At 36.7% G+C, this 65,375-nt stretch overlaps 8 protein-coding genes across 15 annotated transcripts in view; 4 read left to right on the forward strand and 4 right to left on the reverse strand.

Annotated features, from left to right (window-relative positions):
- Positions 1-815, forward strand: part of LOC121256325 (nodulation protein H-like) — a 4,157-nt gene extending 3,342 nt beyond the window's left edge. Inside the window, exons 5-6 of one of the 4 annotated variants that reach the window (XM_041157091.1) lie at positions 1-119; positions 300-815. The exon at positions 1-119 is cut by the window's left edge and continues 37 nt beyond it. In XM_041157091.1, coding sequence (XP_041013025.1) covers positions 1-119; positions 300-470 — 290 coding nt within the window. In that variant the 3' untranslated portion in view covers positions 471-815. Of the gene's footprint in view, positions 120-296 lie in introns of all 4 variants that reach the window. The other 3 variants (XM_041157092.1, XM_041157090.1, XM_041157093.1) reach the window with 3 other exon arrangements.
- Positions 816-2,180: 1,365 nt separating this feature from the next.
- On the forward strand, positions 2,181-6,960 carry LOC121254623 (polyadenylate-binding protein RBP47-like). Its single transcript, XM_041154748.1, is given in 7 exon segments — positions 2,181-2,731; positions 3,603-4,035; positions 4,038-4,082; positions 5,692-5,774; positions 5,849-5,979; positions 6,245-6,341; positions 6,615-6,960. Coding segments are annotated over 7 exon segments (1,320 nt in total). The 5' UTR covers positions 2,181-2,335; the 3' UTR covers positions 6,750-6,960.
- A 7,309-nt stretch (positions 6,961-14,269) lies between these two features.
- LOC121256285 lies at positions 14,270-15,859 on the forward strand. Its single transcript, XM_041157029.1, has one exon. It carries the CDS (start codon positions 14,455-14,457, stop codon positions 15,643-15,645), a length of 1,191 nt encoding a protein of 396 aa, XP_041012963.1. The 5' UTR covers positions 14,270-14,454; the 3' UTR covers positions 15,646-15,859.
- A 4,512-nt stretch (positions 15,860-20,371) lies between these two features.
- LOC121255864 (zinc finger protein ZOP1) lies at positions 20,372-25,329 on the reverse strand. 5 transcript variants are annotated; one of them, XR_005938868.1, is made up of 7 exons: positions 25,043-25,329; positions 24,223-24,423; positions 23,971-24,067; positions 22,496-22,591; positions 22,013-22,390; positions 21,121-21,201; positions 20,372-20,539 (listed from the first exon to the last, which is right to left on the reverse strand). XR_005938868.1 is itself a non-coding variant. In XM_041156403.1 (6 exons), exons 1-5 carry the CDS (start codon positions 25,049-25,051, stop codon positions 22,026-22,028), a joined length of 768 nt encoding a protein of 255 aa, XP_041012337.1. In that variant the 5' UTR covers positions 25,052-25,329; the 3' UTR covers positions 20,932-21,201; positions 22,013-22,025. The 5 variants fall into 5 exon arrangements, 2 of the variants coding, with proteins under 2 accessions (XP_041012337.1, XP_041012338.1); XR_005938867.1 differs by having other exon boundaries at positions 21,987-22,390; positions 25,043-25,328; XR_005938866.1 differs by lacking the exon at positions 20,372-20,539 and having other exon boundaries at positions 20,932-21,201; positions 21,730-22,390; positions 25,043-25,328.
- A 729-nt stretch (positions 25,330-26,058) lies between these two features.
- On the forward strand, positions 26,059-28,052 carry LOC121255687 (protein ALP1-like). The gene has a single exon (XM_041156167.1). The coding sequence runs from the start codon at positions 26,349-26,351 to the stop codon at positions 27,732-27,734; it is 1,386 nt and encodes a 461-aa protein (XP_041012101.1). The 5' UTR covers positions 26,059-26,348; the 3' UTR covers positions 27,735-28,052.
- A 1,235-nt stretch (positions 28,053-29,287) lies between these two features.
- On the reverse strand, positions 29,288-37,742 carry LOC121254466 (CDPK-related kinase 5-like). Its single transcript, XM_041154518.1, is given in 12 exon segments — positions 29,288-29,733; positions 30,730-30,897; positions 31,011-31,073; positions 31,179-31,234; positions 31,237-31,273; positions 31,633-31,745; positions 31,895-32,191; positions 32,282-32,360; positions 33,418-33,526; positions 33,635-33,676; positions 33,958-34,088; positions 37,025-37,742. Coding segments are annotated over 12 exon segments (1,785 nt in total). The 5' UTR covers positions 37,574-37,742; the 3' UTR covers positions 29,288-29,592.
- Positions 37,743-42,650: 4,908 nt separating this feature from the next.
- On the reverse strand, positions 42,651-44,854 carry LOC121254467 (sodium channel modifier 1-like). The gene is made up of 3 exons (XM_041154519.1): positions 44,566-44,854; positions 43,204-43,653; positions 42,651-42,977 (listed from the first exon to the last, which is right to left on the reverse strand). Exons 1-3 carry the CDS (start codon positions 44,743-44,745, stop codon positions 42,930-42,932), a joined length of 678 nt encoding a protein of 225 aa, XP_041010453.1. The 5' UTR covers positions 44,746-44,854; the 3' UTR covers positions 42,651-42,929.
- A 17,093-nt stretch (positions 44,855-61,947) lies between these two features.
- On the reverse strand, positions 61,948-63,638 carry LOC121254217. Its single transcript, XM_041154181.1, has 2 exons — positions 63,407-63,638; positions 61,948-62,195 (listed from the first exon to the last, which is right to left on the reverse strand). Exons 1-2 carry the CDS (start codon positions 63,636-63,638, stop codon positions 61,948-61,950), a joined length of 480 nt encoding a protein of 159 aa, XP_041010115.1.
- Positions 63,639-65,375: the final 1,737 nt, after the last annotated feature.

Raw genomic sequence — 65,375 nt, forward strand, 5'->3', positions numbered from 1 at the left:
CAACATTGCTGAAATCCAATTTGAAGCAAGTAGAAGAAACAACGGACAAAGCGTTGGAGTATTTTAAGAGCACCCGGCACATCATTCTATACTATGAGGACGTAGTCAAGAATCACACTGTAAGTCCCACTGCCAAAGCTTTCCCGTAACTGTTTTTTATAGCATGTGCATTATCAAATACTACTATTAAACCTCTAACATCAGGTTCAATGTTTGAAAAATTTCTCCCCCACCCAAATTGGGAAAAATGAAAGAGAGCGGACCCTCTAAAGATGGGTATTTTTACATGTCTGCAGAAGTTAATAGATGTTCAACATTTCTTGAAGGTTCCACTTAGAGAATTAAAGAGTCGTCAGGTGAAGATACACAAAGGTTCCCTATCTAATCAGATTAAGAATTGGGATGATGTCCAAAAGACACTCAAAGGAACTCATTACGAAAATTTCCTACATTCAGATTATCGAAAGTAATGCAGGGATGATGTATATATACCATGCTACGATCTTTAACCCTTTTTGTTTTCACCCTTCCATTTTTTTTTTTTAGCCGCAGGAGCCAACAGGACACCGACCTGTTGAAATTTTGGCCGGGGCATTTGCATTTTGCTTTCAACTTCTTTGTGTTTCTGATTTCAACTAATATTCTTTTGATTCTTTTTCCCCCTCCCTTTTTGGATAAACAGAGTTGTATTTGAGCTAATCATGGAAGAAAAATGCTGCTTCGCTTATGAAAATTTTGGGTCCTTGTAGACGTAAATGTTTGTGTAAATTTGAAAGATCAGAGACAGCAATTTAAGGAGCAATCTAATTTTTGCATTCGTTTAAATAGTTGAGGAAAGTTGCATATAATTTGGTTGCAAGTGATAATTTGTTTCCTTTTTTTTTTGGGGTCAGCAATGCGAGCCATTATGGTTATTTACAGCGGAGTTGGTTGAAATTAAAACCATGTTTGAAGGCAAAGCAAATATATATGTATAATTCAGAACTTCTAACGGCTAAAATGGAGGTATGGAGTTCGAAACCTTCTTCTTCCAAATATATCAATAAAAAAAAAAAAAAACATCTAACCAGCTAAAAATCTCGTTGCATTACTAATCACGTTGTAATTTGGTTACATGATCACTTTTCTGTATCGTGTTTGACTGGAAAGCGCGACGGCATGCAGAGTCCAAAAAGCCATATTTTGACCGGACGGACCGCATCGATCACGAGCCTTTGCTTCCTTCCCTTTACCTTTTGTTGGTGAAGATGAATGAATTATTGGCTCAGGCTCTCAGCCAGTCGAGTTTCCAATTTGAGGAAAAAAAGGGACTCGAGTACACCCGACTCTTTGGCTATAAATGATATAAATTTCGTACAAATCTTTGAACAATAAAATTAGATTAAGCTATAAAGAAAATAATTGTTTTTAATGTAGAATTAGTATTTTTTAAATAGCTTGTACAAAACTAACGTCCTAAACCTTTATAAAGAAAAAAAAAATGTTAAACCCATAAAACAATATTTCTCTTGGTTGAGTAGTGCGTTTTATACACAATATTATATATATTGAGTAATAGTCTCAATTTATTAGTAATTTTTTAATTTTAATTTTAATTTTAAAATTTTATCATTTTTAATAGCTAACACATTAGCATATATGATTATAGAAGTAAATTATAAGTATAAATAACATTTTTCTTAATAGTTATATGATATATAAAACGTGCATTCACGAATTGCTAAGCACGGTAGCACCGGACCAAAAAAAAGTAAAAGTTTATGATATTGCGAACGTCAAAATCAACTAAAATTTAATAATTATTATATTCTGCATTTTATCAACATTTTACTATATATTAAAATTTTAAAAGGAATAGCTTATTATTCTCAAATTATTTGGTGATAAAAGTTTAAAATCGCTCCGATTGACAAGAAGCGGGTGTCTCGGCCCCTGGGGACTGAACCCTATCATTTTACCGATCTAAAAAGAACGTTGAAACTTGAATATAAAAAAGGTCCACGGTGGACGGCAGTGGCATGATGATTGCATCTACACCGTCCATTACGGCGGTGGACCTCAGAAAAAAAGGGTCCCACACGTCACGAATGGCAACCCGTGTTGCTGACGGTGTAACCGAGGGTCTTACTCTACTGTACAGCACAAAGAGGGGAGAGGCCAGATCCGCCGCCTCCTTTTTTAAACCCAATACAATTTCATTTTCCTCTTCCTCTCTCTGCTCTTTGCTCTCTCTCGTACCAGGTCTCTCCCTCCGCCTCTCTCTCGTACACACACGCGTCCGGAACCCTAAGAGAGAGAAAAAGAGGGAGAGAGGAACTGTACCAGACCAGAGAGCATGGCGCAGGCAACCAACGGCGGTGATATGACCACGCAGCAGCCGCAGCCGCAGCCGCAGCAGCAGCATCAACAGCAGTGGATGCAATCGCAGCAGCAGCAATGGATGGCCATGCAATACCCGGCAGCGGCTATGGCCCTGATGCAGCAGCAGCAGCAGCAGATGATGATGTATAATTACATGCCCTACGCTCATCCCCATCATCAACCTCATCCTCATCATTATCAGCAGCAACACCAGCCGCAAGCTCAAATACAGCATCAGAAGCATCAGCAACAGCAACAGCAACAGCAGCAGCTGGGGTCCGCCGACGAGGTCAAGACGATCTGGATCGGTGACCTCCACCATTGGATGGACGAGTCTTACCTCCACAACTGCTTTGCTCACACTGGCGAGGTCTGCACTAATCTCTCTCTCTCTCTCTCTCTGTGTATATTTACGTATATTATATATATATATGTGTGTGTGTATCTATCTATATCATAATATTTTCCGACTTTATATGTATGAGTTTTTTTGAAGAATCTGTGTATAATGATGGAGGTGATTACCTTTTTGTTCTGAAGTGGACGGGGGAGAGGGGTGTTCAATGAGCCTCGTAAGGGTTTATGTGAAACTCAAGGTAGCAAATTTTGTAATTACATAAGATCAGATCATATTATAATATTGCGACCAGATTCAAATAATAATGAAATCTAAGGTGAAAGATTGCGACGTGTACGCAAAATATTTTCCACAGTCCCATACCCTCACTATTATTATGCTTGTATATTACACTATGGATATTTAGAATTGCACCTGCAAAGTTTACCAATGCAGAGAGGGCTGGAAGTTCGAAGACCTGTTGGCTTTTCCATTTTCAGTTATTGAAGAAAGTTCCTAGATTTTAAACATGATCTGCATTCTACATTGACTTTGATGGTTTTGTGAGAATGTGTTGATTTATGGACATCATCTTGTTCATGGCGACTTAGAATGAATGTGGATTTTAGTTCTTAATGATTCCTTGCAACTGATGTCATTCCATTCATCTTGGTATATGCACAATTAATTTTAGAATTGAGCCTCCAACTTGTATTTTTCTTGATAGGCTTGCTTACAAGCTGATAGATTATGATTTCATTTGAGTATGATTTGCAATTAATTGTGCATGCTTGTACACACACTCACTCTCTCTCTCTCTCTCTCTCACATTTCCACAAGAGGAATTTCCCTAACTCTTCATTATGGACTTGCTTTCTGACTTTTGGCACCATAAAATCTGCAGGTATTCTCAGTAAAGGTTATACGCAATAAGCAGACTGGCCAATCAGAGGGATATGGTTTTGTTGAGTTCTATTCTCATTCAACCGCTGAGAAAGTTTTGCAGAGCTATAATGGTGCTGTGATGCCAAATACAGAGCAGCCCTTCCGTCTAAATTGGGCGACCTTTAGTGCGGGTGATAAACGATCAGATGTTGGTTCTGATCTGTCCATATTTGTGGGGGATTTGGCAGCAGATGTAACTGATGCCATGTTGCAGGAAACCTTTGATAGTAGATATCCATCTGTTAAAGGAGCAAAGGTGGTTATTGATTCAAATACAGGTCGATCAAAAGGTTATGGATTTGTTAGGTTTGGTGATGAAAGTGAGAGGTCAAGGGCTATTACTGAAATGAATGGCATGTATTGTTCAAGTAGGCCCATGCGCTTAGGTGTTGCAACCCCAAGAAATCATCTGGATACCAACAGCAGTATTCTTCCCAAGGTAACTTTAGACCTCTCATCTGTTACTGATGCTTGTAGAATTTAAGCTCTTAACATTTTATGTCCAATTCAGAAATCAATTTTGGTTGTCTGTTCCTTCAATATTTCTTATTGATATATTTTAGTACATTCTGCTTCATCTAGTCATTTTACAGTCAATAGTCAACCTATGGAATTATCTTGGTGTATTTGACAAACAAAGTCAATCTTCTGTTTCAGTAGGTTGTATTTGAGGTGATTGTTTGCATAATTGTGAAAATAATGCGATTCCCCCCTGCCAAAGAAAAAGATAAAACAGGAGAAAAAGAGGGGAGAAATGTTATTTGTGTTGCCTTACTCAATCTTCTCTTGATATTAAGTATACCCTTCATTCCTAAACGTTTTGTATTTTCTTATGGAAATTACATGCTTCGGTCTTCTGTTCTATAAATGCTTGCTGTTGCTCTGTAACTCGAGGCAAGCACAATGGTTCCGAGTGAGCTTGCTCTTTCTGTTCGTATCATAATGATCCTTGTTAATATTTTATGTAGACTTGGTTGCCGCCAGCTTACCTTCATTTCCTTACCTGCTCTTGGTACCACTCCACAACTCAGTTCACTCACCCAACTGAGCCTTGGTACCTGATTAGCATCAGCTACATGAATCACTCTTCCAAACTAATGGAAGTGGGCCTCCTACCAAATGGTTGGAAATTTGTTGATGTAATTTTTGTGGCTCTGATTGTTTATTTGCAATGCTTTTCTAATCACTTGTGAGAGGGTCTCAAAATGTCGCTGAGTTCATCTTTTGGTATTCATGTACACTAGTCTAACTTCGAGTTTGAATGCCTTCCTAGTCTTCCGAATCTTTTTAAAGCCCTCAAATATTTGTTTTCCATTTGTTTAGTCTATTCTTATGGAATTACTTCATGTATGCTAATAAATAACCATTCCTAAAAGAATTGGCTGTCGCTGTTCTAATATCTACCGCTAGTACAATATCTTGTTTTCCCTAAAGTAATTGTAAGAAGAAACTCTTTTTCCACTAAGAGAAATGATTCATTCACAAAGAAATTTCACAAAAGTAAATTCACAAAGTAACATGGTTTGATGCGATATGTCAGATTATAAAGTTCTCTTTATTGTAAAGTAGATCTGACGTTTCACATCAAGACACACTAGTTTGTGAGTTTACTTTTGTAAGATTCTTTTGTGGATCTAGCAATTCTCTTCTACTAAACATGTTGATTGCCACATATTCTTGGAGTAAGGGGGATGAATAATGTACAAATAAAAATGGTCTTGCAAAGCTGGTTAAGATTATTATTTCATGCTTCTTATCCAGAATTCTAAGTAGTAATATTTTCATGTTTATTACTATATGTCGCAGCTACTGCTCTCTCTCTCTCTCTCTCTCTCTCTCTCCCCCCCCCCCCCCCCCCCCCCCCCAACAAAGATTGTGTATATCAATGGATCTTTCCATCAATGTCTTTTTGTTATATTTTTTCTCGACCTTGTAGCTGTGGATTTAGCTAGCTATAATATACTCATTTAGATAAATGCAGAGCTCTTAATATCTTAACCTCTCAAATTGCACTTTGGTTTGAAATTCTAATTCTGTTATTTAAATAGCTTTGGTGCTGGCTGGTGGGCATGCATCAAATGGTGCTGTCACCCAAGGTTCCCAATCTGATGGCGAGTCAAATAACACTACTGTGAGTCCTTTTCAGACCCTTACTTGTGAAGTATCGGGACTCTCTTTATATCATTAATTCATGGTTTATTGTAGATATTTGTTGGAGGGCTTGACTCTGATGTCAGTGATGAAGATCTTAGACAGCCATTTTCCCAATTTGGTGAGATTGTCTCTGTGAAAATTCCTGTTGGGAAAGGATGTGGATTTGTGCAATTTGCTAACAGGTACTCTTTCCAGTGTTACATAAACTATCTGAGTTAGTTTTTTAAATGTTATGTTCTTCCTTCTGTGAATGTACTAAGGTGTAAAAGTTATACAAATTTAAGCATGAGAACATGGGCGATGGTGAAGTTCATGAAGGGTTAGAATGTAGATGACAACATCATCATTATATTTAATTTTTCACTGTAGATGATAACATCACCATTATATTTAATTTTTCACCAGTGTGGCCATGTAATGATTCCTGTCTGTTTTCTTTGGTCATAGAAAGAATGCCGAGGATGCAATAGAAAGTTTGAGTGGGACAGTCATTGGCAAGCAAACAGTTCGTCTTTCTTGGGGCCGCAGTCCAGCAGGCAAGCAGGTAAGATCAGAATTAGTTAATTCAGAAACCCCCGCCAACACAACCCAACCCCCGCCCCACCCCCCCCCCCCCCCCCCCCCCCCCCCCCCCCCCCCCCCAAAAAAAAAGAAAAAGAAAAAAAGGTTTCTCTCAATATCTCTTGGGAAATTTATTTAGTTTCATTTATTTTCTAGCATCGGAATAAGCTTGTTTGGAATGACTTGTCAATGGATGAAACTACCAATATCTTGTCTGACAGTCTTCATGATTTCTTAATTACATGGGACTTTGCAGTGGAGAGCAGATTCTAGTAACCAGTGGAATGGGAGTCATAACAGAGGGCAAGGCTATGGTGGGTATGGATATGCTGTACCACAGAATCAGGGTCTAAGCATGTATGCTACAGCCGCAGTTCACGGAGCTTCATGATGTGGGTATAGCTACCATTATCAACAGCAGGGATTCTGAATTTACAGGAGTGGCTTTGTTAATTTAGTTATCAAAGACATGATTGAAGTAGGATGGCTTTAGCTGCACTTTTGTGGCTGGATTAAATTTTGATATATTGCTCTTGTTTTAAGATTGTATAATACTTACTTATTTGCAACTTTGGGTCTTAGTGGAAGGTCTTGATGGATGATTTTTTTTTTTTTTTTTGGGGGGGTTAGGGATACTTTAAAATCGAACACGGAGGAAAATGCAGAATACTTTTGAACGTCTAGTGGCTCATTTATCTTTTAAAATCATTGTTATTAGAGTTATCAAGCTTTGATATATCAGCTTGAGCGAGCAGACTAGGACGCAAAGGTGAGGATTTTTTAACTGAATATTGGTGGTTTAGAGGTATAGATGTACTCCAGGTCTTAGCCGCGCCGCGCCCCTACAACACCCCCCCCCCCCCCCCCCCCCCAACAGATGGAACCATTTCCCGTCTTGTTTTTTTGAGTAAGGCTCTATTCATTGCTTGCACTGTTCTCTACTAATTTTTGGGCGATCTATGTATCTATGTAAGCCTGTTTATGGCATAAAGAGCAATCTTAGGTGTTACAGGGGTGACAAGTGTGTATGGAAAAATATATATTCTTTCCGAACTCATCGATTTGTCGTTGGCTTGCTCAGAGCCTTGATTTATTGGATTCATTAGGTCATATACTTGTTTTTGTTACCCACCACAATCGCTTTCCCTTTTTCTGTATTTCTTCTTTGCCTTTACCAGCATGGCTTGGTTTGGTACTAGTTTCATTTTGAGTAAAACCCCCGTGACCAAATCACAAAGCAAAGCTCGAGTTTTTTATGATATATATCCAATAATGTTTTAGCCATAAAAGAAATTTTACAAAAGTAAATCAATAGAATGACATAACTTGATGTATTATTTTAGATTGTAAAGTTATTTTTATTATAAAGTATATTTAATGTATCAAATGAAGTCATGTCAGCTTGTGAGATTATTTTTAAAATTTTTATTTTATAACTATAGCACTTCTTAAAAAATACAAGTTATCATTTGTAGTTAAGATATTATGTGCCTTCATCTCCTCACTGCTATCAAATTACAAAGGAAAAATGTTCTTCTTAGATTTTATTATCTCCAATTATACTAATTAAATGGTAGAGAGTCTTATTCGTTTTTGTAGATCAGATGGGATGAGTTGAATTGAGATTAAAGTTAAAAATTAAATAAAATATTGTTAAAATATATTTTTTTAATATTATTTTTATTTTGAGATTTAAAAAGTTAAATTTTTTATTTTATTTTATGTGAAAATTTAAAAATATTGTAATAATTAGATAATATGAGATGAGATGAGTCAAAATAAATTATGAAAATAAATGAGTAAATGACTCCCGTTTAAGTGATTCATATATAAGTTTTTAAAAATATATTAAATCAATAAATATAAATAAAGAAGACAGAGATATGCCAAGTGGGAATAACAACTACTAATTGTTGTAACGTTTTCAAGACGTTAGTCACGTTACGTTCACGTGGTAGTGGGTCTTCTTTGCTTTTGAATATTTTACTGAAAAGTGGAGCAATAATACTGCAGGACCCAAGTCAGACGTAAATATCCAATAATTGTACCCAAAAAGCACTCATTTTATTGCAACTACTGCCTACCCGAAGGCCGAAGCAAGCATCTAGCTACTAAGCAAAGCTTTCTGTTCGTATTGGACGACTTGACGCTTATCGGTCCATTCTCGCTGTCCCACTGTCTCGCAAAAATACGACAAGTTTTGTATTCACAAAAATATTTATAAAAATAAATTATTTTTATAGAATTTTTATTAAATATACTGCATTTAACTCTAGAATTCAACTGCCTTTATTCGTCCCTCTTGCCATAATCGAAGCTACACACTATTAAAATCATAATATATTTTCTTTAAAATTAAGAAAATTTTATTCATCATTTTCATACATTACATTATTTTTTTTTATATTTTTTTTTTTACTAAATATGTGACATCTGGATTATGAGTAAAACAATTCAATTAATTTAAGAAGAAAAAAATAAAATAAAATAAAATAAAAAATATAGTGTATAGTATGTAGTGCGTAAAGATGATAAGTAAATTCTTAAAATTATTATATATATATATATATATTTTATCACTCGAAATTATTAAAATTGATATATTATATCTTTAAATTATAAAATATCGACACGTGAAACTTTCATTTAATTCAAATCATTTAAAAAAAAATAAAAAAGAGTGATGTAAGAGGATCTATCCAAATACATAGAAGGCAGATAAAATCAACATGTACAACTTTTGATCTTGGGTGTAGGTGCTACATATATAGAAGACATAGGAAATGGCGTATGACACAAATAGTAACCAACCGAGCAGACACTCCCTCTCGTCTGAACAAGACCCGAGCTCTGTTTTCTCTCCTTTCTCGCCGCTTGCAGGACTTCAATCCACTGTTTTTAATTTCATACTGTATCGTTAGATACGATCGATATTTACTGTATCAGTTATTGGGCCGGTATAGATATTATATATATTTTGTATCAATTTAAATAGCCTCAATTTTGACGTTCAAAATTTTTTTTTTAAACTATAAACTTATTTTTTAATCTTCAGACTAAACTATTTATAATTTATATATATATATATATTTATATATAATTTATTCATATATAGACTATTATTTTAGAATATAATTTATATATATTTATATATATAATTTATTCATATATCGACTATCCTGAAACGATACATAAAATAGTACCGTTATTGAAATATTTCGTTTCAGTACTTTGACTGGTACTACTTCCGGTACGGTATTCAAAACATTGCTTCAATCTGTTCGCTGGGGGAGGGGGCTTGGAGCTTTGGCTCCGCTCACCTCCCTCCCTCGCCAACCTTAGTTTACGCTTAGATTTGTTTGTTTGTGTATGTGTTTATATTTTTTTTAGTTATCTTTTACTCGTTAGCACTAAAACTAGTCGTTCTGCTACTTTTCGACGAGCAAAGTCCGACACTTGCCCCTCAATCAGTCTCCCCAGGCACCAATCTTCAAGTTGGCAGAAGAAATCTGTCTATGCGTAAGCCTCACGTGCAACTTATGTCGTGCGTGAGTTTCACTCACTGCCACGTCTGGGGAAGTTTTCTACTACTACGCGCTGCACCGTTGGGATCAGTGACGTCGAGTCTTCAGAACTGGACCTTCCCCTCCTCTCCAGGTGTGGCGCGTGTACTGCACGTGCCGCCACTAGCCCCTCGTCGGCGATTCGTCTCAATTTTTTGTTGCTTTCCTATGTTTTCATTTTTCCTAAATAATAATTGAGTGAAAGTAGATGAAGTCTCTTCCAGCCAATTTAGATCAACATGTTGTAGTACACAACCCTTTACTGCAGTTTCTATTTAAAAACTGTCACTAAGCAATTTCCCCTTGTAGGATTTGGATGGGAATAATTTATTTAGCTCTAAAACCCGTCTTTTATTTGACTTCGAAATCTGCATTTTATTTTTATTTTTTTGTGTTATAATATGTTCCTTTTGAGAATATTATAAGAGACTCTCATATCAAATTTGTATCTTGTAATCGTTAGTTTATCTATAAATATCTTATTTGCTAATGGGGGAAGGGAAAAAAAAAAAGTAAAAAAAAAAAAAAAAAAAAAGAAGGAGCAAACAGCATTCGATCTACCGCTACGAATTAAACGTCGTTCTCCAAGTCAACGTCTGATGTATGCATGCATTTTTAGCCGCAGTAAATCCTGTCTTAACGTCACTTTCAACGACAAATCATAAACCCCATCCCACATCTAATTTACCCTTGAGACGTGCCATCAGATTAATTTCCAGACAGACAATTAATTAACTCATCTGTTTGTGCTTAAATGATCAACCACCAGAACAGTTGACATCTATTTAATTATAGATATTATAATTTGAGTGATGATAGGCAGCTAGGTAAAATTTATCTTTTGTATTTTGTATTTTTATATTTTTTTATAGTTTTAAAAAATAAAAATTATCAATACACTAATAATTATTTTCTTAATCAGTGAGAAAAAAAATTAAAAAAAAAAGTCAAAATGAGGTAATAAAATGAAAGGAGATACTAATATTATTCTTATAATTTTGTCCACCCCGACTTCTGCTACACGGAAATTATGAACAATTGCCTATATACGGTACTATTGAATTGGTTGTGAGAGCTTGAGATTATATTTGAATGTTGAATTGAATTGAAATATTGTTAAAATATTATTTTTTAATATTATTATTATTTTGAGATTTAAAAAAATTTAATTATTATTATATTTTGTATTGAAATTTAAAAAAATTATAATGATAAGTTGAGATAAGTTTAAAAATCAAACGAATCTTAATTATAAGTTTCATTGAAGAGATCGAGACTCTGAATTTGAATCTAATTTTACTCTCCATGAGTTTACGTTGAATTTGAATTTAAGTTGGTCTTCATGAGCGGTTGCAATTCCCTAACCAAATTCCTCAAAAATATCTAGAATTATAATTTAGTCACACGTTAGTTTAAATGGATTTTCTTTTATTTTTTTTTAAAAAATCCATTGTATTCAACTTGATGAATTGAAAGATCATTCTTAATTATATGGTATGTTAAACATCATCTTTCGTATGTCTTTAGGCCGAGTTCCAATACTTCGGATCTCCATACTTTGACTTGTATACTTAAACAAACATGGAGAATGGGGGGCATTGGTGGTGGCCGGGAGTCTCTGATGTCAAAATCAGTCTATCTCCTTAATAGTTGGTGCGTAAGCTTAGAGGGATCAAAGAGAATTTTTCGTACCTGGATATTGACTCTTATACTAGATTTTTGGTAGGGATAGCCCATTCCTGACTTTGAGGGGCCCGTGTCCTTTCCACTGTTCATTTAATCAGAATCTTTTAATACAGCGTGGCTCCCTGATTCACTTTACCTATAAGCATTCTCTGTTAAATCTCCATGCCTGCTGTCAGGAGATCACAGGTTCTCCATATTTATCGCCCACCTGCGTAGGTTCCTAAACGTAGTTTGTCATCGGGGTGCATGGTGTCAGGACAGCGAGTTTCATCTACCCATACCGTTCACTTTTCCTATGCATGTATTGCTTCATGGGTTGGTTTTGTTCGTGGGCCTAGTACTCTACAAAGGCCCACTAGCTCCTTTTATAGAAGAGTCATTGTGCTTGATTGGGCCTGCTAAGCTCTCTAACTTACTTTCCTAGTAGTCTTAATTCGTGGGCTTGTTTTAAGTGTCAATAGGGAAAAAAAAAACCCCTTGCATGGTATAACAAAATTGCCCATGCACTAATCTAGCGTTTCTATTGGCAGTGTACTAATACATGCATGAATAATGTAACATATTAAATTATTATTTATAATATATAGAACCCACCTACCATTATGAAAAGTGTAATTCTACGTACAACTGTGAAGTGCGTGAACGCCGCATAATCGTTTTGAAAAAGAGTAGGGTTTATTATTAAAAAATTAATTTTTTTCATGTGAGTATTATGTTTATTCATTTTTTTAAAATGATTACGTGACAGTTGTATAATTTATAGTTGTACAATTTACGATTAAAAATATTTTTTCTCTTATGAAAAGGTCAATAAAACAAACGCATAAAATAATGAAATGGAGGCTGGCCAGCGAACGTTATACATATCATGGAAGAAGGAACTTACCGTGTTGTTGCATACTGATGATCTCCTTGTCTTGAATTAATTCTGATTTTCTATACCATTTCATAATGTTTGTTTTTTCCCACTTTGTGCCGTATTTAATTTGTTTTCGTCCTCTTCAATATCATTTTAGTAACTGCAACATCAATCAACGGCCAACTTGCATGTTTAATTTGAAAAAATAAATGGAGGAAATTAAGAGATTGCATGCTGAATTTTTATCTAATTCTCTAGCTAGCTGTTGTAACGTACGTACACATTTGTAAATGCATGCACCTTATATTATATATAGGTTTTGATCGTGTGTATATCTATATTTATATCCATATTTAGTTTTAGATTCTTATTATATATATAGTAATTCTACATACAAACGTGAAGTGCGTAAACGCCGTATAATCTTTTTGAAAAAGAGTAGGGTTCACTATTAAAAAATTAATTTTATTATGTGAGTCTCATATTTTATTCACTTTTTTCAAAACAATTACGCGATAGTTACAAATATATTTTCTCATATATATATATATATATATTAGGTTCGACTCGCGATAAGAAATTATCTTCTACGTACGGGTTCTACCCGAGAAGTGAGAACACAACATACATATGATATAATTTTAAATGGAGGCTACAGATAGTTTAAGAATATAGACATGCATGTATGTAATTTGATATGTGATACAAAATATATAACGTCCTAAAGTAACGGGCCCTAGCTTTAGTTTGAAAGAAGACAAAAAGTGTTCGAGTCTATTGACCCAACAAATCGAAGACCTTAGCTCCCCCACCAGATCATGATCATCTTGCAGATGATGTACGTTTCGTTGAGAAACTATTCACAGGTGGATTAGTAAAGAGGAAGGGGGTCTTAAATTGAATTCAATTTGACATATATACAAAAATGGGAATTAGTCCTTGCTGATCGTGATAAGGGAGAATTGACAGTGCGAATGATCTTGATCATTTTGTCTAGAAGACAGCTACAAACAATCAGCCACCATTTTTGACGTTTCGCCTCCACGTTTTTATTTTTGGGTAGCTAGGACGTCGCCAAAACATCATCAACGAGCTAGCTAGCTAGGCAGCCATTCTTATAACATAATTAGATTGCTCTAGATCAATGTGCGGATTAAGGAAGATGTGAAACCGATTCCCAGCATGCAATTGGGATATTTATTAATATAAATTATAGAAAGACCAAGTATAATAATACCATATGATACAAAGTTGATCGTTGTAGTTAAATGATGTGATATTTGTTCATTCATTTTACTTGGATGCATCTATCTATCTATCAAAGGTGGTTTTGAGTTCCAACCTCTCATACGTACGTTGAATTTTGTCCGTAGGTAATTAGTCAACAGCTCTGGCTAAAAGGGAAAATGACTGTGTGTGAATCGACCCCGTTCCCCCAACAAAACATATCAGAAAAAGTCAAAATTGTTCTGTCACAAGTGGGGAATGGGATATCCTGTCGGCAAAAGTTTTCTGGTTGCCTCCCCGGTAAAAGAAAGTCTGGAATTTGTAAAAGAAAACCCAAGATAGATCCAACAACATATCCAAAATCAAAACCATTTATTGCCCACACAGATGCTCTAAAAAATGTCGTCATTTGAAATAAACAGCTAACCCTAGGGTTAGAGAAATAGCAGTACCATTTATATATCAACCAAAAATAAAAATAAAAATAAAAATAAAAATGCCCTGAGAAAGAGTAATAAAGATACAATATATAGATGGATGGATTTATAAAGGCCGCAGCTTTATATTACCATTCCTCTTTCTAGCCTGCTAGTCAGAATAATCCACCCCCTCTTCTTCCTCTCTCCTTCCTCTCTCTCTCTCTCTCTCTCTCTCTCTCACACACACACAGCGCATACGGTATAAATCCTCACAGTGCGACCATCCCTCACCTTCTCGATCAAACAACCACAAACCCTCAAGCACACGAAGCCAATCCAATAATGGAGATGGAAGTTGTGGTACCAGTGGCTCCCGTGGACTTCAACTTCGACAGCTCCTGCTCCTCTCCATACATGACTGCTCCTTCCAGCCCTCAACGATTCGGCAACTTCTACTTCAGCGCCCCTACCAGTCCTACCCTCGCCTCCGCCTTCTACCACGAGCTCAACAGTCTCTCTCTCCACGGCGTGATCCCCAGAAGCCCAGCCTCCTCGATCCCCTTTAACTGGGAAGAAAGGCCCGGGATTCCTAAATCCAAAGTTATCAACAATGTCGAAAGCGATAACGACAACGATTATGGTGAAGATTTTGAGTTCGATTTTAGTGGGCACTTAGAGCGGACTTCTTTGTCTGCTGACGAGCTCTTCGATGGCGGAAAGATAAAGCCTCTAAAACCACCACCTCGATTACAAGTTGGCACCGGAGCTAATGACCATTCGGTGTCCATTTCATCTCCAAGGTCTCCAAGATCAAGAATTTCACAGGGAAAGAGGATGGTCCAAGAAGCACTATCACCGCGTCACAAGAAAGATTTTGATCCATTCGCTGCGGCAATAGAGGAAACTCGAAAGAAAGGAGAGCTCGGCCAGCGACAGGGGAGAGAACAAGAACAAAAGAGAGGGAGAGGAAAATTCTCTGTAGGGTCATCTTCATCAAGTTTTCTACGTAGAGGAACAAGATCCTTGTCTCCTCTGAGAGTCTCTGACCTTGTCTTAGGAGAAGAGGAGAATTCACCGGCACCGAAAAGCAATATTCCTTCAACAGCAAGCAACACTAAAGCTTCCAGTACTCCTTCTTCAGCATATTCTTCATTCTTGTCATCCTTTTCTTTCTCCAAAGGTTACAGAAAATGGAGGCTGAAAGATTTTCTGTTGTTTCGGAGCGCGTCTGAGGGTCGGGCAACGGGCAAAGATCCATTGACTAAGTATGCGGTTTTGTCCAAGAACAAGCTGGCCGAAGATGTCAAGAACTCGAGCTTCCGGTCGACGGACAGTTCCGGTTCTGTGTCGAGCTCGAGGAGGAGAGGACCGGTTTCGGCCCACGAGATGCATTACACAGTGAACCGGGCGGCTTCGGAGGAGATGAGGAGGAAGACTTTCTTGCCTTACAAGCAGGGCCTGCTGGGGTGCTTGGGGTTCAACCCTGGTGTGCATGAGGTCACCAAGGCATTTGGGTCTTTGACACGTGGATGATCCAGATCTCTCATCTGGGTCCCTAGCAGCAGCTAGCTTGTTGAATATATGATAATTCTCTTATGATGTTTTGTAATTTTATTGGTTAGCTTAATCTGGATAGGTTCCTGTATTGATGTGTGTCTCTATCGATAAAAGGGACTGAAATCGTATGAAAATTGTTTCTTTCAACTACAAAAAGGACATATAAGAGATTACAGAGAGTATTTGATTATTGCGTTTGTTTGGGTGCAAATTAGTAAACTATTTGGCTTATCATGATATGGTAAAATACAAGTAGACATTATATATTAAAACAGCAGAAAACTGTCATAATAATTCTTATCAGCTAAACTCATTCAAATCCTAATCTGACAAAACATCACGGCAAGATCATTGACATATGAAAATGACATTTGAGATTAGTTTGATATTGGTCATGATCACTTGATCCGTAGCATAGAATAAATGGAAGAAGAAGAAGAAGAAGAAGAGGAGGAGAAAATCAACACATGAGTATCATCATGATCTTATTGCATTTGCATAATTTTGCTGGAGTTTTCACAACAATTAATTAATGAGGCTATCCATTCCAACTAAGGCCTTTACACAAATCATTCATTCCTGATCTTATCTCATCTGCCAGCTCTTACCATAGATATTAACTAATTAAGACAGGGAAGTTTTTTTTTTTTTTTTTTTATATAAAAGAAAAAAGTAGTCGATCCGGTTTTAATATTATCCAAAATGTTCTTTTATGCATTCCCAGACAGGTACAAGTTGATCAAGTTGATCATTTTTCGTCAAAGAATGACACGGTTGGATGGTTTGTTAATTTGGGCAATAAATAAATAAATAAAGAGGGAGGTAAGGGTAAAGCTAGGTAGGATATGAATTAGGATGCCAATCACATGGGATCAAAAGAAATTCTATAAGAATAATGATTAGGTTGTGGAATAATAATGATATATAATGATGCTGATCATCTTGTACAGTGTAAAGTTGCCTGATTGGGTACTGTTCGCACCAAATAATTACCAGTAGTTCCCAGTGATCGTACCTTGGACGAATCATTCAAATAAATTAGGAAAGATAAATTTTATTTACAGTTTTTATTTGAAAATTGTATGTATAAATAATTTATTAAATAAAAAAATATCATTTTAATAAAGATATTATTATAATTTTAAAAAAATTTAAAAATAAAATTAACTAGACTTATAATATCGTCTCCATTTAACATTGCTTATAAAGAAAATTAAACAAACAAAATAAACCTTTTAATTCCCTCCCATTTTCGACCATATATAATTAATTTTCCATGAATCCGCATCGCAATGATTATTAACTGTTTGTACAACAACAGCTATAAAATTTCAAATGTTGTAATCCAAAGCCATCTGGGCAGGCAGTAGTACTGCATTGCACGCCTGGAATTAAGATGTATGCAACACTGTAATTACTAATTTACGTCATCTCCTACTTTAAAGTTGCAAACCACAAGAACACCGAAAAGATAAAAAAAAAAAAGTGTCAAAGCGGGCAACTCAACTTCAAACACATTTACCATTTTATTCATCTATTTATCCGGCCCCGGCTCCACCCTTTTAAGTTACGTGCTTAGACAGCTGCTATAAATATCAAAATTTTAATAAAATTAAACTAATTCTATTTCATTTATTAATCTATTTTATAATAAAAATAATTTTACAAACTTACATACAACATTAAACTATATATATGAATTTCTGAATTTATTTTATATAACCTATTAAATTATTTCTTTATGTTAAAACATAACTGATTCTCAAAAAATAAAAAAATAAAAAAAAATCATTAAATAGTGAGATAATTCATTATTTTATGGGTTGTACGATTGTGTAAGAGCTAGTTCTATTCCTGCAGGGAAAAGGAGGGACGAGCTGCAATATCCATGGAAAAATAGCTTTATGTAAAGGCCAACCATGTCGATTATGGAGGAGACCCACGTGAAAGTAGTAATGATGTCACCTCAATTATCTCCTTTATTACTTGGAGTTAATTTGGAGGTTGTCAGGGTTGAAAAAGTAATCGAGGAGAAAATGACCATCCATGTTATATACAACTATAGCCATGCATGATGCTTTATAACTATAAAGTTTGTCTCATTTATGATGATGAACATGTTGAAGATGATGAACATGTTGAAGATGATGATGGTGATGCTATGGTACTGCTGATACATGCTGATACAAACTCCGGCCGTATTGCGTGGTTTTTGGTGAATAATGATGGTAGTTGTTGATGAACGCACGAATTCAATGAACAAGCTATATATACATATATATATATATATATATATATATATATATATATATATAGATGATCCATTGTTCTCACATGCTGCAACATTTATAGTTTTTTTCACGTTTTGCCCACTCTTTTTTCCCCCGTACGTAAGATCTCCATTCTTCATTTCAGAGAAAAGAAAATCATTTGGTAAGAGGAAAAAAAAAAAAAACCCTAAACTGAAGAACTCTCGACCATTGCAATTGGAATTATCAGCTTTGATCAGCTTTGATCATGCACAACTCTATACAAAATATGTGAAACGGATTGATTCTTGTCAATATGTGAATATGAATCGACTCTAATTAATTCCGCGATCGAAACTTTGAATATTATAGGCACTTAAAAAATGTCCACATTTCAGATAGAAAAACTTGCCGGCCGGCCTTCTTCTCTCAGTGTCGTTTGCGCATGCATGTTACGTTAGTTTGATGTGGTCCGTCTTCTTCAACAGGAAATATTGTGTGTATATTAGTTGATGTAGCTTCACATGATTTTTGTCGGTTAAGTAATGTTAGTGTTGAGTCATATATATATATATATATATATATATACACACACACACACACACATCCATGCATGTGATTTATTGTATTTTTTTTCTTTTTAGTATGGAGCCACCTTCATACGTACGTGCTTGAAAAAGAAAGGCACTCCGGCCCTTCACTTCATTAACAAGTATATATACCTGATTATATATAATTAATTTCTACTCATTTTCCTTGATGAAATTGGAATGCATGCAGGCCTAGCTTTGACTGATTTCTTTTTTAGACTTTCTTTAGGTGATAAGAATTGATGTGCTTGAGAATAAAGAATTCGGGACAAGGACATGATTTCAGCCTAAAAGAAACAAAGACAGGTCAAAATAGTGGTTCTACATAAAAGAGCCAATGAAATAATATGGCAAAGTAGACAACCACCCATCTCTTGTCCAGTGAGTAATTGGCAAATGGTTCTTTCAGCCTTCAAGCTTCGGTTCATAGAAATTTCCATCTAACACCAACTGTTTCATGTATATGTGTGTATATATATACACTATTCCAAATTCTTTACGCTACACACTATCTATATAATATAATTTGATTTAAAAAATAAATTTTAAATTTTAAATTTTATAAATTAAATTATATCTGGTAAATGATATGATATAAAAACCTTCAAATAATATTTCTTTATCTAAATATACCGTTATTGTGAAACAAGTTAAAAGATGCATTCTCTTCTTTGTGATTGTTGTTTTGAAACCAGTTAAAAATGTTCAACACCAAGTCCAATACCAAACGTGGAGCTTCATGAATTGTCCTATTGTAATGCACCGCGTGGTCAACCGCAAGCCATAAGCTCGTGGAGGTCATTCTCTTATTTTTCTTTTAAATAATAGTGTAATGCATTCTCCTTCTTCAACTTTTTTGTGTGGTCGGCCGATATCTCTGACCACACAAGTCAATCGACTGACCCAAAAATGGTCCTTCAATTGCAGGGGACTAAAGATGCACCTGCCGCTGCGATTGCAGTACCCACTCCCACCAATTTCCACGTTAGGCTGCGTGCGGTCTGAATGTGATGGCCCCAAAATCTGTCTTATTATATATCAAGTTGGTCCAAAAACTCATCCATTTAAACATGGTCTTGGCTGTTTTTTCCCCCTTCCTTTCTTTCTTTCATGGAAAAAAAAGAGAACTTCAATGCTCCACAAGTAATACTCAAATTTACAAGTAATACTCAAATTTCCTGTTTGATGACTATGATAGATTTTATTAACTGAGTTATTTAATACCCACGACTTTATTGGTTTAAAATCTATTTTTATAACTTACAAAGTAAATTGCTTAATTGCATAGACATGTTTTCACAACTTTTTTTTTTTTCTAATCGCATGAACATTTCTAAGGGTAAAAAATACCGTACATGCATGCCATCTTATTCTTTCAACATACTCTTTGTTATTAAATCACTAACCCTTAGTTGATAAGCCTATAGCTTGATTGACATAACCCCAACCTCCAAAAGGAAGTCTAGAGATCGAAACTCCCTCCCCCACTCCAAAAAAAAAAGAAAAAAAAAAAATCACTAGCCCTTAAGTTTAAGAGCAACTGAAGCCTTTTATGCAGTGTAGTATAGTTGAAGTTCTATGGGTAGTCTGTGGTCTCGGCTACCAAGAATTTCGACTGGACTGGCCCACACCTTTTTGCAATTTTCATTTCATTATGTTATATATTATTATTGGGTGCATGTCCAAAGTAATATCCAAAATAGAAGCGTCAGATTGTCAAAAGATTTCACGAAAATAAAATTTATAAGTTGATGTGATTAAAAAATAAATTTAGATCTAATATATCAAATAAAAGACACGTCAATTTATAAATTTAATTTATTTAATTTTGTAAAATCTATCTATGAATTAGACATTTCTATATCTAAAATTGGATATTCTGGATCAATCCATTAATTTAGTAGTCAATACATAAGATGCCATATGCATAGCTCCCATTTAGTGGTCCTGTCTAGTGTCTTCTGTCTTGTAACAGTTATACAATGACTCATAGCCTATAAAATCTACGATGACTAGCTCCTCGAAAGTTCTATGTAAAACAGTGAGGGGCGTTAATCAGACTCAATCAGGGGCAGGAAAAAAGATATTATGATTGTCATTTTACATGAATAATGATATTCATTTGCTTGTTTATAACCTTTCAATATAATGGTATTAATTTAATAAAAAAATATTTCTAATTTTCTTTATATTTTAAATTTTACATAATCGTATGTCCAAAAATATGAGCAAAAACATCACAAAGACTGACTTAAAACAATACACACCTGAAAGAAAACTCTTTTTTTTTTAACAAGTAAAACATGCCTGAAAACTAATGTCAGCTCATAAATTCTTTCCTTTGAATTACGATAGCAATTGTCGGAGTCAAGTTAGGAGACAACACAGGAAACACAAGGGAAAAAGGAAAATAAAACGTGACAGATATGAAGTTATTTTAACCCAAAGTGTACATTTGACAGGCCAACTGTTAAAACATATCCATTACCAAAGCTACCACAATCACACACGGTTTCTTCATTCCCCGAATTTTGGCAATATAAAAAACAGTTTTCATTAATAAGAGAGTTAGGATGACAGAAACCAGATCAGAAGTCGACATTTTGGACCACCTTTTACTTGGGATGGAAAACGATGTGGGTTGACCATGCATGTTCCTTTGTAGCTGGCCTACGCAAATAACCTTCAAGAACCTGCAAACAGAAAGCAGAACATATCAATTAAAGTCCAATATGGTTTGATTTTGAACCAGAGAAATGAGTCGCGGGGAAATTTCTACAAATTAATTATGGGTTTTGCATTTTGTTACATAATAATCACCCCAACTTTCAGGCTGAGGACAGATTTATGTATCCCATTAAAACCAATCCAAAGTTGATCGCCACGGAAATCCCAGCAATGCCATTTCAGTGATGTATTTCATCATCGCTATAAGTATCTGTGAACTTGGATTCTTAAAATTGTGAAACAAAGTTACACAATTGAATCTAGCAATATGCTATGGGCGGGCACAAAATGCATATGCACTTTACAGTATAAAATCTGTCTCCATCTTAACCATGTCTTTGGGGAGTTTTATTGGCACAACTTTCCCCAAATTAATGGGCAGTGAAGTTCTCCATTTTTACTATACTTCCATCTGTTAATCCAGTTCTTGCCTCCACAACATTTGTATCAAATAGTTAAGACAATAATGGCTAAAACAGTGCGAGAATACTAACCAATCACAGTTTTCTTTATTCAGACTAGCCAAATGATATGATAAGACCCTCGATGCACTATGAGAACGCATAATCCTGACAACATGATTGCGAAGTGCATAATCCTGGCAATCATATGAAGCATGACTGGGAGGGAAAGATGTAGATGGATGCAAACATTCTGGTTCTTTATCTACTGTATAGGGTAGCGTGTCAACTATATGCTAAAGTCCAATTGAGATAAGAATATGATTGAAAAGAAAAATCAGAAAGCCTACAAATTGTGTCAAGCAGAGAAACGTGCTTTAGTGTTCAAATCAGAGAGCCCTGTAGAGGCCCAGCAAAGGTTTCTCTCTCTCTTCAACTCTCTTCTTTGCAGCCTCCCTTGCTTTAAGTGCAGTTGCTTCTTCTTTGGATAGAACCTTTGGCTTCTCGTCTTGCCTCTTCCTCTTGCCAACAGTAAGTGATGATGGAGCACCTTTAACAGATCTCATGGGATTTAAAGAAGTGGAAACAACAGGCCCAGGTGCCGGCCTATTTTGAACTTTAGCAGCACCTTTACTTTCTGTGACTGATCCTACCTCTGAAGCAGACAATGGCCGTTTCAAAGTGGGTTCTCTATGTTTAGAATATGAAGAAAACTGTGGTGTGGCATATGCCTCTTCCTGTGTCACCCACTTGCCTGTTACATTCTCTCTTCGTGAATATACCATTAATATGTTAAATAGATATTTTTAGTAGAAGAAAAGAACGTAAACCTAAAGAATCCAATTGTATGACTCCATACCTATTGCATCGGAATAGTAAAATCCTGAGTTTGGGTCATAGTAAAAGCCATTGCTTTGGTTGTAATAATAGCCTGAACCGCTGTCATGCTCCCATTCTGTCATCATACACAGCTGTATCAGTTTGAAACAATGCCACAATAAAAAAAGGGTAATAATACCCTTAAACCTCATTTACTACTGCTTTACTACCCAATTATTTTTTTTTTCCTCTTGCTATTTGAATCTGGATTAAAAATTCTAGAATATGGTCTTCTTGCATAATCTAGAAGAAAATAAATTCAATCAACCAACGTAATCATGTAAATTAATTCAATTTTATAAAAATTGACTCAAAGAGCAAAAGAAGGTCAAGTTTTATAAAAAAATTTAATTAAATTACATGATTACGTTAATTAATTGAATTTATTTTTTTCTAGATTATGCAAGAAGCTCATAATCTGAGATTTTTAATCCAAATTCAAAGAACAAAAGGGAAAAAAAAAACATTTAAGTAGTAAAACAGTAGTAAAGGAGGTGTAAGGGTATCATTATCCATAAAAAAAAATGATTCATGAACCACTAAAATAATCGTACTCATTCAAAGACATAACAGGTTGAATGTTTTCTCTCCCAGACAACACCTATAGTTGCTAACCATCCCACGAAAAGAAAAAATTCAATATACCCACCAACTGTGAGGCAAGCTCAGGAATAGGCTGTTCTAGCTCAGCCTGTTCACTTTTGAACCATGCCAAACATTGACCCCTTGTCAAATCAAACTCTGAGCTAGCTTGCCAGTCAAAATGAACTTGTTAACACCTTTTGCTCGTCGTTTCTCAATTTCTCAAATTTTGTCACAGAATGTAGAGCTGGTAAAATCAAGTACAAATTAGTTATACAGAACGGATCCGTATCTTAGGACTTGATAATGAATCGCCTTTATATTTTTTTTATAGGTATGAATCGCCTTTATGAATCTCTTTTGAAGTACTTTCTATGGTTAACTGTACTATAAGACAACACCATTGCCATTACTACTGCAAGAAGCATGCATCAACTATCCAGAATCCTACCCAGGATGAAACTAGTGCTACTCATGCTTGCTTGTTGAACAATCAAGCAAATTACACTAGGCTCATCTTGTCTGGTCGAACACCATATATGCCTGCCTAAGCATCATTGTGAGTCAAGCACAAGTAGTTTGGGAAGCCTGTGGGTAGCTTGGGTCAATCTATGCGACTATGCCCAAGAAAAATATATTCAGGACCCAACAACTTGACAGCTAATGACTCAAAAAAACCAGATCCTTCACTTAAAGAAAGCAGATCAAGATCAGATTGCTGATGGCATCTTAAGAGGCTGGGTTCTCCTAGGTCCTAATTGAGTCAATTTCCTATCATGTTGAGGAGTAATCACATCATTATATACTAAAAGTTTAAGCTATATTTGATTTAAAATTCAAACACCACAAGAAGTTGCAAATGGCCGTACTTACTATCTTCACCTTCTTCTTGAGAATTTAATGCTTGGGCATGAGAATCTCTGGCTTCTTGAAGATTTGCTATATCCTTCTGATAGCTCCGTTTTGCTTTCTGCAGGATTCAAGATATTAGTAAAACCATTGGCAAGAATGCTGCATGCGAATTATCTCAATGAACAAACAATTAACCACCATCATATCAAGAGAGATGATGTCCGTATGTAGCTTTACTAATGAATAAAAGCAGTCAATGTTCTTAATACTCACTGCTTCAATTTGCTCAAGGGCACGGGCGGCTTCCTTTTGTTGCTTTTCCTTGGCAGCACCCTCTTTTCGCATAGTGTCAAGCCTCTTGGCAACACTATCCTTGTGACGTTGACCGAGCTCATGATTTCTAATGCTAGATGGATTGTTTGCTATGAAGATTTTGCAGAAATCGCACCATTTGTTGCCCTGGCTAACCCAGTACTGGAATAGAAGATAAAAGGCAAAAAATTTTAGAAAATAATCGACAATAAGATTGAAATGTTAGTAGCAGCCAAGTACTCTTATGCAAAAACTTAAAGCATTAATCGGATGAGCAGAAATAGATTACAAATAAAAAGAAAAAAGGTGAAAAAAAAAAATGCACACAGAAGAATTCTAACATCAATGACCGGGAAAAAAAATAAAAACCCTGGAAACGACATCGAAGCTGAATTTAAAACAAATCAAAGAAAAAATCAAACTTGCCAACAAATAAAGGAACTTTTTTCGTAGGTGAATACATACAAAACAAGTTAGTATTGTTGAAAAGAACCACATTTGATTCCATTAGTTTATTTTATTTTATTTATTTATTTTTTAAGAAATCAGCTAAATTCATACTCGTAACCTCAACCACAGGCGAAAGTTGCACTATTTGGTATCCCGGCTAATGTTATAGAATTGCATTACAAGCGAAACAAGGTACAATTAATAGTTAAAAAAGATACATGTAAACTAAAACGGATGCAAGCAAATACAACAAAATTAAAGATGAACTCTTCGCTCTGACTTGGTTAAATGAATAAGGTGGTTTCATAAAAAGGGTTGAGGTAGATGATACCTCAGTCATCGCTGCAAATCAGAGTTGCAGAAGCTGATTGCAGATAATTGGGAATCCACGTCTGAACCCTAATTAGGGCTAATCACTTACCAGCCCGACCTCGTTCACAATTCACCTCTTGGAGTGGCCAGCCCGAATCAATTCCTCCCAAAATTTGAAAAAATACTCTCAGCAGTCATTCATGCAAGGTTGGCTCGTAAGAATCAACCATCCTGATCGATCTCTTTCGATTCCGACAGATTAGGTGAACCTGCTTGTTTTTTGCCTCCCCCCTTGTTTTTTAAGAAAAACTCGTTTTTATTGTCACGTCACGGTCAAACGCAAAACTTGGGCTGTTCTAATTCTGACCATCAGGGCCCATCTCTTTTGATAAAGACCAAATTCAAACACATAACTTGGGCCTATTCTTGTTTGGATACGGGTATTTTTTTAAAATATTTTTTTAATTTTTATTTATATCTATTCATTAATATGTCCTATTTTAAGTAACTTTCATTCAAGTAATAGTTATATTTAATTATTTAAATACTTACATGACTGTAGATGACAAAGTTTAAAATAAAAAATAACATTTTTTATCTTCTATATAATCATAAAAATTATCAGGTTTTGGAATTTTTACTATACTATTTTTTTTAGTCTTAATTTAATTATTTTTGTAAGGAGTGTAATAGTTGAAATAGCCTCTTCTTTTTTTTTTTTTTCATTTTTTTTAATAAAAAATATAAGTGGAGCAATTAGAGATGACTTTTATAGTTCAATATGATGATAATTATATTTTATTAGAAATGATATTGACAGTTGTGAAATATGTATACACCGTACAATCCTTTTGAAAAAAATGAATAAATACGGCATCTAAGTAAAAAAAATTAATTTTTTAATAATAAAATTTTTTTTAAAAAATTATATAATACTTACACACTTCATAATTGTATATAAATTACTCTTACTCTCGCGTCTATAGAATCTAGAATCTATATTAGATTCGAACTCAATCAAAATTGAGTTGAAATTAAAATAAGGACTAATAAAACCACAAACGGCATTTGCTTTCTGCCATGCCCACCTAGCACCGCTCCTCTATTTTCCATTCCATTCTCTCCCGCAAAAGGAAAAAAAAAAAAAAAGGAAAAAGAAAGAAAATTTCTCGCACTCACAGTGTCCACTGGCGCACAGCTCCATTCGATCCGAACTGAATCGATGCCCTAATTTCTGATTTTGGACTTCTCTCTCTCTCTCTCTCTCTCTCTCTCTCTCCGCAGAGCCATCCAGAGGAGGAATTCCAATAGAGAATAGAGAGAGAATGGATCACTCGTTCTTGCTGATGCTGTCGAACCTACTCCACCTCCAGAATTCCCTCGACCCCACCACTTCCTTCCTCTCCTCTTCCTCCTCCTCCACTACCACCTCCTCCGCCACCGGCACCGCGACCTCCCCCACCTCCTCTGGCTCCCCTACCTGCCTCCTCTCCTCCTCCTCCTCTGCCGCCCCTCTCCTCTTCTTCACCATCGCTTCCGTCCTCTCCTTCCTTGCCTCCTCTCGCCGCAAAGCCACCCCTTCTTCCCCTCGTCCTGTTCCCCCTCAATCCTCCAACGCCTCCGCCTCGGCCGCCGATTTCTCCGTCTCGGCCTTTCGCGCTCTCTCCACTGAACACATCTGGTCCCTCGAGGCCCCTCTCCGCGACGCCCAGTGGCGGTCCCTCTACGGGCTCTCCTACCCGGTCTTCACCACCGTCGTTGACAAGCTTAAGCCCCACATCGCTCTCTCCAATCTCTCTCTTCCTTCCGATTATGCTGTCGCCATGGTCCTCTCCCGACTCTCCCATGGTTTCTCTGCCAAAACCCTTGCTTCCCGCTACTCACTAGAGCCTTACCTCATCTCCAAGATCACCAACATGGTCACCCGCCTCCTGGCCACCAAGCTTTATCCGGAATTCATCAAAATCCCCGTTAGCCGTAGGCGGTTGATCGAGACCACGCAGGCTTTCGAGGAGCTTACCTCGCTTCCCAATATGTGTGGAGCCATCGATGGAAGCCCCATCAAGCTCCATAGCGTCCCCAGTGACCCTAATCTTGCTGCAAATTACAAATGCCGATATGGGTACTCCTCAGTTCAGCTTCAGGTTGTGGCTGACCACAAGAAAATCTTCTGGGACGTTTGCGTCAAGGCGCCCGGTGCAACCGATGACGCCACGCATTTTAGGGACAGTCTGTTGTATACTAGGCTTACTTCCGGGGACATTGTGTGGGAAAAGGTTATCAACGTAAGGGGGCACAATGTTCGGCCTTACATCGTTGGGGATTGGAGCTATCCGTTGATGTCATTTTTGCTGACACCCTTCTCGCCAAACGGAATGGGCGTGCCTGCCCAGAACTTGTTTGATGGAATGCTGATGAAGGGGCGTTCCGTGGTGGTTGAGGCAATTGGGCTGCTTAAGGGCAGGTGGAAGATCCTCCAAGATTTGAATGTGGGACTCAGTCATGCGCCACAGACGATTGTTGCTTGTTGTGTGTTGCATAATTTGTGTCAGATTGCAAGGGAGCCAGAGCCGGAGGAGCTTTGGAAGGAGCCGGATGAGAGCGGGACTCCACCAAGGGTTCTCGACGGTGAGAAGTCCTTTTATTATCATGGAGAGAGCTTGAGGCAGGTATTAGCTGATGACTTGCACCAAAGACTTTCTTCGAGATAGGACGATTAGATGTTCTTGAGAAATGGATCTTACTGTGAACACCTTCACCTCTATGCGAGGTTGTAGTTTTCTCCATCTTCTATTGCGTTTTAGACATATTATGTGTTTTCTTTGTTGCCCTTTGACCTTTTTAGTGAGCATTAGAAATAGATTTTGGCTCCATTCTACTAGATGGGATAAACTGATTTGGTAATGAAATCTGAACACTGGAGACTACTGAAACTGAATTAGAAAGTGCCACCGCACAACCATCGTATCATATGTAGGAACGGTTGATTTATTATATTGCAATCTTATGGTCGTTCAGATTTTACGCCTCCTTTGCATATTCATGAAATTATCCGGAAATAATAGTAAAATTATTTGTGAATAATAATGAAAAGATTTGAGTTGAGATGTTTTATAGAGTTCTAAAAAATGAGAAAGAAAAAGTTTGTATAAAAATATTATTAAAATATAATTTTTTAATATAATTTTTATTTTAAAAGTTGAAAAAATTAAATTATTTTTGTGTTTTGTTTAGTTGTTCGGAGAAATTGTAATAATGAGATAATGATTAGATGAAAAAGTTGAAAATTTAAAATTGAAAAGCATTTGTGTATGTAGTGTTTAGAATTTGAGATGAGATTACCGATCAAAAAAGAATTTGAGATGAGATAGTTTGAAAGATTTGTGAAATCATACCTAGCGTAATGCCTGTTTGGATCATTTCATCTCAACGATCAAATACCACAAATATAAACACTTTTCAATTTAAAATATTTAACTTTTTCATCTAATTATTATTTAATTATTACAATTTTTTCAAAATTTCAAACAAAACATAAAAAATAATTCAATTTTTTCGAATTCCAAAACATAAATAATATTTAAAAAAATTATATAACCCTTTTTAACTTTATAATTTTTTTATTCAATTTTTTTCTCTCATTTCCTAAAATCCCATAAAAATCTTAACTCAAATCATTTCACTACTATTTATAAATTATCTTTTTACTATTTTTAAGTGTTTCATCTCATATATGTAACTAAATAAGATCTTAAAGTTAGGTTTGGATATAAAAAAATTTCATCTCATCTAATCATCATAATTTTTTAAAATTTTCATATAAAATATAATAAATAATTAAAAATTTTTAAACTTTTAAATAATAATAATATTAAAAAGTAATATTTTATTACAAACTTATCCAAACCTACCAGTGACGCGAGATGAACCTGCACTTTTCCAGCATTTGTTGCAGTGTTGTACAGTACTGTATACACCCATGAATAGTGACGCGAGATATATCTACACCTCCGGCTTATTCAACTTCATATATCACGGTAGCACTGGACTGCAAGCATAGATGCTTGATCATTAGAGTAATGCACAACATTTATTTTGCATGCATATTAGAATTACTTCGAGCTCCTTTCTAATGATTTCCCCTTCAACCAAGTGATTACTGAGACTAATCAGTCACATTAAGTTTTATTTATTGTTCGTGTTGATAAACATGGAGAGGAAAAGAAAGATATTGTGTTTTGAAGGCAAATCGGGAGCAGACGTTATAAATGAAACATGTATAAAGCATCGATAAGAAAGTTTGACGGCAATATCGTTGCCTGTTTGGGCAAACTAACTACATCTTTACACCGGAATACTCTCATGGCTCTAATTAATCAATAATACGCCTGCAGCTTAGACACAGTTCGATCCCTCTCAAAGCATTGGCATGAGTGAAGGCTCATTCAACCTGTGCCGATGCGAATTTTCTCAACAGCTGCAGCATGTATGCCAACTCTCATGCAATTTGTTTGGCCGAAATGCATGGAGAACAACAGAACTTCTTAAAAATTATGGCATTCGTGTCTTTCACTGTGCTTTAGTAAGGGTTCGGTTGGATACACCATGCAGCAATTTCACAAACCCGAGAAAGCTCAACTTCCCATCAGTATGCCTTATCCAATCATTAAGAACAGCATGAACAGGAATGGAAGGACCAAGTCCAAGCTCCTGAAACAGAGGTCATAGTTTCATCTTTGGAGCTTCACAAACTTTTACAGTCAAAGTGAAAATAAGAAAATAAACAAATCGTTTAATCATTTATTATCTTGACAGGCCATCGAACTTTTCCAGGATTAACCAACTAGAAAGCTTTATGAGATCAGTGGCATTGTTACGAAGTTGGATCATGTAGAATTAATTTGACATTTTAAGAACCATATATGTTCATTTTTTCACAAGTACCATATCATTTCAAGTTAAGAAATCAACACTCCAGAATTCTAAGGATTGTGAATTTCCCTATTTCTTTAGCTATGCATATAGTTCTTAACTTAACAAAACTGAAATGTAATATTAAAGTAAATTTCCTTATAAAAATCTTGACTTATAGTTTTCATGAATTTGTTGTATTTATCTCTAGTTCTTAGAGCACTGGCATCAGCCTCTTCAAACGCTGCTTTTCATCAAAATTTGAAAGGTTTGTCTTTCAAATCACTGCATTGGATTCGGTATATACATAAATCTCCAACTTTGAACTATAGTATATTTAAGTTCATCTCCATATTTGAAGACCCCATGTTCATCTCTATAACCATTATTTTATTTACTTAAATTATTGTTTCCCAATTTTGAGCCACAATATATTTAAGTTGGGAAACAATAATTTAAGTATCAAATTAAATTATTAATTAACATATAATTAGTATAATTGCAAAATATAAAAAAAAATAAATTAAAAATATTATTATTAAAAAACTAATATTATATTATTATTTTGACTAATCCAATGACTAATCCAATGTGGGGTTATGGCTAAGGAGGTTTTGGATTTATGAAAAACATGTACTTTTCATCAAAACTTGAAGATGAATTTGATGAAACCAATGCCAATGCTCTAATTAGGTGCAATCTCCTGTATACTGCCTATGTACATAGGCTATGCCTATTTTCATATTAATAAAATCTTTCTTACTTGTCCAAAAAAAAAAAAAAAATCCAACTTACTGAAGCAAGTTCTTCAATGACAATAGGCCTGTTCCCGTCCTTCTCAAAAAGTTCATATGCACTCCGGGCATGCTGTTCCCACCTATCAAGCGCCTCCAGCTGATGCACACTTAATGCAGCTGCACAAAACTCTTCAAAATCCATTCTTCTGTATTGAAGTACATTCAGCTGTCATGGCATAAAAATTGAAAAAAGTAGGAGCTTATATAAGCTATAATAAGCCTATAACCATATAAAAATAATGGAGCATCTACACAAACAATTAGAAAATGCAAGAGTACCGAAGCAAGAAAATCAGGGATATGAGACTCCTTCATTGCGTCCGTTGCATTTTTCATCAAAGCCTGTCCAGAACAGTTGAATCACAAACACTTTCAACTATCTAGATATTCAACCTGGGGGGGGGGGGGGGGGGGGGTTGTTGGGGCTGGGAACTGACCTTCTGATACTCTCCAAGTTATGCAGCTATTTTTGTTCGGTAATAATAAAGCAAATTGCTCCTTTAATAAAAGACTTCGTCTACGGTCAGTGTCTTAGATAAGGCCTGCAATATCAGATGGAATAGTAATTGTTAAAATATATACAATAAAAATTCAGAATTTCACATATGAAACATGTTTTATTGTATTAGAGAATACCATGTTTTATTGTATTATAGGTTATCCATAGTTTATCGAGAAAGAAACAACGGTTAAGCATTTTATTGCTAGTATAATTGAATAAAATATAAGACAAAAAATTCAAGTTCTAGAATTTTAGGGCTCATAAAACAAGAAGTCCATCTATTTGAAAAGGATGAATCACTAATTCAATCAATTTTCTTGAAGGTCAGAAATATAAGGATGCATGGGATTGACTTGGAGAATTTTTTTTATTTTTCTCATCAAGTGTAAACATACACACCCTTAAAGCAGCCTTACGCAAGGATGATGACCGTATATAAGCCTTCACGAGTCTAAATATCAGTATGTCGAGAGGAACTTTTACATCATTATAATTTCGGATCCATGGATGACCTGCACACAAGAATAGAAAGAAAGAAACATAGCAGATTATTGCCAGGCGGATGATACCAAAATGTAGAAACTCCAATAGTTATCTAGCCGAAAAAAAAAAAAAAAAAAAAAAGAAACCCCAATAATTTTAGAGGAATCTAGAAACTAACTTAGCGCCTGAGCAGCTGTCATTCGTTTTCTTGAGTCTTTATTTAACAGGCGTTTGACAAAATCCTTTGCCTCAGAAGACAAAGAAGGCCAAGGTGCTTCATCAAAACTTGGATCAGCTTTCAAGACCGCCCGAAAAATTCCAGATTCAGTCCTAGCCCAAAATGGGCGACTACCACATAAAAGAATATAAGCAATTACTCCTATACTCCATACATCAGCCTCTGTACCATAAGACCTATGTAGAACTTCTGGGGCGACATAATATGCACTTCCCACAATGTCATTAAGCCGCTCATCTGAAAGCCACCATAAGCATTAGAACTCCATTAAAATTCTCAAATTCCAGGAGATAGGTAGCAAATATGGACTCCTATGAATTGACAAACCTGGCTTGACAAAATCTGATAAGCCAAAGTCTATGGCTTTCAACTCTGAGTTCTCATCTTTAGAAGTATACAAAAAGTTCTGATCCAGGAAGAAGCCACAGTTAGATTGCAATATAAATACAAATAATTGAAAAAAAAGAAGAAGCAAAGTTTATTGACCCAGATCCAGTTATTCATCAGAGTGGAGAGATTAAACACGTGCATGAAACAAAATATGTCACATTGATCAAACCACGAGTAAAACAGGCAGTTTAAACTTTTTACGATTGATAGAGGAAGGGAGCCAGGAGTTTCTTAGGTAGGTCCAAAATTTCATTATTTAGCAAGTATTTATTGCCATGATGTTGCAATATCCCAATTAGGAAAAGATTAAAAATAACAAAGTTTCAACTAAATAACAAAGTTTCAACTTATATCTGACTTTTTATTATATATCTGAGGCCAACTTTGCTACAAAATCACAAGGCCTGTGGCCTGTCAACTGTTTATAAATGGATCGGGAAAGAGATGGGAAGGAGACAGCAAGGGGTTAGTCATGCTAGTGAAGTATGAAATCAGCCTAATTATATAACAGATGCAAGTTGCACAAAAGGTGCAGCAAAAACAATTTGAATGGTCCAACTCATGTAGGGACTTTTTCTTCTTTTCTTCTCTCTCTCTCTCTCTCCTTTTTTTTTTTTTTTTTTTTAGGTATGCAGGGACTTCTTCAAAATCCCTTTTTTTTTTTTTTTTTTTTTCTTTTTTTTTTTTTTTTCTTTTAGGTATGCAGGGACTTCTTCAAAATCCCAAACCCAGTCAGCTGAACATTGAGAGACTGGTTTTTAGTTATCTTAGTTTGATATCACAAGCATGCTGTCTGGAAGTCAATATATTTGGCAAAAGGTTAGTGCACAACCAATCTTGACTAAGCTAAAAGCAAACATAGAAATAATTGAAAGTGGAGTTATCTGGTCCAGCACCAGAAATATAGAAACAGTCTCTTCATCATGCCAACTCTAAACTAGGAAACTCTCAAATCGGTAACTCCGTTGGCACTTGCATTCCCTACACAGCCATTCTTAATAAATGCAACCTTCCAGTAGACATATCATGATATAATTTCATGATAAAAAAGAAAAAACGAAAAAGTGTTCCACCTCTGGTTTGAGATCTCGATGCACCACACCCTGAAGATGACAAAATGCAACCACATTCAGTATCTGCACAATGACAGCCTTTGCATCATCTTCCGAGTATTTCCCACCCCTACAAAAGTAATACAACATCTAGTCAAGGCCACACTGAAGCACATTTTCACATTTGAAAGGCCCAGAGGACACATCTATGAAAATAAAGAAATAAACACATGACTACCTTGAAAGTATTCTGTCTAGAAGTTCCCCTCCTTCACATAACCTGAACAGTCAAACTAATAATTAAATCCCATATGGTGAGACGTCAAAATAGTAATTAAATTCCATGAGGTGAAAGAAAGCGTGAACTGTAAATCATACTTAGACAACCAAAATGACAAAGACTGTATCCTTGCATCAATGGTAAATAAATGGCAAATAAGAGCTCTCATGAAAAGCCAAGGAAACATAAAGTCAATATTCATGTCAATCAGTTATTGTTATATGAGCAGCAGCAAAACAAGATCCAATGTCAAAAGGCAGTGAATGATGTTCCATGCTTACTCCATTACTATGTAGACATTATCATGGTCTTCAAAAGCATCATAGAACTGTACTAGATTGTTATGTCCTGTCAAGGCTCGCAATATTTTCACCTCCCTTCTCACATCCTCAATCGCAATTGCTGTTGTCATCTGGCAATAAGGATTATGAATAACCCATAAGGGAGAGATAAAATATGAAAAAGATGTCAAGTATCCAGTTATCCATGAACTTCAAAAAGTCCAGAGATTTAGTAAAATGAGGGGAAAAAACATATCACAACAAAATTTTGCAAGCTAAGCATGGTCTAAAGAACCCAAGCAGCCCAAAAGGTTATGTGCACTCCTTAACTTATTTACAGCTTCAAGTGCATGACATCTTCAATTCCTTCTTAGTCTTACTCAAGCAGGACTTTATTCTTGTCTGGTATTCGACTACAAGGTCATCCTGTTCCAGCCAACAAGATCATGCATCTCTTCTTTCACTTTCAATATATATGATTCAGCACTTATAAGAGATCATGAGGTGCTAGTAACACCGATAGTGTCAAAGGCGGTCCTCTTATGTAGAAACTTTTGTCACAAGAGTTAAAACTATTTTCATGAGAGCTCCAACCCCATCATTCTAACAGAAAGGTTGCTCTCTACTACCAAGCAAATGCCTCGTCGCTGAATGGACTCATTTTCAATGTAAAGATTACTTTCGCTCCATATTTCATTTTTACATTGACTCGCCGGATTTTCTACTTTAGAAGAACTTTTATTATTAAAAAGTATTATTTATTGGTGAAAAAATATCTCAGTTTTTCAAAATAAAAAAATATAAATACAAATTAAAAATATGAAAGAAAACTTAGAAGCAAAAAAATAAAAATAAAAATAGAAATCTTATACTAACAAAAAACCAAACAAAAAAATTAAATAAATATTTTAAAAAATATAAAAGAGATGTAAATTAAAACAGAAAATAAAGGGGTGGCCGTGCGACAACTCCTTGGTCTTGGCAGTGGAGTGGAAAGGGGAGGATATCCCCACCCGCCTCCCAGCCACCCACGAGGCGGAGTGATAGAAGTTGATCATCCATTGGGCAGCTTGATCTAGGCCACCCAAGGAGTAATTTGCAAGGGCCACCAACAATGGCCAACCTTGGGTAGTTCGACTTGGGCCACCCAATGAGTTGTCAACAAAAGCCACCTAGGAGGGCCCCATCTTTTTATTTTTTTTATTTTAAGAAATTTAGAGTTTGGTTTGTTAATAAAAATTATTTTATAAGATTCCTTGTGAGTAGTGTGCCACATCAGCATGTCTAAGATTTACTATCGGAATTTTGGTAGAGGAATCAGTTTGATCAATCTTACCAGAGTAAAAAATTCAATTGAAAAGCATAGAGAGCAATTTGATTTAAAACAAACCACATGGACCAATTTAGTAATTAGCCCTGATTTATTTATTTTTTGATAAGTAAGAAATTTCATTGAATGAACAAAACTAGGCAAAGCCCATGTACGCAGGAAGTATGCAAAAGAGACACCTAGTTACATTCTAGAAAGCTGAAAAGAAAGCAAAAACTCATGAACATTCCCTCCATGTGTACATGGGCTACTGAAAAGTAATTAGCCCTGATTTATATAGCTACTAAGAATCCAAAAACTCATTATGTAAATCTGAATCCTTTGCAATCAGGTGCATCAAAGGAAATCCGTAAAAGACATATACATGTCTATTAAAGATAAGTCCTTAAAAAAAAAAAAAAACAAGAGCATATCATCCGATTCTAATAAGATGTTCACATCTTTGATTCCTCCATCTGGAAATGGGTAAGATGACTGATATTCTCCCTTGATATAAAGCTTTTGTTCTTTAGTTTTGGTTAACTCCATGTTTGGATAATAAGATTAGCAATTATTTGTAACTACCACACGTTTCATATCAACAGATCACACGCAATTTGAGAGTCCACAAAAAATGTTTCTATCCTTTCAGAGGAGGTTCAAGTCACCCACAAGGAAATCCAGGTGCTAACTGACAATTATGAGCAGGACTACATTTTTAGTCCAGTTCATGTGTCTGATCCAGATGCCAGCTTTGGCCAGTTTATGGTGGCTGTAAGTATTGGGCCGGACGTGGGGCATTGATCAACATACAGTGTGTATGATTTAGCTTAATCGTAGGCCCTTCTTAAGGTCCCATTAGAGACCGTGACCTTTTCAACTACCTCATATCTTGATCCTTTAGTAGGAACCGTCACATCTTAGACATGGACTAATCACTATATGAAGAAGTCACCGAAAAAGGAAAAAGAAATTTAAATTATAGTTTCGTTCCAGATCATACAATATTCGCTTTTTTCAGCTTGCCAAACATACAGCCTAGTCATTCAAAATGCACTTTTGAGGCCGAATTGTGATTTAAAATTTTAAACATAAAAATATATAATATCCTAATCAGGTCAGCTAAGCATAGCAACAAACCACTCGAGGTGATATGGTCACTAGTGGGCCAGCCGATCGATTCTTATCATTGACCAAAAAAGCCAATGAAAAAACAAGTTGGTCACTTTATGTGTCTCATACCATACTCAAAAGTTTAAAATAAATGGAGTCCTAGACAATTATGATTATGCCTAATATTCTCTCTTCTGTGCAAGGATTTTTCCAAAAAGGAAAATTCTTTGAACGGATTCTCCTAACATCGCCCTCAATTCCATAACACATTCAAACTAATGTCTTCAGACTATTGTATTATAAATAAAAATAATACCCACACACGCACAGAAAATAAAAAAATTAAATAAATAAACCTGAAAAATCCAATAACACACAACAAGAAGCCAGAAGACACAGCTTCCAATAGTGCACACAAGAAAATGGTTCAGCCGCCAAGAAAACGTAAGCATATGAGAGAGAGCCAACAAATGTAATCCTAGTGCTGAAAAAATGAATCACATGAACTTCAATTTCATTAAAAAAAAATAAGATTAAAAGAACCACCATTTCCAGAGCACGAGAACATAACAAAGACAGCAAAGAATCGAACATGCAAGAGATACGGAGAGATTGAGAAAGAAAGAACTATAGACAAGCGAATACCTTGGCTTTTGGGATGACCTTGACAGCAACCCGTTGGCCCTTGAGCTCGCCCTTCTTGAACCTAGCGGAGCAAGTATACCCAAAATGACCTCGTCCCACCTCCTCTCCAACCTCCAACCGACTCGTCAACTCCTTGGAGAACCCAAACCTCTTATCCAACTCCACCTCCTCATCCTCTTCCTCCTCCTCCGGTATAGCAGCAGATGCCTTCGTCTTCTTACCCTGACGCCGCAAAAGCACGGCCTTTATGTGCTTAGCCGGAGACGGAGGCGGAAACGGCAGCCTGAAGAACCGCCCGGGAGTGGAGCTGGCGCTCTTGGGGCCCGGGGATTTCTTGAGGAAGTGAGCGGGGCTAGGGCTGGGACTGGGGCTGTAGAAGGGGAAGAAGCGAGATAGTTTGCCGGCGAGAACGTCGGTTCCGGGGAGAGAAGCGGGAGATGGCGGTGGTAGAGGTGATTTGTGAGGCTGGGAAGGGGGGTCAGGTTCAGTAGACTCGTCCCTGGAAGCGTAGGGATTGGGCTTGGGTGGCTTGGAAGTGCAGGTGCCCATGGATGGTGTTATTCAAAGCTGGTTTTTTTGCTTTGGTTGGTGCACTGTGACGGTGGTTCTTTCTGTTTTGTTTTGATTTTGAGAGAGAGAGAGAGAGAGAGAGAGAGAGAGGGAGAGGGTCTTTGTGGGATTTGGTGAAAGAGCAGAGCCAGTGATCTGTACGATCTCACTGGCCACGTGTCTTGCACGTGAAATTCTTTTCTTCCTTCTTCTCGACCCTATTCTATTCTTCATATTCAATTTTATATCGAATGTGACAAAATTGAGAAATGTTTTTAATTTATTTTTGTAAAAGTTGAGTGCCGTGGATGGGCGCTGATCCAATCCATGCAGACTTGTTCATTGATCGTTGAAATGGATTATAAAATAGAGACTCGCTTGATTGAGCTTTTATTTATTAAAAAGAGAACATTATAACTAGGAAGGCTGTGAAGTTCTAGGTCTTCGTATCACGCATAAATATGTATATTATATTTATTAAAAAGAGAACATTATAACTAGGAAGGTTGTGAAGTTTCAGGGGTGTTAAATTGTATTAACGATCGTCTTCATGTTATGCTAAAATATGTATATTATATTATATAGGTTAATCTGAATACAACCCGTTAAGTTTATCGTGTCAAAATCTCAAACTTTAATACAACTCCTTAACATAATGGGTTGTGTCGTGTCAACTCGTTTTGACCCATCAGTGAATATTACGAAGTAGGTTAACACGACACAACCCAACCCGTTTCAATCCGTTTATATAAATGGGTTGAACAAACTCAAAATTAATCCGTTTGACTTAATTAAGTTTAACATAGTTTTATACAAATGTTAAAATCATAATATCTTTAAAAAAAATATAAAACTAATTACAAGTCCAAATTACAATTCAAACAATAAAATTTCGAAATTAAAATTATAACAATTTTACTTTTAAGTATAAGGGTATAATAATAATTTTAAATTTCTTAATGGGTTATAAATGATTGACCCGCTATCAACCCGTTAAGCAATCGTGTCTTAACGAATCAACCCGTTTTGATTCTATCACATTAAGACTAAATTCAAATCCGTTATTATCATGTTGTATTTGTGTTGAGTTAACAGGTCATGTCACATATTATTATTCCTAAAAAGACACAAATTCAAATGGTTTTACTTTTACAACTACATAGTTAATGACAATATATCGTCATAACCACCCAAATAAAGTTAATAAACATGGGTTGCTTTTTCCTACTAAGTTTGAATGTCATTAATATTATCTCAAAGATAAATATTTTAATTATAAAATTATTTCATAAAAATAAATTTAATTTAAATAAATTAGAATGTAAAATTATTTTTATTATAAAATAAATTTAACATATGATATATAATTACATTAATTTATAAATTTATAGACTTCTTTATAATAATAAACTTCTCATTTCCAATAGTACAAATACTGGACTATACGTTTTCCCTTCTGAATTACCGTCCCCTTATCGTTCATATAAAATAAATAATCATCATAAAATTTCATCTTCAAAAATAGATATTTAAGATCTTTTAAACCATTAATAATAATAAAATAAATAAAAAATTAAAAAAAAAAAAAAAAAAAAAAAAAAAAAAAAAAAAAAACTGGATTTTGTGAAGGAGACAACGGAAATAAATGGTTGCGCACAGGCACATGTACGGATCCGGAACATACAAAAAGGCCAGGATGGTGAGCTAAGGTAGGAGGGGGGGTTTAGGGGTCAAATCACATTGCATTGCACATGCACCAATTTAATTTATCCTTCCCGCTACTTTTTGGTACATAAACAACTCGATAGTGTTGACGTACCACCCCCCATGTGCTCAGCATCCTCCCAACAACAAATCATTAATATCCAATTAATCAATTAAGTTTGTCCCACTCCTTATTATAATTCAAGAATATATATATATATTTTAATTATGGTGAAGGTTAAATTAAAAAAAAAAATTATTCTCATTAATTACTATTCATCATTTCACATTTTACACTTTATAAAAAAAACACTATAAATATAGAATATGTGATTCGTGATCTTGGTTGATGAAGTTTAAAATTAATTTTATGACCTTTTTTCTTTGGCAAAAATGATTGGTCAATATGACTTTTGACAGTCTTTGCGAGCAATCAGTCGTAATAATGACTGTATGGCCGATATGTGGACTGGCTCTATGCTCCGATAAGAGTTCGGTGTGCTGTATTCTTTTATCTACTTCGATTCTGGATATCTCTGTAATTGTTTATAAGGTACGTCCATGCCAATTTCGGATCTCTTTCTTTTATAAACGTGTTATTATAAAAAGGTAATTATATTGTAAGTTTCCTAGTTGATTCACCCAACATATTTCATCTTAAAGTTTTCTTATCTAAACTTTTATACCACATATCACAATAATATTTTGAATCAAATATTATTATAGTTATGCATAGAGTTGTGAATATTTTATAATTATATCTAGCATAATAAGTGTTACAATCGTAAAGAAATTTTATAAAAATTAATTTTCATATAATATATTATATCTATTTTATAATCTGACATACCACATCAAGTCACCGTCAATTTGTGAGTTTATTTTTATGAAATTTATTTATAGCTAAAACATTTTTAATTTAACATTACTTCTTGTAGAAAAACTTTGATTGGTTGTATATTTTTCAAGTAAAGTATTGAGTGATTAAGGTATCAACTGAATTATTCTGAATTGGGTTATCTTTTACGAATTTATTTGCTTCCCCTGTGCCAAAGAGCTTGAAAGTGGCATCCCAGTGCACATTTTTGACTAACCAAAAGGGGTCCACAACATGGGTGTTACTCCAAATATGCTCTCTCTATGTCTATCTTTTAACAAGTTTTTTCTACTTTCTAATATTTATTTGAATAATTGTTTTTTGTTTTTGGGACGTTCTTTCCAAGAATTGGGTGTGAAGCATTATCCTTCCCAAATAGAAGTCTTTGGGGAGGGTGTTTCATTCACGCAACATGCGCCTTTCAACTACATTTTTGGCCGCAGTCCACTCAAAACCATGCCTTTTTTTCCGTAGAAAAATTGTCTCTTTCACTAGTTTGGCGGGCAAAAAATCATCTTCTTCTATGTTCTTAATTCCTTGCGGAGAAATGCACGGTACATTGAAAGGCCTTGAGGACCCTCAAATGAGGGAAGTGTAAAGAGGCCAATGTTGCCTTTACCTGTACATCTCAAGATGCCCATTAATTGTAATAGCAACATGCACTCCTCCCACAAAAAGCTTTCACCCACCATACTCAGATGCTCTCTCTGCTATCAAAATGGTCAAAAATCGAACCCTACATAAAGAAAGATGGGGTCTAGAATGTGACTATCTAGCTGAAAGGTGGTCTGTCGATGACTTTTACAGCCAAACATAAATACCCGAAGCCCCCACCATCCTTTGATTTTTCATCTGCTTTACAGTTTCCATTCCTTTTCAGCTCCCATCTTTTTTTTTTTTTACTTGAAGGGTCCTCAAGATGGTTTATTGCAAGTTAAAATGATTATGGTACATCGTTCTCTTTCTCCTTGTACCATCATTGTACAATGTGAGTGGGTTCCCCACTAAATGTCATTGTTGGGGAATATATATAAATATATATATATATATATATATATACACAATCTCTTTTTAATCAAGATGTTTTTAACATGGGATGCATGCAAATCTGTCGTCCATATTTATTTTGTGTAGTTAATCAAACCACTTAGGTTAAAAAATGATTACTTGTCTCGATGCAAATTAGTTGTCGGTTTCGTTTAGAGGAACTTTTTTAACTTTTGAAAAAACAAAAGGCAAGATTTGAATTTAAAATGGGAGAGGAAAAAAAACTGTCCTTAAAAGTACAACACGTTATCCAATATGATTAATTTTCACTAAATTATTTGATTTAAGAAAATGAGAATAATAAATTTTTTATATTTCAAAATTATCTAATAATTACTCATACTCTTTTTCTTTAAACAAAACATAAAAACGACATAAGGATTGTACTCAAGCTTAAGGAAAACAGCCCACCGTCACTTCCACTTCCACTTCCACTTCCACCTATGAGGAACTAGAGTTGTCGACACTTCCAATCCACTGGATGATCATCGTTCAAAAATGCCCACGAATGGACCCTGCGTGTGGTGGGCAAAATCATGCACACAGCCATTAAGAAGAAATAGAAGCTCACAGAAAGGAAGCACATGACCTTGATCACTCAGGACACAAACAGGGAGCTCGTGTCGTTTATGTCAATCCATATCAATAGAACCAACTCATTCAAATAAAATAAAATAAAATAAATGAATTCCAGAAATGACCGAAGAAAAACGGAAAAGGATTTCGTGGCCAACAGTATCTGATCTTGGTTTATAATTGAGAAAGCAATTTTTGTTGGGACCTCACGTTCCATCATCAACTGCGAGATTCCTTCGACAAGTAGTGAAAGAATGCTAACGACAAAATTTGAAGTACTGTCGACGTCTTCCTTAATTACAAATGGTCCCATTTATATTTCTCGGCAGCCAACCAACTCACTCATTACTTGAGTTTGATATTTGGAATTTTGGACGATGAAACTTCCTGGAAAAAAAAGTTGAGAAGAGTTGTGAATAGTAATGAGATTTATGAGTTAAAATTGATAAATAGTAATGAATAGTAATGAAATAAGTTAAGATAGATTGTAAATCTAAACGAGACCTAAAATGCATGTTGGTGTCGTACCAAATTACTCTGATCTCCTCTCTCTCTGGATGACAATATCGAGTGAATTTTGTTACCTTTTGTTTTTCAAAAATTTTCACTTGATTCTTTATTGAAAAAAAAAAAGAAGACACATCCTTTGTTTTTTCGACTACTATTGACAAATATAAAAATACTCAAGAATTAATTCTGGAAGCATTTGGAATTGGAAATCAAGAAAAAATCAAGGGAAAATTATAAAGGCTTTTAGGCCCAGTATGGTTGTGCAGTCTTGGGCTTTTGCTTCCCCTTGGGGCCTGCTTGAAAACAACTTCCAAAGAAGGAAATTCTTTCGACCGTAGGTCCATAATTCGGTGTCTCTCAGTCCACCCAATCGTTTATCGTTAGTACGTCAAAGGTCAAAGATAAACAAAATCGCACAAGAGCAACTGCTTCTTACATAGGTTAATTGAATGCTACGGCTTCCTGTATTTTTTGACACGGACGCATCAACTCACCTCGAGGCAAATCGCTGTACAAAAAGATTTCTGTTCCAGGTTCTTGGAAAGTAACAGAGTTAGCACTCCGTTTGTGCATGCCCAATTAGCAAACAAAGGCCACCAGGATCATATTGTATGTCTATCAGGTACAGTCTTCCAATATAAATCAACCAAGACATACATTTGGATCTTCTTCATCGGAATCAAACTCAACCTGCAAGGAAATATTTGTGGCATAAATCACTAAACCTGACATCACGAGAAAGAAAACCCTTAAAAAAAAAACTGAGACAATCATTCATTTCGATTGAAGTGATGTATTGACATATTGTAATCTTGAACCCCAATTCTATACCCATGGGGTACATGCAGTATCAATAACATTGCCAACATATGTAGCTATCAGAATTTGGATCATTCATTCAAAAAATTAGACTCACATTTTCATCTCTGAACCACTTTCCATGACAATCACGCTTCCAACCTGCAGCTGTGAACTTTAGTTCCATCTTTCGGCGCTCCTGGAGATCCAAATGTTGCTGCTGTGCAACCACCCTTTCAGCTGCGTCAATTGCAGGACAAAAACTATTTTGACTCGAATTTGAATTCCCACTTGTAATGCGATCCAAAATTAGTTGTACATCATGGTTCCGATTATTGCAACTTTGCTGAGGAGTTTGGTTGCAAAGTATCTCTGAAGTAGCCTTTTGTGACAGTTCAATCAATGGTTTACCAACTGATCTAAACTTTTGGTGGTAGCTAGTATGGTTTGCAGTGCCAACAGAAGAGTCTGACAGTGCTATTCGTTTATTTACCTCATCTTGTCTCGCCAACTCTCTTTCCTTTAGCTTGGACTCTGCGGCACGGTGGCGTGATCCCTTGCTATGCATCTTTGTTGGATTTGCAACATTTAAAAAGGTTAATTGGAGGGAAGAGAAGACAAGAAGGTGCTAGCCTCAAGAAAACAAGGTATATAACGAGAAATATGTGCAGAAGGATAAAACCATTCACTACATGAGCATCTCAGGAAAAACAAAAACAAAATAAAATAAAATTTCCCATGCGATTAGTAAACTGCCTTAGAAGTTTGAATCCGGAGCCCACAATATCAGCTACATGATGTTTCAACACATAACGTTTCATCACACATTATTCATTAAAAAAAAAAAACGTTTCATCACACATTAGTGATTCTGATTCAAGCCCCAAAAGACCATGTAGAGCAAACAAGTGACAAAACCCTCCTTCGCCCTTTTGATTCAGGCAGTGATTTCACATTTCCTAAACTAATGCTTGGAAATCCTTCAATTCATTTCCCTGAGTTTAAACTATCCATTTATCTGGGTCAAACGAAAATAGCCTTCGAGGTAGAAAATGAATTCCGCTTTCACAAAGCAGAAGGCGGGCAATTTTTACAGTGCAAGCCAGCAGAATCATTTTCAGCATCATATTAAAGGTCTCAAGCAGATGGTGGGGAAAAGCAAAAATTTCCTGAAACAAAATTTCATACAACAAAACATCTCCCACCTTATTTACAAAGCTTTTAACTCCTGAGCGACTCCCATGGAAGAATAAATACGGCACTCAATTAAACTTTTGTTAAGTTGAAGTTAATACTAGATCACAGACGGAATTTTTGGAATTGCCGAATCACACGTCCAGACCAAGCCTAATTGACCTACTTGTATGATAATACTACTAAATAAAAGGTCATACATACAACGGCGATCTTCAAACAAATCCATTAGGAAAAGAGCGAAAGAAACGAAATTTAGAGAGAAGATTAGGGGGGAGATACGTACAGAGAGCATGAGAGGGGAATCGAGGATGGGCGAGTGGGGACAGAGGAGGCATACGTATTTGCCGCTGAGCAGCTTCTTGTAGGAAGACGCATCATCGAGTGCTTCCAGGGCCAGATCCTCCACCCTTCGCTTCCTCTGCTGCGCCTCTCTCGCCCAGCTATCTCCTCCGAACACACTCATCGCTCTCCCCCTCTGTTTTCCAGACGATTCGGCTTTTCAATCAAACAATATATGAATGAAATAACACGGCCTTAAGAGTCCATACCGATCTTCAAGAAGCATGTTATACGAAAGAAGTTCTTATGGGGTCAATTTGTCTAAGCTTTATTATCCCTGGAGCCTAAAGTTGAGAAAGATAGGGACATAAATTATAATATATTAATAATTATTTAAAATTTATTGGATAACATGATAAAAATTATAAAATGCATGTTATAAATTAATCCATGAAATTATCAAATCCATTAAAAAGGGATTAAATACGACGATGGATGATTTCGGCTTTTAACGACAATACTTTTGTGGACTTATCAGATGCTCTGGCTGGCGAATACAATAATTGGTAACCGAACGAGTCTGTTAAGGCTACATTTCCAAGTTATAAAATCAAAAGCTTTTGCAAGCAAAATAGTAAAGTCTGCAACCTCTTCAACACAATCTCGAACCCCTCTCCGTCTCTTTGTGTCGCGTTGGTCACCACCTTTGCTCTGCTTAATTAAATTGCAGGTTCGAAAGCTCAACATGTCCGGCAGTATACTGTAAGTATACACTCAGATTTTGTGGTGTTATTCGGTGGATCATGCTTAAAAAACTGCAATCACCGCATTGTCTATCCAATACCAATTTAATTTTCTCATACAATCTACAAGGAACATATAAAAAAGTTCAAAATAACACAAATTTAATTTGTAAAAACTTTGGTTTATGTTGATGTCGTGTTTTACAGTCCGAGCAGTACCACAGTAATCAACGTCACGTCACCTGCAACTAAGAGGGAGAAAAGGCTCCAATGACGTCTAGGATCACTTCGATGCCAAAGTCAACGAATAATCCTCTAGTGACGAGAAAAGCTCAGAAGATTAGAGAGAATAGTAAAGGGTTTCAAAAGAGCCTTCCCGTAGAAGGGATGATTGCTATTTATACCTGATTCGGGCTCCACTGTCAAGGGAGATCCTGGCGTGTCAGGTCGTACTTGAGTCAGACCTACTATCACTCCTCCCTTGCTGCAACATTGTCAGTCTGCGGCTTAGGCGGCCAAGGGAGATCGTGTCGTGTCGTGTCGTGTCATGTCGCACTAGGTTAGACCTGCTGCCACCTTTTTGCTAGGGTTGGGTATTAGGTTGTAGCCGAGACGTCCTGCATACTCTAGTGGTGGTGGCACGCCGTTGCATGCCAGGCCTTCTAACACATGCATTGAATGCAACGTGCCTTGAGTCTGACAAGGCCACAATTGGGCACGTCCAGTCATCTGCGTACAGTAGGGTGTCCTGCTCGGTGCCATACGGTAGGACTTGGTAGGTTGCCAAGTTTCGAGACGCTTTCCTTGGCGTATCTGAGCTCGGTGTTGAAAGGCCTTCCTAGGTAGGTTTGCAGTTATGGGCTCGGCATCCAGTCCTCTGGCCCGGGCTTTTAGCCAACGGTAGGGTTTCGTCTAAGGGTTTTGGGGTTCTGTAACTTGACCTCCTTGGGCCTGGGCTCTTATGGGATGGGCCCTTCCATCACAGTTTACTTTAAGTATGTTTAAGAAGATAAATGTTTTAGTTATAAAAAGATTCTACAAAACTTTGGTACTTTAAATTGTAATGTTATTTTTATTGTAAACTATATCTAACGTATCATATGAAATCATGTTAGTTTATGAATTGATTTTTGTGGGATCTCTCTGTGACTCAAACATTTCTCATTTCAAAAACCTCATTTAAAAGTATCTAATTTATCTAAATTTTCTTCTCTTTTCATATGATAATGATGTGTGATGGTACGATTGTGTTGTGGAGGCTAAGTAAAAGAAATGAAAATTAGCCTCGACGGGCAATATTATTATTATTCATATTCATTTAGGGTCCGTTTAGATAATGATATGCGATGAGATAAGTTGAGATAATTTATAAATAATAATGAAATTATTAGTGAAAATTAATGAGACTGTATCTAAACCGGCTTTGAATATTTTTGCTTTCACCTCCAAAACAAGAGAGAGGATAAGTGTTCTCACGGAGACGAGCAAACAAGGAATGAACAGAGACTCACCTAAAGTGGCATTTAGGTAAAATGGGCCTTTTTTGAGAGCCCAATCAGAGTAGTTAAAGTTGAAGTATCACTGGTCCAACGACCACCCTACGATGATCTTGTACTTGGGGCCAATTTCCAAAGCTCCAGGAAAGTGCTGCTCTGTCTTAACCGTACCAACAACCAAAATTGAAACAGTCACCATGAGGGAGAAGCCCTGTGCAAAACTAAAACCATGCACCCATTTCTTATGCATGCACAGTCACAGAGTGCAACTCAAGGACGAGTGAAATTAGAGCTAGCGTACTGAGAGTACTGAAGGAATTAAAGTAGTATTATCAGAAGTTGGCATTTAGAACATGAATCAGTAGATGGATATTTGATCGAAGAGGGGCTAGATTAGCTAGGAATAGGACTGTTCATCCGGGTTTCAATCCGAGAATTCGGGTATACTCGGATCTGGATCCGGGTTTCAAACCCAAGCTGGAACTCGAGCCAGATTGATCCGGGTCAGACCCGGGTTGAAACCCGGGTAAATCCGGATTTTTCAAAACCCGAATTACGGGTTGAACCCGGATTTTTTTATTTTTTTTTATTTTTTTAACCTCGACCATTAATGGCTTTTAAGGAGAGAATACAACACCAGCTTGTTTCCATTGTGAAAAACAATATCCTAAACACAATTCTGGCAATTAACATTGAACTTTCCAAAAACTATGGGTCTAAGCTCTATGCTCAACACATGATCCAGAGAGTCTTGAAGTTCCAAGAACTGTGATCTACAAAAAAAAAAAAAAAAAAAAAAAAAAAAAAAAAAGAGCAGAAAACAATTTTTGTTAGGATTAATCCACATCACCAGGAAAACACTTGATTTTTGCCCATAATGAATGAGATAAATATTTGTTAACGAGAATATACACTCATTGCACGTAGGATATTTGCAGTGCCACATCATAAAGATTCTGAATGAGAAACTTCAGGGCTTATGCATAATTTATTCCACGGGTAATAATTTTCTCAGATAAGGGGAAGGGGATGTTTAGAGGTTAAGTTCATATAGAGGTTAAGTTATAATCAAAAATAAAATATCATCTATGATATATTTTCTTGGCAACCAATCAACTTATGAAAGGAGTTAGAGTTCAATCCCAACCAATTTAGAGTAAGTAAGGTTGGCAAAAGGCAGCAAAACTAAGAACAAAATAGAAGCAATGATTTTGTTTTTTCATCGGCCTAGTATTTATAGTATGTAGTATGTTTATATACGCCTAATGAACTAACAAGAATTCATTTGGTTAATAGAAGCTGGCATAAGCTGTGCAACTTGTATTAGAAAAACAACCCAAATAAATATAGCATATATTTCCTGCACAATGGCACAAGGGAACATAGCCAACAAGGATATATGACATCATATAAGCAAAAAGAGGAGAAAATGGTCGTCCTCCAGTACCTAATTCATTATTCTCCAATCAGACAGTTCTCTATAACCCAGAAAAGCATGATCTCTGTACAACATCTATAACCCAGAAAAGCACCACACCAGCTGTCCCATTACAAGGTGAACACGGCCAGGTTCAGGTAGATTATCTAATTCCAGATCGATAGACATTATTCTACAAGACACACAAGAGGTATCTCAAATGGATGGACTTTATAAAAATAACAAAGATTTTTATTCAAATACCACTTCCAAGATTTTATATAATTCCTAATGTATAAGTAATCTTACTAATTATATAATTAAAAAGTTACTTGAGGCTATATATATAAATATATATATACACATTCTCTTCAAGCTTAAAATGCTTTAAATTACTTTTCTCTTCAACTAATTTTCAAGAGGGAGCTTAGAGAAAACTTCTTGCAATGTGCTAGTTATACCACCCAGAAACTCTGATAATTGGAAGGCATTGGATTATTTCAGGTAGCATTCATAATTTACAAGCCCATGGAATTTATTAATTATAGGATTTGAAAACCCACATGTGAGACAATGTTAGGATTTAACAGTTTATAAATCAACCCAAACCCAGATCAAGCCGAGTCCTAGACTAATGATTGTGAACAACAATTTTTATCTTGCAGCTACCAGATCATATATAAGCAGAAATGATACTTTTCTCCCTTGGAAAGCCAAACTCAGAAATCCAATGGAGAGAGAGAGAGGGAGATAAAGGTATCGAGAGAGAGAGTGAGAGAGACAGACTCACGGGGTCATGATGGAGGCAGGGACTTAAGGAAAGGCCGACGATGACGGAGATGCGGCGGCAGCAATGGGGTCGCGACGAGGAGGCACGGACGGACTTAGGGTTTCTTTACGCTGCGTAACGAGAGAGAGAGAGAGAGAGAGAGAGAGAGTCGGGGAGGGGGGTTCGTTTAGGAATCGTAAAAGGACCCGGGTACCGGGTTTAAAACCCGATACCCGGGTTTGTAACCCGCATCCGGGCCGGATAGGTCTGGATTTTCCAACCTTGATTCCGGCCCGGATTTAATCCGGGTTGGATCCCGGAACTGGATCCCAGTTTTTCGAGTTCTGGACCGGGCCGGGAAAAAACCCGGCCCAGTTGAATAGTCTTAGCTAGGAAGGACCAGAGCAGCAAGAAAGGGTAGTGCAAAACAACCAACTTTTTTAGATTGTTTAGGTAAAAAAATCGAAAATATGTCTACAGTGGGGTTGGTGATGCTGATGGTACGTAGGAAATTCTTCATTCAGCCATTTAAGCTGGGGTCCGGTCAACCAAAAATGCAACTATAATCATTTTCCGCTATGTTTTCCATAAAAGTATGAATGTTGACCAAAACAAAGGTCTTTTAACGATGGAATCGTAGAATTAATTAATATGAAACACTCCACACCACTCCTCTTAAATTGCAAAGTGTTTGCCATTTTAGGGTCTCTTTCCTTTCATTTTGTCCCCATTCTCAACCAAAAAAAAAAAAAAAAAAAATTCCCAACTGGCCGCAATCCGACACATCATGCATGCGTACGACAATCTAGTTCCAGATCAAGAACAAGTAGTCCTCAATCCTAGGAAGGAAAACGGCGGTGAAAGAACACTGTTTTCAATGTTTCATCCAGTACTTCAACTTTTCCTAAACAAGCCGGGTGCAAGAAAATTTCTATCAACAAGCTAGCATATATAGCTCTGATTACATCCAACAATGTCTAAGTGGGTCCCACAATAATAAAGAATGTTAATGTTGTAACTTTTTGAAAGTATAGTACTATACTAGGTCAGAGCAACGTGCTTTTAGTTTGGTGAGACAAGGTTTATAATAAAAAAAAATTTCATTTCAGACTATTATATCGAGTTTAAAGCCTAACACATATTTTTGCGTTGAAGTAGGGTCAAAGCATAACACATGAAAACATGTGGTACCATACGACAAATAATTTTCAATATCAATACTCTAGAATATTTATTTTCTTGGTCTTGAATAGATAATTTCTATTTTCTTCATTAAAAATTTACAAAATTATGCTTTTCTACGCTTTAAGATCGTTCAAAAGTGCGTTTTAAGCAAATATTTGTAAATTCGCTTTGCTTTGTCCTTGGAGTTTTGCACTTTAAACAACACTGGATCAACCCAACACCATCGAGGCAAACAATCTTTGATACCAGTGTAATTAAAAATTAGAGAAATAAAAGGAAAAGAAACATAATAGTTAATTAAATGACAATGCATCAATAGCAAAAAGGACATCTTCCTTGATAAATGAACTTGGGAAAATATCAAAAAGTTTTTACAGGATCATCTCAGCAATATGTAGAGCTACTAAGAGCACATGCTGATCCTTTCAAGTGAACACTCCGGCCAAAAAACTGCTAATTAGAAAAAAAAAAAAAACTTCAGTTCAAGAGAAATATTATTAGGATTACTGACCAATACTGTAAACACAAGATAGCCTGGTTCACCTTGAAGTGTTGGTATTGTTAAGCAAAATTCAAGAGGCATGTCAGATTTGCTAAAATAAACTAACTTGTTGATAATAGAAAGGCAGCCATAGCAAATATATAAATTTGCACTAGAATTAACTACCTGTGCAAGGGGTGAAGGCAACATTACAAAGCCATAAAAGGAAAAAAATCAATTTACTGCTATATACCACAAAACCAACCTGGATCAACAAGGGAAGTATATCCATTCCAAATTTTTGCAAAAGGCTGGGGGAATTAACTAAAAAGGATTCCATATCCAACACCTGTTGAGCATCTTGATCTCTAGCTACAGGGCTCATACTTTACCCATAAAAAAACAATATATGGCTCATAATTAAAAATTTCAGCAGTCACATGCATAGTTGAAAACAATTCATGAACCAAAAACCCAATCTATCATTACAATCTTTGACAAAGTTTTTGCTAAAAAAAAAAAAAAACTATGGTACAAGATATTGTATTGCAAATAATTAAGGGATCCTCCCAATAGCACATTTCCCAATTAACAATATGGCACAAAACTTAACAGCTTATGCTTGCAACTTATATATAGGGCGGGATATAGTGGTTCAACAATTCAAGTCTATAAGATGTATGACTTGATCAATCAATTTGTGCTTACAAAGTTCATCCAGCAACTTAGAAGACTGACTTACTCGCTCCACTATTTTAATCAAGCAGCTAGCAACATATTCAACAAGCTGTAGATTTGAAATTAAAAATTAATTATAAGTTGAAAGATCAACAAAAGACTTTAAATAATAACCAACATCAAAATCATTTAAAAGAAAAAGAAAGACAACAAAAAAACTCTACACAATACATGCCTGTCTATTTTCATACTAAAGAAGACAACACAATATGAGAATAGCTTTCATGAAGGATGAAGGGCATTCAGAGGGAAGTTTCTTACAGACGTTCACCACAATGGAAAGAGCAACTCTCTGAGGCAAGTTAAATAAAAATTAAATACCATGTTGAAAACCCTCACACCACCAAACTAATACAGTTTACTACATTCAATCAGTTTTCTAATACAGTTTAAATGCAATGCACGTTTCCCTAGTTGTGAAAAAAAAAATTACAGACTCTTTCTCTAAAGCAAGCATTGCTTTGAAAAACAATGACTTCATATAGGCAGAACAAAAAAATAAATTATATGAAAAAAACAATGTATTGGTCTTTGCATCTCCACAGGAATAAAGACCATAATATATACTACTAACTTTAGATGAAATGCAAACAACAAAAAATCCGAAATCCCACAAAGTTATTTAATTGCAATAACAGTTCAGTTCAAGATGCATGAGTAAGCCAAATAAAAATGAAAACCAGTACAAGAAACCAAAAAAAATGTAACCTCTACCTTCATACACCCAAGACATAAATCTTCTAGGCCACTTTTCTAAAATATAAATTTATACATAGGTATGGATATATATAACAACTGACCTCCAGTTTCTAGCATACAATGACTAAAATCGCCAACTCTAAAACAAAAATTTAAAACAACTGGTACAGTTCCTCCATTCAACATTGCTGATATATATTTCACATAAAAACCACACTCCATGAGGGAAAGCTTTAGTGTTCATTCCTGATTCTCCAAACCTAGTGTAAGCTCCACTTCCACTCCTTTAACCTTACCCAAGAGCAGCACCCATCAAAATCCATTTTTGAATTTAAACATGAGAAATGAGCAAACAAACACACAAGAGAAACCATACACAATTTAACATATACATAAAGCCTATGCATTTTTAATTATAATTCTTAATTTTACAAAGCAGACGTTAATAGAGGAGGAGGATTATTTGGAATGTCAATTTCAAAATAATTAGCACTATACAAACCTGAACCCAGAGATTGATCCCCTACGATGACTGAATTCAGTAAGAGCAGAGATAGACTCCCTGCGATAATTTGATCCAGACAAAAAAGAAATAAAATTTAGTATAATGCCCATATATTTCAATCTCAAAGGCAAGTCTTACAACCCAAGCTTACAGTCCAAACTCATCTATATGCTTATTGTGGCGCCCCCAATCCCCCTTATATAAATACACAGGGATCGAGACGCCAGGATGGTGACAACACGGTCACACATCCCAACGAAGTGCCAGTGTGTGTACATGCAACAGTGTACAAATAAAATAACGCAACGGATAGTCAACTAAGTACCAGAATTTAAATACAAATATTTAACACAATTTATCTTTAAAAATTATACAGTCATCCCAAATATAATACAAAAGGTGAATACAGTAATTGATAAAAACATAACTCACTAAACAGGAGCAATCCCAGATCACTCCTCCACCGGAGCCAAACTAAGGCTCGTCATCATCATCTGCATCAAAATCTGCGATACCATAAAATGGTACCACAGGTAAGTATAAACCAAACAACTCTCGGGATAAAAATACATTAATACAACCAACAATATAGCAAAATACATTTAGCCATAAAATATCATTTTTTCCCAGAAAAATGATTATTTCCAACACACGCCAAAAAATCCCATTTTGGCCCAAAATAACCGTAAAACATTTTCTCATAAAATGATTCACACAAACAATCCATTTATCGGACACTGTAGGCAGGAATCGCAGGCGGGACTCTACCACCGTCCCTGCTTACCACCATCCCTACCGCGTGCACCGTAGGCGGGAATCACAGGCGGGACACAACCACCATCCCTGCTTACTACCATCCCTAACGCGTGCACCGTAGGCGGGAATCACAGGCGGGACTCTACCACCATCCCTGCTTACCACCATCCCTACAGTTCCTTTACACACAATAAATACTTAACAGAGCACTGTAGGCGGGAATCACAGGCGGGACACAACCACCATCCCTGCTTACCACCATCCCTACAGTCTCTTGTCCTTTTACTCACATAAAAATCCAAATCCAATAAATACATGAACATGTATGCAATACACGAAAACCCAGTTTTCTTTACAAACATGATCATGCATGCAATATGCGATGTACGTGAACAAGTCATAACCAACAACCACAATTCACAATGCAAACAAACACAACTCCGTCCACAATCCATCCGACCCCCGAAACTCCTCGGACTCAGTCCGGCAAAACAACCCAATTCACAGATAATATGTGTTAGTGCAAAAATATATTTAAATCACGAAAGTTCTTTAAGGAAAATACTTACAGTGCAATATAATAATTTCCGGAGGATCTCGAAGTTGCAAGTGGTGATTTCTGAGCAACACCACAGTGTAAAATACACTGTGGCCGTGGGTCACAGATACCCACTTTTCAACGAGGACAAACGAAGACCCAAGATTGATAGGGTAGGGCCTAGGGGGGTCGGTGAAGCCAATGGTGGCGGTGGTTTGCCGTGGGTGGCGGCGGAATGGGCGGTAGAAGACCAAAATGCCCAAATCGGAAATGTAGTTGGTGGAGCTTCACCGGTGACGGATCGGAGGTGGGGTTGGGTCCAATGGGTTGCCAAGAGGTCGGGGATGAAGTGGTAGGAAGATGGTGGCCAATGGTGGTGCGACGGCGGCGCAACGGCGGAAGGAGTGCCGCGGCTTCGAAGAGCTACTGGTGGTTAACGGCGGCACGGATGGAGGTGAGGTTGGTGGGGTGAGGTCGCCGGCGGCTGGGGAAGCTAATGGGCTGGGCGGTGAGGGCCACCGCCGGCTCACGGTGGCGCTGGCGTGAAGGTGGCCCGCGGCTTCGTGGGGGGCGTGTGGGCTACCGGCGGCGAGGTAGGGGCTGAGGTTTGGGAGGTGAGGTCGCCGGAGGGAGGGGGAGCTGGTCGGCTGGGCGGTGTCGCGCACGGCGGCGCGACGGCGGCGGGCTGGGCGGTGACGAAGAACGGATGGAGAGAGAGGGAGGGAGAGGGAGTGCGCGGGAAGGAGAGGAAATAAAGAAGAAAAAGAAAAGAAAGAAAAGAAAAAGGAAGGAAAGAAAAAAGGAGGGAAAAGAAATGAGGTCCAATCCTCATAACTTGGGTCACAAAAATGATCCAACGGAGATGATTTTAAAACCACAAGTTAAATAAAATAATTTAAACGTAATGGTAAAGTCAAATTGAAATAATTAAATCCCACGGTAATTAATTTAAATATTAAAAGCAATTTAAATGCATAACAATAAATAAATATTTAGAAAGCACATAAAATTAATTTTCACCAAATTAAAATCATAGAAATAAACTTACTAAAAATTCAACCAATTTTAAAATAAGAGGATAAATTTTTGAACAATAAAAAAAATAATCCTTCAGTAAAAATACACTGAAATACGGGGTGTTACATCCTCCCCCCCTTAAAATAAAATTTCGTCCTCGAAATTTGTAGGGCCAACCATCACTCTAAAGCAGGATACCAAGTACAACCAGAACACTCTTAAGAAAATCACACAACCTCCAACACCCAACGGGCATGGATACAGCTTGCATAACTTTCCAAAACCCAAGAATAAACCACACATGACATCCATTACGAAAGGTAAGATTAGACCCATACCTGCCGTAACTCCAGCGTCCTGAGTCCCTGGAATCTCGTCGCCAGCACTACCAGGAGTCACTGCATACACCCGAGCCTGAACTAGTTGCCTCTGATTAGTCCTACCACCGCGATGACCACCCTGATTTCCTTGGGTCCAATTAGGGCACTCACGAGCAAAGTGTCCTGTCTGACCACACTCAAAGCACTGGTTCCAACCCTGACGACACTCACCCTCGTGGGCTCTATTACATCTACCACAAACTGGAGCTCGGCCCCCAATACGTATACCGGAAGCTGCCTGCGCTCTGGCCCCGATCCTTTGCACAAACTTCTGTGGCGACCCGGAGCTGCTCCCTTCACCATCAACGTTCAGTCGCTTCTTACCCGGAGGGGAACCTACCACAGCACCTCGCTCTCGCTCAGCAATTGAGGCCACATTGACCAACCTCTGAAAGTTCTGGATTTCCAAGCATGCGACCTGCCTGCGGATTTGACGGCGCAATCCTTCTTGGAAACGTTCAGCCCGCATCTCTTCCGTAGCAATGAGGTGAGGAGCAAACCGCCCAAGCTCCATAAATTTCCTTGCATACTGCTCGACAGTCATGTCTCCTTGAACCAAATTATTGAAATCCCGAGCCAATTGCCGTCTCACCGAAACAGGAAAGAATCGATCATCAAATTCTTTCTTAAAACGCTGCCAAGACACAGCAGCCAAGGATCCCAACTCCATCTCTAAAAGTGACCGCTTGGTCTCCCACCAATTTGCCGCTTCACCTTGCAGCATATAGCTCCCATATAATACCCTCTGGGCCTCAGTGCATCCACAGACTTCAAACGTTCTTTCCAGATCTTGAATCCACCTTCTAGCCCGTAATGGATCCTCTTCACCAGAAAAAGCAGGGGTCCTATGCGCTAAGAAGCGCTCATAGGTGCACCCGGCCTGCATCGCCCTGTACTGCTCTCCTTGCTGCGGACGAAAATTCTGCTGAAGAAACTCCGTCATCCTATTCAACGCCCTCGCCATGGCATAATTTCCATCACCCCTCGGTAATTCATCCTCGGGCTCATTAGCTTGCCTTCTTGGTCGTACCATTTTCCTGCCATAGCGTAACCCTTAACCCCACTATCAGCTTAAAACAAACTAAAAAATATAATTATAGTAAAATAAATTAAAATACAACCATATCACATAAAATAAAATAAAATAAAATAAAACCAACAAAATAAAATATCATAAGACAAAAGGAATAAAACAAATGAAATAGTACACAAGAAAATAATTGAAACAAGTAAAATTGCCTGCCATATAATAAAATAACTAAATAAACTAAAATAACAAAAATAAGATAAATAACAAACAATTAACGTACAATTAAAATAAATAAATTAAATTAAAATAATGTACTCCCAACAAAATAATTTCAAATCAAAATTTTAAAATTTTCTGGTACTACACCTATGGGACATGTGGTTTTACCCAGAGCCGAACTGCTCTGATACCACCTGTGGCGCCCCCAATCCCCCTTATATAAATACACAGGGATCGAGACGCCAGGATGGTGACAACACGGTCACACATCCCAACGAAGTGCCAGTGTGTGTACATGCAACAGTGTACAAATAAAATAACGCAACGGATAGTCAACTAAGTACCAGAATTTAAATACAAATATTTAACACAATTTATCTTTAAAAATTATACAGTCATCCCAAATATAATACAAAAGGTGAATACAGTAATTGATAAAAACATAACTCACTAAACAGGAGCAATCCCAGATCACTCCTCCACCGGAGCCAAACTAAGGCTCGTCATCATCATCTGCATCAAAATCTGCGATACCATAAAATGGTACCACAGGTAAGTATAAACCAAACAACTCTCGGGATAAAAATACATTAATGCAACCAACAATATAGCAAAATACATTTAGCCATAAAATATCATTTTTTCCCAGAAAAATGATTATTTCCAACACACGCCAAAAAATCCCATTTTGGCCCAAAATAACCGTAAAACATTTTCTCATAAAATGATTCACACAAACAATCCATTTATCGGACACTGTAGGCGGGAATCGCAGGCGGGACTCTACCACCGTCCCTGCTTACCACCATCCCTACCGCGTGCACCGTAGGCGGGAATCACAGGCGGGACACAACCACCATCCCTGCTTACCACCATCCCTAACGCGTGCACCGTAGGCGGGAATCACAGGCGGGACTCTACCACCATCCCTGCTTACCACCATCCCTACAGTTCCTTTACACACAATAAATACTTAACAGAGCACTGTAGGCGGGAATCACAGGCGGGACACAACCACCATCCCTGCTTACCACCATCCCTACAGTCTCTTGTCCTTTTACTCACATGAAAATCCAAATCCAATAAATACATGAACATGTATGCAATACACGAAAACCCAGTTTTCTTTACAAACATGATCATGCATGCAATATGCGATGTACGTGAACAAGTCATAACCAACAACCACAATTCACAATGCAAACAAACACAACTCCGTCCACAATCCATCCGACCCCCGAAACTCCTCGGACTCAGTCCGGCAAAACAACCCAATTCACAGATAATATGTGTTAGTGCAAAAATATATTTAAATCACGAAAGTTCTTTAAGGAAAATACTTACAGTACAATATAATAATTTCCGGAGGATCTCGAAGTTGCAAGTGGTGATTTCTGAGCAACACCACAGTGTAAAATACACTGTGGCCGTGGGTCACAGATACCCACTTTTCAACGAGGACAAACGAAGACCCAAGATTGATAGGGTAGGGCCTAGGGGGGTCGGTGAAGCCAATGGTGGCGGTGGTTTGCCGTGGGTGGCGGCGGAATGGGCGGTAGAAGACCAAAATGCCCAAATCGGAAATGTAGTTGGTGGAGCTTCACCGGTGACGGATCGGAGGTGGGGTTGGGTCCAATGGGTTGCCAAGAGGTCGGGGATGAAGTGGTAGGAAGATGGTGGCCAATGGTGGTGCGACGGCGGCGCAACGGCGGAAGGAGTGCCGCGGCTTCGAAGAGCTACTGGTGGTTAACGGCGGCACGGATGGAGGTGAGGTTGGTGGGGTGAGGTCGCCGGCGGCTGGGGAAGCTAATGGGCTGGGCGGTGAGGGCCACCGCAGGCTCACGGCGGCGCTGGCGTGAAGGTGGCCCGCAGCTTCGTGGGGGGCGTGTGGGCTACCGGCGGCGAGGTAGGGGCTGAGGTTTGGGAGGTGAGGTCGCCGGAGGGAGGGGGAGCTGGTCGGCTGGGCGGTGTCGCGCACGGCGGCGCGACGGCGGCGGGCTGGGCGGTGAGGAAGAACGGACGGAGAGAGAGGGAGGGAGAGGGAGTGCGCGGGAAGGAGAGGAAATAAAGAAGAAAAAGAAAAGAAAGAAAAGAAAAAGGAAGGAAAGAAAAAAGGAGGGAAAAGAAATGAGGTCCAATCCTCATAACTTGGGTCACAAAAATGATCCAACGGAGATGATTTTAAAACCACAAGTTAAATAAAATAATTTAAACGTAATGGTAAAGTCAAATTGAAATAATTAAATCCCACGGTAATTAATTTAAATATTAAAAGCAATTTAAATGCATAACAATAAATAAATATTTAGAAAGCACATAAAATTAATTTTCACCAAATTAAAATCATAGAAATAAACTTACTAAAAATTCAACCAATTTTAAAATAAGAGGATAAATTTTTTAACAATAAAAAAATAATCCTTCAGTAAAAATACACTGAAATACGGGGTGTTACACTTATATTGTTAAAGATACCATGACTTGAAGTGTCTTTTATTCACGGTTCTTAACCAATATTTTGATATTAAACATGCTTTTGACTCTGGGAAATAATTTTTAATGCTACTTGAGAACTCATAAATGATCTGCGCATACAAAGAGATATAATAGTGGGCAGTGGAGTCATTGTTAATTGTTTTTAAGCATAAAACTTACAAAACAATGAATTGGTTGCTGTATTATGAAACAAAACATAAGGACAACACCTACATACAACTTTGAGACTTCCTACAAGTAGCTTAAATTAGCAGCGTATATAAACTCAGACCTATACGTATATTAATTTCCCAATCAATTTTTCAACAAACTTTTCATAAGAAAGCAAATCATTCAAATTATGACTCTTAATCTTATAGAGGGAAAGCAATCAAAGCAACCAGTGCAATACACACAATATTCAACCAAAAACCAGCACAAATATATTACAGATGAAAAACATACACAGTATAGTAGTTCTTTGGCAAATAAACATCTTTCACCAGACCATATCGCTGATCACTCAGATGGAATCCTAAGATCTTTTGTCCTGCACATCGCAGTCCAAAATCTCAAACATTTCATTCTTTTACAGTAGAGCATTCACTGATTATATTAACATTTTAGAAAATAATTACAGTGGAGATTTGAAGAGAAGTAATATTACGATAATCAGACAACACAAACATGGATAATAATATAAAATTTTCTCTTGAAAAAAAGACTTGAATAAGTAAGGAAGAGATCTCGTGTCAAGGGGGAGATCAAAACGTCTTTAGCTTGCTTGTGCTAGTCTCTGAGCATCTAATCTGCTTACAAAAATTAAAAATAAAAAATAAAAACAGAGAGACAAGCTATGAGAATCGGAAGCCTCTGAGCAGAACAGGGGCAAAAAATCAACGCCCCCAAAAGTCCAAAATATCAGTAAAACCTAGATTCAGATGTCTAAAAGAAAAAAAAAATATTTAAACGATTAAAAAAAATCAAAGAAATTAAACCCAAAAACCTAAAATGCAAAACTATCTAGGCATACCCAAATTCACGAAACGTAAGTCCAGTAGAACTCGTAAAAATCCAAACACATGACCGCTGATAACAATAACCCAAACACAATCAAATTCGAAAGACGAGATGCCAAAAACACCAACACAAATCTAGCCAACAAAGTTTCCGTCGAGCAAGCTTCCGTCGAAACCACAAAAACCCAAGAAGAACAAGTACCGTGTTCTTCGTTGGTTAACCTAGGCTGTAGTTTTCTTCATTTTCTTTGAGACTAAACATGGGAAACTTCTGTAGATAGGAGATTTGAGAGACACGGTTGAAGAATCGTGAGGACAGAGAGAGATATCTGGTTTTCAACGAAAAATAGATTACAAAAGAGAGAGGTGTGAGAGAGTGAGTTTGAGGAGGGGAGAGAGAGAGAGAGAGCAGACAGTGAGTGTGGGGTTTCTGAGAAGTCAAGAGAGAGAGAGAGAGAGAGAGAGAGAGAGAGAGAGCGAGAGACAGGCATTGTGGCTGGGTTTCACGGCTTCAATGGTTTGGGGGGTTGCATCTGGCGGCGCTGCTGCTGTGGGTGGCTACGTTGGTGGCTGGAGGAGACGCACAACGTCTCTAGCGGCTACCAAGAATGAGAGAGAGTAGGTCTAAGTGTGTGAGGGTTAGAGAAGCAAATGGAGGTTGAGGGTTAGAAGAATCGGTGAAAAACAGAGAGAGCTGAGAGAGAGTAGGTCTGAAGGGGAGAATATACAGAGGATTGAGAGAGAGCGAGAGAGAGCGAGGGGTAGAAGCTTTGAGAGAATGGGAGAACTTCCGTTTGATAGCCATTAAAACAAGAATTTCTTCCGTTAAAACAAGAATCTCCGTTTAGAATAGTAATAGATAATAGATATCATAACAACATGAAATGGTGTATTTATACACTTCATTTACAAATGGAGGAATTCTTCGGTCGAATATTAATTTAACTTGGTTGTTTCCTGGGCAGTAAGTACCATGCAAAGCTAGCTAGAAAGATCATATATATTAACAAATGATGGTTTATAATTTGAGAGAAGTACTTATTCCCTAGCTAGGACTAGATCTAGTACTCTTTCTCTCTCTCATCTCAATTTATCTCAACTCATCATTATAACTTTTTCAAATCCCAATACAAAATATAATAAACAATTCAACTTTTTCAAATTCTAAAATAATAATAATATTAAAAAATAATATTCTAACAATATTTTATTATCTCAACTCAACTCAGTTCAACATGATTCAAACACAGCCTAAGAAACTCTCCCTCAAATCACGGGACGGAAAAATAATTAAAAGCGTTTTTGTTTTGACGAAGGAAGAAGAACGTCTTCAATATTAACCTCATAAATTCAAGCCATATCGTTCGTCGCGCACTTGCATGCACTCCCTTACAAGTTGAGCATAAATGTCATGCGTGATGTAAACTTGGAAACGCGTAGCATGCATGTTTATCACATGGATTTCATAAAAACAAAACAGACACACACGCAATTGAGATGACGCAAAAGCTAGCTAGCAATATTTATGTGCATGCTAACTTTTACGTACACGTGATTGCATGTTGATTCACGAACGTCTCATAATTAATAACTTAAACATTAATGTATCTAACATATATGCCACATGATCATGATGCTTTGCACCCTTTATTCTAAACTAGCCTATATTATACAAATACAGTTCATTTATTGGACTAAACAGTATTGTATGTCCTTCCAGGTGCAAAAGATTTTCTTTCGCGACCTTTTTTCTAAAACATTATGACGTTGAAGACATTTTTAAAAGCAAATCTAACTCTCAATGTATTTGAGGATACAAATATGGAAACTATATAGATCAAGGCTAGCTAGCTGGCACACAGCAATACGGCCAGTACTTTAATTTCCCGCGGTCCCGTCGACGTTCGGTCATATATATATCAACGAGACTCGGGCGTCACAGAAAATTTCATCTGCCCATTCATACAATGGTCTTTCTCTCCGCAAGCAAAGTAGTAAGTCTGACGGCACACCTCCAACACAAACTCGAACCCCTCGCCGCCTCCTTGTGTCACGTTGGCCACCATCTTCGCTCTTTTTAAATTGCAAGTTCGGAAGCTAAACATGTCCGGTAGCAAGTATACACTCATGTGCTGATCAGTGACATTCGGTGGATCATACTTAAAAACTGCACTCACCACATTATCATCCAATACCAATTAGTTATTTTTCTCATTGATCAGTCTAAAAGGAACATATTAGAAAGTTTAATAAAATACAAATTAAATTTGGAAACTTCAATAATATATCACACTCGCATGCATGAAGATTATAACAACAACTGTCGCGGCAATCATCATAATCTTTTGGGCCATTTTGGTTGTGTAGAAATGATATTCTATGGATTCTATGCGTGCGTCATGCGTGTAAGAAGTAATTAATGCTAATTTCGAACGTTCAACTAAACTAGCTAGCTAGCTACTTCGTGTGCATCGTGTGTAGTCGTGATTGATCATGGATTAAAATTTAAGATGATAGGTGGAGTAGTTATATATTTTAATGACTGATCGATCCGGTCCTCTCATTTATTTTCTCCATTAATTAATTATCCTTTTTAAAGTTAAATAACCACCCATCTATATATACACGATCGAGTACTATCATTTTCGTTAGCTTTTGGCGTACGTGTATGCAATAAAATTATGAACATAACCTCTCTTCTCTTTCTACAATTTGGACGTTATAACAACCATGTTAAACTATTGATCTTGAGCTACGTACTATAACGAGCTCATAAGCGATGTAAAAATGAGATCTTGAGAATCAACTGGATGTGAGTCACTGTGTTGTAAGATGAGTAACTAATCTAACTTGTAAAAAGTTTGCTTCGAGGCCTTGTTTGGATTCTGAATTCAACTCATCCTATCTGATGATCATTATAACTTTTTCAAATTTATAAACAAAATACATTAAATAATTCAACTTTTTTTAAATCTCAAAATAAAAATAAATATTAAAAAAATAATATTCTAACAATATTTTATTCAATTTTTAACTTTCATCTCAACTCAACTCATCTCAACTCACTTCACTATCCAAACCTCTCCTAAAGTACATAAAAAAACCGGCCCAGCTCTTCTAAAAGCGCTAGCATGCATCCATGATATCTGAATTTTTCCTCATCGTCGTATAATATTAATGATCAGTGATGGTACAATATTTCATGTGTCGGGTAGGCCTTACATGCAAGCAAAAGAAATGAAAATTAGCTTGGATCGACGGGCAATATTCATATTCTTTAGATTATTGAATATATTTGCCCTTATATAATTACCTCCAAAAACAGATCATGATCAGTGCATCTCATGGAGACGAAAAAACTAAAAATGACAGACTCACCTATAGTGTCATTTACGTAAAATTGGCCATTTTTGAGAGCCCAATCAGTGTAGTTAAGGTTGGTGCGCCACCGCTCAGTCTGGCCTCCTACGACGATCCTCTTTGGCCCCTCTGCGAGAAGTTCGGGAAAAGGCTGCCCTTTCTCAGCCGCACCAAAGGCCGAAAAGGAAACAGACAAAATGGTAGTAGTTACCGTAAGGACGAAACCCTGTGCAAAACTAAAACCACCCATATCTCCCAATCACAGTGCAACTCAAGGATCCAAGAGTGAAATTATTAGAGCTAGCTAGCGCGAGAGTACTGAAGGAATTAAATTTGTATTATCAGAAGTAAGTTGGCAATTACATGAGCATGATCATGAATATATATATATATTTATATATGTGAAGAGGGGCTGGGCTAGATATATATAGGAAGGGACAGAACAGCGAGAAAGAGTAGTGCAAAACAGTCTACTTAATTGACTTTCTTTTAGATTGGTTAGGTAAAAAATCGAATACATGTCGTGAATTGTGAGGCAAGCACTCAAAGAGTACTAGATCTATCAAGAAATATCCGAGGAGCTGCGTGTCTGCAATGGGTTTGGCAATGCCGGCAGGGCAGGAAATTCTATTTCTTTCAACCATTATGGAGTCGGCCACAAATGCTAATTTAATCATTTTCCGTTATCTTTCCATGAGTATGAAAGTTGACCAAAATATATAAAGGCCTTTTTAACATGCACATCTCATGAGATGAAACCCTTTAAAAATTATTAATTACTTTTTAAGTCCTAATTAATTGAAAAAGAAATAATCACATCAAACAAGATGAAATGATCAGAGCTCCAACTGCATGCTCTATTAGGGTGGAAATGCCACGTGTTCATAATCCATGAGAGCTCTGAGCTTCTTGACTTCCAGCTCTAAATGGCAAGCTAGCACTTCGCCATTTGGTCTGGTTTGAATTTAGAATTTATTTAATCTCATTTTATCTAATTATTATAATTTTATAAAATTTGTACACAAAATATAAATTTTTTAAATCTCAAAATAATAATAATATTCTAACAATATTTTATTTAACTTTTAATTTTTGTCTCAACTCATTTCATATCAACTCACTATCCAAACCTCAATTAATGTCTCTTTTCATTTCATTTTTCCCCTATAGGCCATTGTCGGCAAAATGAAACTAAAAGAAGTTTTAACCCCAAAGAATTTCTGTCGAACTTTAGAAGATCAACGATATATATATATATATATGTCAACTCACTATCCAAACCTCAATTAATGTCTCTTTTCATTTCATTTTTCCCCTACAGGCCATTGTCGGCAAAATGAAACTAAAAGAAGTTTTAACCCCAAAGAATTTCTGTCGAACTTTAGAAGATCAACGATATATATATATATATATATATATATATTGATCTATCACTAATTTTGAGCTTCATTCAAGCCATATTCATCTCGCATGCATGGACTTGCACTCAGTGTCCGATCTAATATTGGTCGGTCTCGTAATTTCTGATTACGGCCTAGCCTGTTGCATGAGTCTTACAAGTCGGACATAAATTTAACGGGTAAACGCATTTATGATCTGTCTAATAGCTCTTGTTATATGCATTAATATTGTACCAGCAGCTGGCCTTGACACGATCATCTTCGACCTCCACACGATCAGGTTCATATGATGATCACTCCCACGCCCTTTTTCCAATATTGGCGTGCATGTGAGATACAACATTAATTAATAAATGTATTATAGGTTTCGAAATCTGCTCAAACTGCTCTGACCTGTTTGATTTTTTTCTAAAAGTCTTTTTACTTTCTTTTGATATTAGAGTTGACATACTCTCGTTAATTGTGCACGTACACCCTCTTGATCATCTTCACCACAATCTTCTTTTTTATTACTTGATCATTCTTTACCCATTCCGTACCGGAAGAATTGCAGGAAAGCTTCGAATCAGATCAATTATTTGATTTCA

This window comes from Juglans microcarpa x Juglans regia, chromosome 3D, assembly GCF_004785595.1.
Source record: "Juglans microcarpa x Juglans regia isolate MS1-56 chromosome 3D, Jm3101_v1.0, whole genome shotgun sequence".
In the NCBI taxonomy this organism is placed as follows: Eukaryota; Viridiplantae; Streptophyta; class Magnoliopsida; order Fagales; family Juglandaceae; genus Juglans; species Juglans microcarpa x Juglans regia.

Excerpts from the sequence above, each read along its gene's own strand:
- LOC121256285 (XM_041157029.1), top strand. The coding sequence starts at position 14,455 with ATGGAGATGGAAGTTGTGGTACCAGTGGCTCCCGTGGACTTCAACTTC.
- LOC121254217 (XM_041154181.1), bottom strand. The coding sequence starts at position 63,638 with ATGGGTGGTTTTAGTTTTGCACAGGGTTTCGTCCTTACGGTAACTACT. Across the intron at positions 62,196-63,406 it reads TTACGTAAATGACACTATAG|TTTTTAAGTATGATCCACCG; the intron begins GTGAGTCTGTCA and ends TGGTGAGTGCAG.
- LOC121255864 (XM_041156403.1), bottom strand. Across the intron at positions 24,068-24,222 it reads CCCTTGAGCAAATTGAAGCA|AAAGCAAAACGGAGCTATCA; the intron begins GTGAGTATTAAG and ends TGAATCCTGCAG. Across the intron at positions 22,391-22,495 it reads TTACTATTCCGATGCAATAG|GCAAGTGGGTGACACAGGAA; the intron begins GTATGGAGTCAT and ends AGAATGTAACAG.
- LOC121254467 (XM_041154519.1), bottom strand. The coding sequence starts at position 44,745 with ATGAGTGTGTTCGGAGGAGATAGCTGGGCGAGAGAGGCGCAGCAGAGG. Across the intron at positions 43,654-44,565 it reads ATTCCCCTCTCATGCTCTCT|ATGCATAGCAAGGGATCACG; the intron begins GTACGTATCTCC and ends AATCCAACAAAG. Across the intron at positions 42,978-43,203 it reads AGTGGTTCAGAGATGAAAAT|GTTGAGTTTGATTCCGATGA; the intron begins GTGAGTCTAATT and ends ATTTCCTTGCAG.
- LOC121255687 (XM_041156167.1), top strand. The coding sequence starts at position 26,349 with ATGGATCACTCGTTCTTGCTGATGCTGTCGAACCTACTCCACCTCCAG.